We start from the raw sequence: 72,089 nt of genomic DNA, 5'->3' as shown, positions 1-72,089 counted from the left end.
CAACAGTGTGGGGATTTAGATGAGTCAGGGAGGAGATAGAGAGAGGAAGGTATGGAGATTAGTGGGGTCTGTATGTCGGCTGTCTTCTGATGGACCAAGCCAAGCAGGTAATAAAGCATCATCTTGCTGACCAGCAGTTCAGAAAAACCTCATCTCTGGATGCTGTGTGTGTGTGTGTGTGTGTGTGTGTGTGTGTGTGTGTGTGTGTGTGTGTGTGTGTGTGTGTGTGTATGTGTGTGTGTGGGTGTGTGTGAGAGAGAGAAATCACAAAAGCTGCTCAAAATCTCTTTCAATATGAACTCCAAGCATTTCAGAATTACAGTTGACAATGTTTTTAATCATCTTTTCAAAAAAATAGAATATTATCACTAGGGTTGGGTACCAAGAACTGGTTCCTATTTGGAACTGGATCCTAATGTCTGGTTCTGGAACCATTAAGCAGCTTTTTGAATTTCAATTGTTTTTTTCAGTTCTGAGTGGCCGCACTAGTTTGTGTATTACTCCACTCGACGTTCTCTGTGCGCCCGCTAGCAAGAATATCAGTCGTGTGAACATGGACCACAAAAACACTCAACAGTCTGGCTTCATTTTAATTTGAAAGAGGGCAGAGTACCACAGTGCAACATCATACAAAAAAACAACTTCTGCCAAAGGAGGATCACCACAAGCATGATGAAACATCTTGGCCTGCATGGTGTAACAATTAGCGAGTGGACTTTGTTCAACGACTGATTCTTGAAACTATGTATATGTGTTTATAGTAGTTGAACGCTGGTAAAGTGATGCTAACAGTAGCCAGTCACAACCTGCTGCCGCTACATTAAGCAGCCGGCGACCCCAGCTAGCAGAGTCACACATGCATCATATACAGATACATCCATCTGGGCTGCACATCTTTGTTTTTGACTAAAACTTGCAATGTGAAGAAATAAATTGGCCTGTTTTAAGGCTTTTTCCAAACAATAAACATTCTCCTGATGAATAGGCTGTGACCTGTTGACTTCCATCTCAAAGAATCGGAATCAAGAATTGTTTAGAACAGGAATCAATATCGAGAATCGGAATCGGACTTGGAATCTGTAAAATCCAAACGATACCCAACCCTAATTATCAGTCAAATGATTGGTCGGTCTTCTGTGTTGTCTCTCAGTATATAATATTGACAGAGCCAAGTCAACCTAACTATTCAAATAGAATATTTAAACTATGCTAAACAAAGTGCTGATCAAGCTTTGCATGTAAAAGGAAAGTGTGGCTAAACAATCAGTAGTAACAGGGAACAGTTCAAGAATACAACTGGAAATATAACAATCACGCAAGATTTTAAAGATGTCTTTACCAGACTTTAGATTTAAAGAGACAGATTTACATGTTTCCAGGGACTGAGCAATTCTTAAGTTAAAAGGTTAGGGGCTGCCACTGTAAAAGCTCAATTATCTCTCTTCTACAAACCAGACCTTGAGACATGGCAGGATCCTCTACCTTCACGTTACAGTGAGGAAATACCTTAATCTTGGCTAACAGTCTCAATTGAGAAAAGCCTGTTTTGACAGTCAAGCAAATCTGTTGTCAGATTTTAAGTTTGTGACAAAAGGGGGCCTGGAACTATCAACAAAGTCTGCTTAAGGGTCAGATCATCTAAACAGTACAACGCAAGTCATGTGACACGGTCCCAACAGGACCATGTCTCGGTTGGTTATGGACTCCTAGCTATGGACTCTTTAGTTTGTATTCTTAATGTTTAGCTTAAAAGTTCTAATGTGTTTCTTGTTTTTCACCAGAGTGTTTCTAGTTTGTGTTGCTGGCTGTTTTTGTTTTCACTCGTCAGTTCCTTTTTTATTTTTGTAAGATTCTCCTTGGTCCGTCTTTGTGTACTTGTCACTTCCTGTCTTTGTCTATTTTCCCCATCTTTTTTGAGGGCTTCACCTACGTCTTGTTTATTAATCAGTTCTTGTCAGACACAATTCTGCTCCTATTTATTGCCCTATCAGCTATTAGCTGAGTGAGTTTGTGTGTCAGTCAGTGTTTGTCAGGTCCTCCCATCACATCTCCAGTATGTTATAGGCCTGTTTACTTCTCAGTGGCTTTTTTTTGTTCGTTTGTTTTTTTCCAAGTCTGTTGTTTTACTGTACCAATTTAGCTTTTGTATTTCTTTTGATAACTTAACTTTCAGTTTTATCGAGCCCTGTCTGGTTCATCTCCATACTCTGCATTTGGGTCCTTCGACCAGTGCTACCACATGACATCACATTTTGATTGAGATTAAGAAAATTCAAATTATCCAGTCTTTATTTTCTTTAAAACAGGCTCGACCAACTTATTTGCTTTTAAGGGCAGGTAAATATGAATATTATCAGCAAAGTGAAATACATATTGTGTTCCCTAAAATGGAGCCCGGCTGTAGCAAAGAAAGAAAAAAATAGAGCTGAAACATTAACCTTGAGGGACCCTATAAGTACGGGGGGCTGAACCAGAGGAATACTCATCTTGGCTAATAACTCCTATCTATCAAATATGACTTGACACCATTAGAAAACAGTACCCTTGATGCAAATTCACGAATCAATATATGATTAAAATGTGTTGAAATTCAAAATGTCAGTTATGGCTTTTAAGACAATTAGCATGGGATTGGGAGAATTTCTTGGTCAAAAAAAAACAACAACACTTGGAAGGCTTTTCTAATATGCAGTGGTACTGATTGAAACCAGACTTAAATATCAGCCTGCGAGTGCTCAAATGTCCATTAGCAATGCACTGAAACCATAACTGCTCATTGTGGAAGAGGTTTTAGAACTTTTACAGCAGCCTTCATCATCAGTAAATAAATCTGGTGACTGGGTGAACATGAATGTGTTAGCACTTGGAATGATTTGGTGGAATAGAAGCACTCTGTAAAGTACATGTAGAACAGATGTAGTCTTTACTTTAAATATACTTTACTGGACAATTAACAGAGACCCAATATTCCCCCAGGAACAGCCCTTGAGCAGTAGCAAACACTGGGTGGGCATCAAACCGCTCCCACTAGTTGACTTAAGAAAGAGTAAGCAGGGTGGGGTAGAAGTAATTACAATAACAAACAGTGCATTACCCAGTAATCCAATGAAATTGAGTGGATGTACACATCATATTCCATATATTGGTGACGAATTCAGAAAAAAAAAACCATATCCAAAATATACAGCCTCATTCATGTTAAATTATAACATTTAGTCCTGGGATTTCCGTAAGTAACCTTTGACAGGGATGACAATTCAATGATTTCAATAAGTATATTTGTTGGAAAGTTGTTCTTGCACCTGCGGTTGCAAAACTCTTTATTGTCCTTTCTCAGAACTAGTGTTTTTGGTATTTTTTTCTGAGTTTAATCACTCAGAGTCTTGAAGTTTTTGCTTGAGGTTTACTCAGTGCTCAAGTAACAGCCGTGCAGTACTGGCTGGAGAAGAGTCTCTCAAGGTGCATGTTTAAATCCTGCGCCCTCAGTAAAGTCTAGCTTGACAAGATAGTATTACAGTACAACAACCTGAACTTTTGTTGAATTCAACCTCTATTTTCATGTACATTACCCTGTTTTGCACAAAGTACATATTTTCGTATGCCTCACAATTACATTGTTCATCATACAAATTATACTGCATTTATTTTTGTAGTAGGAGTAACTTTGAACATTCACCCCCCCAAACAGCCTGCTAGTTCAGGAGAATGCCTTGCAAGTGAGGCTACGCATGGCTTTATGAATTTTTTTTGGTGAAAAAAAATTCAGGCTGTTGCGCTGAAAAATATTTTTAGTATGGTACCTACATTCTGTTTTATAGATGAGACCCCTGCCGTATACATTCCAGCACTTTCCTGAACCCATGTGCAGGACTGGAGGTGATTGAGGTAAGTACTGAAATGATTTATTTAATATGAAGAGATATTATTAAGGAGGAGCAGAGAGATGGTAGTCTGGCCATGGATGGGCTAGAGAGTTGATTGCTGTTACTGAGCAGATGTGCTTATCGGAGAGGAAACCAGAGAGGAGGAGAAACATACACATCCAAGCCCCCCCAACACACACACACACATTAAAAAAAAAAAAAAAAACCAAGGAGAACGGGGGGAAACAATGACAGAAAACACACTTGGGCACGGATGTGGCCACGACATTTTATATGCAAAAACTGACATATGTTTTACAAGTTCCAGATGAAATACATTTGAGAAAATCAGTTAGCCATGACATGAATGCATTCTCACAATGTCTGTGTTCTGCTTCAAAGTTCTGTTTTAAAAGGGCAGATCTCCAAACTGTTTTCCCCCTAAAAATCCCCAAACTGTTCCATTTCACTCTGGAAAACAGAGAAAAACTGGAGGACTTTCCAAAATATATTCATATTGGCACCACTCATCTGAAACTCTAGTTGTGCAGTTTGCCAGCAGTTATGTGCTCCACATCGTGAGTAACCAGCAGTGCAATGGAGCTCATAGCATTACCGGTGCTATTTCTCAGAGCTTGTGGGCTAATACTCCCCCATAGCTATCATCAGCCGCTCCCCAAACAGCCCCTTTCCACCCCCAGTTCCCTCAAGTGCTTACACAGGCTGCCTAGCTGTGGCAGGATGTGACACGCCATCAAAACAGCCGCCATGCCATAATGCTTATTTAGAGGCATCTGGAGCTGAAAATATTTCATGACTTCTCCTTGGACCTACACGGATTAAAAATAAGGGGGCCTGGCTAGTTTTAACCACAGAGACCGGGAGAATGAAATGGGGAGGCAGTGAATAGCAAGGGACAGAGAGGGAGTGAGTGTGAGAGAGTGAGTGTGTGAGAGAGAGAGAGAGAGAGAGAGAGAGAGAGAGAGAGAGAGAGAGAGAGAGGACCCTGTGGAGAAGTCCAATGGTGACAGTACAGCCATAGCTAATGTGATTCCCCTGCCATGACTCATAGAAGAGGTATATAAATACCCACACAGGCCCCCGTCACTGACACGCAAACCCTCCCCAGCTTTGTATAAACCCACGAGACAGAAAGACACAGGATTTAAGGCCTGTACACCCAGCACCCCTTTCCTCCCCTTGAACTGTGAACTTCTGTTTATCTTTCAGTGTGGAATGTATGCATGTTTTTTTTTACTAAACTGTGGGGGGAAAGAAAGCACATTCGACATGAAGTAAAGGGTTGAAGGGTTTACTGGAAGTGGAAAAAAAACAGAGAGAGAGAGAGAGCGAGAGAGAGAGGGATGAGCAAGAAAAAAGGAGCAAATGAAGAAAATGGGGTGAGGGTGTCCCAAATTCTTCCTCTCAGCCCTCGGGTTTGTTTATAGCCAGCCTCCACCTGCAGCTGTTAACACACTGGGCTTCCTGCTAGGGGAGATGAGGGGAGATGCTGCTGCTGCTGTTTGCAGCTGCCACACGAAGTCGCGCTTGGTAATGAAGAAGGATCTGTTTGTCTTTTAAGTTGAAATGAAGAGGGTCACCTGTTGTCTTTGTCTGAGTTCAGCTTTCACTTCAAGGCCAAGATTATGTGAAGGCACATTCATGTGTAATTCAAACCTTTTGAACACACAAGAACATTTTATGAAGGGTAAAACCTTAAGACCTGTATTAGCCTTGTAAACATGAATCTGTCTGATGGCATCGTCACTGCAAGTCATGTATTATTAAGGCTATGGAGCAGAATATATCGGGATATTGAGAAATGCCATCAATTGACATATGAGTACAATACATGCTGTAGGGCAGTGTCCCTAGCAACATAAAATAGCAAATAGCATTTAGTTTGAGAATAACAAGCTGTTATCATGAGCCATCACCATATATGTCTAGAGACATTTCTGGATTTTCATAAAAGTACTACTTCCTATTAGAGTCACAGCTAGAAGATTCACTTTGAGACAGAAGTGCAACCCTTAACACGATATTTTCCCCAGCTGCTGCTCTGCACTGCGATAATCACATTTTAGAAATGCATCATCATTTAAAACCAAAGTCAACTCATCAAACAATTCAAATACAACTGCTGTTCAAATATCTCTTTTATAAAGAAAGGAACCTCCGTATGTGTGCACAGGGTGTGAATCCACCACAACATCTTCACTGAAGATTGCATGATGGTGGTGGTGGCAAATGATGTGTTAAACTTATCTGGCTACACCACAGGGACCATGACAATGGAAACAATTAGGAACCCTTTTTGAGCAGAGCAGACAAACTCCCCGGTCTAACATCCTGCAATGGGCTGTGATTGTGAAAACACAAGAAAGTTCCATCAGGCATTCCGTTGGAGAGGGTCTTACCAACAAATACTGGATGTGGGGGTTGAGTCCAGTTCAAGTCCTGTTTATAACATTGCAAGTCACAACATTAACCAAACCAGCATTTTTAAACATTGTACTTGGAGGAAAACAGGACCCAAGCTGAAAGATACCCAAATTGTCCTTTAAAGATGTCATGCCGACATGTCATATAGTGACATCAGGGTCATTGTCATGTCCATGGCCATTTCTGTGAGATGAGCATGCGAGTTCCTCACTTAGGTCATCAACTCTTCATGCTATCAAACTCACTTGGCAGATGATTTGCTCCGAAGGAAGTGTAGCGCCAAGTTTGAAAAAGTAGTTCTTCAGGGTTCATACGTTTCTGAAAAAAAGACATAGAAAAAAAAATATTTTATAGATTTTTTTTTTTAAAAGAAAAATGAAGAAACATTTGGGAAGTCATCTGCTTCACAAATACCTGACTATTGCCATATATGTTTTAATTTTACTTGTGATTGAAAAAAATGCATTTTATTTCATATTTATTTAGTTGGATTTGTGAATACATTGTATCAAATCATGTACCGTATTTTCCGCACTATAAGGCGCACCCAAAACCTTGAATTTTCTCAAAAACCGACAGTGCGCCTTATGTGTGGATCAATATTGGTTCATTGTGGCTACCGTTGTCAGGGGGCGTCGCCGAAGTAACGGCGGTAAAAACGGTATCGTCACTGAACTGCCAGACAACAACGGCAATACTGACTCGGATAGTGACGACTTTGACGAGACGGAACCGGGCACGTTGGATGCCGTACTCGCCCAACTGTTCAACTCGGACACGGAAGAGGAAGAATTCGATGGATTCGTGGATGAGGAATGAACTGAAAGAGTGAGCTTTACGTGTTTCTTTCACGTGTTTACAACTGAACGAGGCTGGGAGATATTGTGAATATGGACATTAACGTTTGGACAACGTTGAGTTATTTAGATATTGTTATTTGCACTATTTCGAGAGTTACTATATTGTGATTGCACTAGCGTTTGATTTACTGACTGTTTCTTTTACGTGTTTACTGAATCAGGGAAAAGTTCCCCTCCCCGTTTGTGAATGCACTATCTTGTTTTGGGAGTGAACGGAGTTGTCAGAACGTTGGTTTGTATTCTACGAATAAAGTTTGACCGACTGACTTATCTGACTGTTTTGTTGACGTTCCCTTTAGCGCAGCTCCATCTAGTGGATGCAAAACGCAACCCCAGCCACTACAGTCGTTCAGATTCTATGCGCCTTATAATCCGATGCACCTTATAGTGCGGAAAATACGGTAGCTTGTCATACGGTTGAATTCATGCTGGTACATTTTGACATCTGTTTATCATGTGTGTCTTTCTCAGGGAATGTATTGACTTGAACATTTTCCTGACACACATTGAAAAATCATGGAAAAGTCAGGGACATGTATTGAAAAATATGTCTCTTTATATTTTGTAGTTTTTTTTTAATTTTTTCTTTTAGAATGAGGTAAAGACACTCCCATCTAGAATAAATAGAATGTGACGATGTTGGTTATGATGTGCACTAAGAAGTGCTCCATCTATTCTTGAATATGCAGCTCATTCCTCTTTCAATTGGGGGCTCTACTGTCAACAGTATGAGAACATTTTAAGGATTCTCCTGTTCACAAAAGATACTGTTCATTAGCAGATTCAGCCTTTAAGATGTACCGCCATTCAATGCTGTCTCTGATTGGCTATCATAGGCTATGGAAGTATGTGGGAGAATATAATTGGGCCTACATAAACAAAGCAGTTTATATATTCATAATTTTTTCCAACCAAAAATTTCAAAAATCCAAAACCTTTCTTTCTATGATTTATGACAGCTTTACTATGCTACAGTTTATAATGAAAAGAGTTCCCCTACTTCTTGCTATGGTTGTGTTGTTTTATAGAACGGGACACTGACACAGAAGCGAAAAATGAGCAAGACACTTGGCAGTTTTCCATCAATGTATTTTGATACATTTTTAAGTATGGCATTAAAACAAGGCACGGTGGTGCAGTGGTCAGCACTGTGGCCTCACAGCAAGAAGGTTCCGGGTTCAAGCCCAGGCTCCAGCACGGATCTTTCTGTGTGGAGTCTCCATGTTCTCCCTGTTCCTGCTGGGTTCTCTCTGGTACTCCAGCTTCCTCCACAGTCCAAAGACATCAAGAGGGACCAGGTTAATCCAGACTCTAAATTGACTGTAGGCGTGGCTGGGAGAGCCAATGGTTGTCTGTCTGTATGTGTTGGCCCTGCCATGGACTGGTGACCTGTCCAGGGGGAACCATGCTCCAGCACCCCCCCCCCCCGTCACCCTGAACAGGATAAGAGGGAGAAAATGGATGGATGGATGGATAGATGTCATTACAACAAGGTTGATAGAAATAACAAAATGTTCCGGGAATTTTTTAAGGTGCTTTTAGCCTTTTTTTCATCAAAGAGGAGCAATTGCAAAAATGGGAGAACCTCCTTTTTTTCTGAATGACCACTGAAATAGCGAATTTTATCAGCAGTTCCTGCCGCCATCACCCTCACAGATATTCACAAACTTTATCTTTGTTGAAGTCCCTGGGCAGCATGTTACATGTCCCATACTAGCTGGCACCACAGATCAATTACAACTTGTCCATTTGATTTTTTTTTTTTCATTTTTGGCTGCAGATGGCTCTTCTTCTACCCTGTTTGTTACAGCCACGCTCATGTGGGAGTCAAATTATGTTGGTGCCTGTGGGTTTTTACACTGACTGGCAGTAGAAAGAGTAAAAAGACTCACTTCATTGACACTGGAGTTAGATGAAACCCTGCTGCAATGCACATGGATGCCAAAGGATGGCTGAGACACCAGTATCAGACACTGAGGGGTCTGACAAACTGTTGGCATTTGATGACCTGGAATGAGAGGGATAAGTCTGTATATGCTGCAGGTTTGTTTTGATCTGCTTTGAAGAATATTCCACATTTCATGGTAATTCATCCAACAGAGGTTATTTTGAAATTTGTGGTGAAGTAACAAAGTGGTAAAATAAAAAGCAAGAACCACAGCTGAGACTATTGGAGGTCTATGTGAAAAATGAAATCTGATCTTGTGAGATAGGAATAGGTTTAAAGCTGCCTTCCCATCCCAAAACCACTTATATTTATTGTATATTATTATATTGTTTGGAATAATTCTCAAATTGAATATGATCAAATACATATCAAGAAGAGGCGGCACAGTGGTGCAGTGGTCAGCACTGTCACCTCACAGCAAGAAGGTTCCAGGTTCCAGTCCCAGCTCAGGCACGGGATCTTTCTGTGTGAGTCTCCATGTTCTCCCTGTTCCTGTGTGGGTTCTCTCTGGTACTCCAGCTTCCTCCACAGTCCAAAGACATCAAGAGGGGACCAGGTTAATCCAGACTCTAAATTGACCGTAGGTGTGAATGTGAGTGTGAATGGTTGTCTGTCTCTATTTGTTGGCCCTGTGGTTGACTGGTGACCTGTCCAGGGTGAACCCCGCCTCTCGCCCGAAGGCTGCTGGGATAGGCTGCCGCCCCCCCCGCGACCCTTAATAGGATAAACAGAAGAAAGTGGATGGATGGATGGGTGGACATATAAAGAAGGTAGCTTTTGGATTAGTTTGTCTTTTGCCTGGTCTCGTCTAGTTTGTTTAGTGTAGCATCTTAACTTTTTTTTTTTTTTTAGGAGCTCTTATTTGAAATGTGACACTGAAAGCACTGCAAAGACCATGATCTCAATTCAAAATCAAAATAGGCTGTTTACAAGTCAAGAGTTGTAAAGGTTTTCACAGCAGTAGCCTAAGGGTCAGACAAGGCTCCAGGCAAATCTTTTACCACTTTTAGAGTCTGTTTATCTCTATTTGTCAATAGCTGAGTGTCCATCAGGTATTAATGATTGGACTCTGAAGAGAGGCAGAGCAACTTTTAAAACAAAGCAGTATTACATTTTCAAAACTGTTCTTTTCTGAGAGTGAGTTAGGATGAACAAAGACAATACATTGGACAGTGCAGCTTGATATGAGACAAACTGAGCCCTCATTATTTATTAGGCTGAAACCTGAATCATTGCAAGAGCCATGTGGCACCATGTGATCACATTGTGGGTCTGGTTCAGCCCACCATAGCTAAACATGTCACTGCTGGGTTTGCAGACTCAAAAATGGCAGAAAATCTTCCAAAACTGCTCGCCCTCGCCATCTCAGTGCTGGGTTTATTCTGGTTCGTTCCGGAGCTCTCCTTAAGTCTGACAGCTTCTTGCAGGTTAGAGGGATAGAGCTCATTCTGGCATGCTTCCCTTTTCGGCTGCTAATCTGCATAATAATTTCACAATAGTCCTCTCAGTATGAGCATGATAATTCTGATGCGTGTCCACCTGGTTCACCACAGGAGTGATGTATCTGCTAGCCAAAGAACTTCAGTTATAATAACTATCATGAGATTTTCAGCTTTCCAAAGGAGTTAAGTTGTAAAAAACCAGAAAAACAAAACCTGACTGTGATTGTGAGTGTGAAGACTGTGACAAGGGCTGTGAAATGTTTAATTTCCTAACTGTGATAAATCCAATTTCATATCATGTTTATCATTTCTTCATTTTGAATTCAATAGATTTCAAAATGGAATAGAATTCAAAAAGTGAATTACATTTTTTAGTCATTGTTAACAATGTGAATAATCCTTAATGATCTTTTATATTTATAGTTTCTAAAGAATTAGACAGTAGACCCGTTTATTAGTCAACAATCTCTACTTCAAAATAAGGACTTAATCACCCAAAATATACCTGTAATTTTCTCTGTAACCATTCATTTAGCAACACTATAGTAACAGCACCTATTCTGTTAGATATCATCTTTGTAAAGTGTTGGGAAGTGTTTGCGTCAGTGTTGTGTCGGAATGCGTTCATTGAACGATTGTTCATGAACGCGTTCATATTTTGGAGGAATGTGAAATGAATGTACTGCACCGCTGCCTAGTGAACGCGACTGTGAACGCGTTCCATCTGGTGTCTGTGAACGGTTCGCTCTCTCGTTCATCTCCGTTCAGTGGGGTACCAGATTTCAGGTAAAAATCTGGCTGAAAAAAACTCTGGAAACACCTCTTAATATAGAACGAAAAACACCCAATCTGGCAACGCCAGCCACCAGTGTCGTGCCGCCGCATGCGTCATCAAAACAGAAAGCAGCATGGAGGAGGCCAGAGGAGCAGCATGTAGTTCTAACCCACGGACAAGACAAACTCGGCTCAACAAACCAGCAAGGATGCATCGTACGGTCATTTAAACGAGTTTTATGACAAAGTGGAGGAAGATGGCAAAAATCTTGCATTTCTGTGCAAACTTTGTCTGCCGGGTTTCAAAAAGAAAATATGCACTTCAGTCACACCCACCGCAAACCTGAAATGGCATATTGATCTGAAGCACCCAGGTAGCCTTTCAAGGTTTGTGCTAGTAAATAAAGGATGTATAAGGACACGAAGTTGAAAATGAAGATGCAATCTGACACATTGTTTCATTGTTAGAACTGATCAAATAACTGCTGTCCGTGGTCCTACATGGGCTGTAGCAATCATTTAGAAAAATAATAGCCCAAAGCAACATATGGCAAAAAATAACTGAATGAGTTCATTTTTAGAACTGTGAACTTAGTTCAAAATTTTGAATTATGAACTTTAACTGAATTAGTTCATTATAAAATCTGTCAACCGAACTTTGAACTAGTTCATGTAGAAAATGAACTTTCCCAACGCTGGTTTGCTTTTTCTCACAATGAGAGATGCAGGTTGCAGTTACCACTTCTCAATTTTTTATATAGGGAGCAGATAAATCTATCATTCTGCCACAAAAATAGTTTGATTAACTTTGAGTTGAGTTGAAAACAGGAACATCCATCCATCGCCATCTTCCGCTTATTCCTACACATTAAGGGTCGCGGGGGGGCTGGAGCCCATCCCAGCGTCAACGGGCGAGAGGCGGGGTTCACCCTGGACAGGTCACCAGTCCATCGCAGGGCCGACACAGAGAGACGACCATTCACACCTACAGTCAATTTAGAGAGTCAATCAGCCTCGTCCCCAATTGCACGTTTTTGGATGGTGGGAAGAAGCTGGAGTACCAGAGAGAACCCACACAGGAACAGGGAGAACATGGAGACTCCACACAGAAAGATTCCGTGTCCAAGCCGGGACTCAAACCTGGAACCTTCTTGCTGTGAGGCCACAGTGCTAACCACTGCACCACCGTGCAGCCTAAAACAGGAACATGCTGTATATTAATAAAAGCAAACCTCAAATGAGTCATTTTCAAAAGTCTGCTGCTCCAACCTGGACAGATGGTGAACTCAGACTTAACACTGGTGTCACAAAAAGGCATTTAGTGTGCTCCGCAACACATCTTGTGCTTTCCACATGCGAATGAATGCAGTTTATTTCCATTAATTTAGCGACACATCTTCATTTCATTCTTTGTTGATATTTCTTTTCCTTTTGTATTTAACCCGAACCAAGTGTTCTTTGAGCTTGAGCCTAATCACGCCACAAACACAGTGTTCTCAAACCGATTGTATGATATTGGATTTTCAACAAGGTGATTGGCTTATGAGATTTTGGTGAAATAATGAAACTGTTCAAATAGGAATGGAGATTCTTTTGCTGGATGCCTCATTTTGCGCAAATAAATGTCTCAACAAACAGACTTTAGTATACTGCTCGGTTATAAAATGAGACTATTTGTACTTTGCCACTATGCTGGAAGTAATCATCACCAATGATGTTGCTGCACAGCTGCAGGACACAACATCTCTTCACAGTGGAAGTACAGAATATGTGTTAAAAAGTTGTTTATGGTATCAAAATTGCTGTCTTGACTGAATGTGCCAGTAGTAGAGTTCCAATCAATATATTTTGATACAAATTTTAAAGAATCATTTTTGGAAAATGTTGCTGAAAACTGCAAAACTCCCGATATTTAAAAAAACAAAACAAAACAAAAGAGTATTTACAGTCCCTTGAGATGGGTTAAGTATGCTTTGGAAAAGAGTAGATGTGCAAAGTGGGAGAGGGAACCCTTTTTTTATTAATAAATAAATAAATATTCTTTGCTCTGAACCAGTTTATGAAAGCAAACCTTTCCTTTTATTCAACACATCCTTTGTTCACTTGAAATTCACCCACCACCTGGTTTTCTCTGTGTCCCTGGTTGCCAACCAATCTGTGCCCCCCCCCTTCTCTCTCTCTCACTCTCTCTCTCTCTCTCTCTCTCTCTCTTCCTGTGAGTGTTTGATTGCATCATTGGAGACAGGTAGAAGCAAGACACACTACCACACGCACACACACACACACACACACACACACACACACACACACACACACACACAGTCTTGTTTGTAATAACTGAATAAATTCATTTTTCTTAACTCCTGTAATTGCCTGTCTGTGTTCAGTTTTTGGGTGCACTGGTCTTGCAAGTATGTCAAGGGGTGTTTACGACTCTGCCTGCCTGCCTGTCTTATTTGCCTGTCAGTCTCTTTCACCCGCTCTCAGATCCTTGACTCATGAATATTCAAGCTCTGCATGATTATACCCGCTCTAATCCAGGAAGTGTGTGGGATGATAAAAAGCCCCCTGAGCTCTGGTCCTCCGATGTCGAAATAAACAAATAATTAGTGCATCTCAAACTTGTCTGCGCACACACTAACACACTAATTCAGGATATCACATGATGGAGGGAGACATGCAACACGCAAATGGAGAAGGCAGCAGAGACAGAATGTGTATTCAGATTTCATGACCCCAGTCCAGGCTCAAACTAACGTGACTCTCATAAGAAAAAAGAGAAAGGGGCTTCTTTCTTGTAATTGCATCAGCACTTCGTTAACAATAATGCAATTAATCCGAGCCCCTGGAAGACATGCTGCTATTTTTTTCTTTCCCTTTTCCCACATGAGACTGAGGTATGTTAATGTCAATTGGATTCTGCTTGTTATCTCTCCAGCCGGACTAATCTGATCCCTGGGAAAGTCAGGGAACAAGATGTCGAGTCAGTTAAAAAAGTTTAAGACTGATAAGGAAGAGAGTGATTTTTTTCTCACTACAATTCTGCACCATTGCAGTTAAAAGGTTTCTTTTATTTAAAAAAGGTAAAATACAACAGTTGTAACAGGCATAAAGGATGATAATATGTGTGTGTGTGTGTGTGTGTGTTTAAACTGATCAAGAAATATGATCAAGCCAGCATATTAATAAGGTAGCAATTTAACATCCATCTATCCATCCATCCATTTTCTACCGTTTATCCTGTTCGCAGTCTTGGGGGGGTGGAGCCTATCCCAGCAGCCTTCGGGCAAGAGGTAGTGTCTATATGTGTGCCAACACATATAGAGAGACAACCATTCACACTCACATTCACACCTACGGTCAATTTAGAGTATCAATCAGCCTCGTCCTCTCTTGATGTCTTTGGACGGTGGGAGGAAGCTGGAGTACCGGAGAGAACCACTTACTCCACACAGAAAGATCCCATGCTCAAGCTGGGGCTCGAACCTGGAGCCTTCTTCCTGTGAGGCAACAGTGCTGACCGCTGCACCACCGCACCGCTGAATTTGACATGTTAGTCTCATATCTCAAAAACCATCGGTCATTATATTCTTATTGAAGTGACAATTAATGCACAAAGGTAAGCAATGCAGCGAGACATGAAATCTTTTGTCTGCGCTCACACAGCACTGTTGTATCCCAACTGAAATTAGCTTCAGGTGAATCTCTATGAAAGAGCTAAAAAAATATATTTTCCTGTCAGCGTGACCAGAGCAAATCTTTATACACCCACACTCCGTTCATCCCAAATGCAGTGACAGAATCAAACAAATATCCCAACTGAATACCCTGTCAGTGTAAGACTGGACTAACGGCAGTCAGCAAAATTCACTATCCAACAATATCATTTGATGATTAGGTTTGGTGTGAGAAGCAGGGCTGTAGTGTTCATGTTGATGGTCATTCATCTATTTCCCACCGACAATATTTTCTGGTGCACAGGTTGTCATTGTCAAGATGAAGATGATGTTTAGCCCACTTTGTGGCTGAACACCATATGTCTAGGTGCAAAGACAAGAGAACAAGAGGCTCCAGAACCTGTACAGATAGCCCAAGGCCGTTAGTTTTATCATCAGTATTCTTTATTTTTCATAGCATACAATCTATCACCCTTATTGAAGTGAGAAAATCCCAAAATATATAAATACATAAATTGATTTGATGCTTGAAATACCCTTCTTTCAAAAAAACGCATCTCAGGTTTTTGTCCGAAAATGACAGTTTTTATAAAACTTGCTCTCATTGAAATGTTGAAAAGAAAACCAATGGGAGAACTTACAGTTAACTTTTTCCTTTAAGATGAAAATAGAAGTTTTAAGCCTTCTTGAGATATGTTCATTTTTTCATCATCAAGACACAAAATATTTTGGGGGACTTGAAAGGTACTGTAAGTGAAAATGTTCAAAAACAGTTACAAATCCTGAAGCAAAATAAATCTCACAGTCAGTGATTCTTTCTTTCTTATCAGAAAAACCTTAAACTCAATATCTCATCAGCATTGTGTTTTTCTTTCATGAATAAATAAATGGAGAGAGCATTAACATGAAAGGCACCTGTGTGAATGTCAAAAAGCCAGCACTTGCACAGACAGACCGAGTCAGGTCATGTTATTTATTCAATGAAATGGAAAAGTACAATTAGGCTCCAACCCCCCACGACCCTTAACAGGATAAGTGAAAGAAAATGGATGATGGATGGAAAAGTATAATAGTAAAACAGGAACACCATATGAGTGGTGTGTCCCAAATTGCATACTTCCATACTACATACTTAAAATTTTGAGTATACTCAACTCAGAATGGAAAAATGTATGTATAGTGTGCGAAAATTGAATATGCAAAAGCACCCGGATGACATAATCAAAATCGGTCAACATTTTGAGTATGCGACTGTGGACACTTGCCCACTCATTTCATCGATAAAAATGGTGGCGAACAGCTGTGGTGAGACTCGGTTGACACTGACTAGTATAGAGTCATCTTGAAGTTAAATAACGGGGACAAGTTTGAAATTCTGTGTGGACGCGGGTTTGAAAAAATATAATAAAAATATAATGACTTGTCACCCAAATGATTTGCTAAATAGATCACACAAATAAGCGATACACACTGTTGACCTTCAGCCAATAGAAGGAGGACATCGCTTTGTCGCTGCCAATTGTGAGGTAACAATGGTGACCGCTCATTGTGCTGTTTTACTGCTTCAAAAATTGACAAACAAGCGCAGGCAAAAGGTGGCAGTAATTAGCACATCACTCTATGTACCTCCTCAGTGTGAGAGGCCCACTGTGGACCCTCTGTGTTCTTGGGGCAGAAGACCTGTTTATTGATCATTCCATGTGAATTTTGACACATTTTTGAGGATGTAAGGAACATGAGAACATGATCTAAAAATGTTGATTTGAAGCATAGCTTTGGTTTAATGTTGACATTATAAAACTTGGTGCCCTCGCACAGCAAATGGGTTCTGCTTTGAACCCCCCAGTTATTTGGTGTCTTCCTGTTTGAGGTTTGTATGATCCCAAGCCACCAGAACACTTTCTTTGGGTCCTCCAGCAACAAAAAACATGCAAGTTAGGCTCATTTGAGAATATAAATTTCCCTGTGTGATGCAAACCCGCATCTCCTATTCTTTTTATTTAATTCTTAAATTTATTGCCCTCAGCTTCTTTATCAGACATAAATAAGCTGTACTCTTACATGCATGTTTATGTGTAAATTAGTTCTTCTTAAGTCTGACGATATTGATGATCTCCAAATAAGAAGACAATTCATTTGTTCTTAAATGAAAAAAAAGTTTATGAGCAGCAAAACATGCTTTGGGAACCAAATTGGTATGACTCTGTTCCCAGGGAGGAGCGATGCACAGCAAATATTTGGGCACACTGAATGAAAGAAATCTCTGGTCACATATCTAAGGAAGATGATCTCTGGGGGCTAATGTGAGGGCCCACCTGCACATATATTTCTGTTGGAACAGTCATTTCTTAGTTGGATATTTGCTCTTCACAAAAGAGTTGTCCCTCCGTCACCTCCTTCAGGGAACCAAAGGAGTCATCATGATGTTTTGTTCCCTTTCAGTCAAATCAACACATTATGGGACCACAAACTAACCACTGAAACCTCCAATACTCCTCTCACCCAGCTGAGAGAACAGAATGGGCCGCTGCAGAGATGAATGAAAGTGTGGCGATGACCTACTGGAGGCAGTACATACTGTAGCATCCATGTAATATAAAGCCCTTGATGTTGCTGAGTCCTGGTTGAATGTGCCAGAACATCATGAGGCAATGGAAGACATTTCTGTTGATGTGAACCAGAGAGACAGTCCCCACACACCAGTGAAGGAGCTGCTGTTCAGACAGGATTTACCCCTGGTCACATAAATGCGCGCTCAGCCTATGTGTGTGTGAAATGCTATATATTCACAGGAAAAAGGGACTGCTCAGAGCCATGGAACTTTAGGCTGCAAGGAAAATTTGGGGCAAATACACCACATTCAGGTGCAATGTAACCATCAAGAGACCTGAGGGATGCTCAGATGAAGCATGAAGGTCTCCTTTATGGCAGTAAAAAATGAGAAGCAGTGCAGTATTGTAGGAAATAAATCTCATATTTACAGTCTTCAACTGGAGGACCACAAAAAGACTCAAACACCAAATCCTAATCCCATGACGGAACTCTGGATTGAACTGCTGGCTGTAGAAGTCAGACCCCATTTAAGAAACAAGACAAAAGGGACAGCCGTTAGCATCACTCCATCAAAGCCAAATTGACAGGCATAGCTGCTAAATAGACCTTAATCAAGGAAAATACAGACTTTTCTTTAGCCCCTGCAATAGAACACTGAAACATTTACTGTACAACGAAGCAAAAAAGAGGTGCAATAAATGTTTTGCGAGCATATTCATACTTTCATTGCTTATTATGATATATACAGTATGTATATATAGTTATATATGATATAGCTAAGACAAGAGTATCCATAATTGTGTTTCCAATTAATTGCTCAGCAAAATATTTAAAAAAAATATTTCCACCAACTGGCTCTGGGTGATTAAATATAGGCTGCTAAATTCCATCAGAAGACGGCTGTTTAGGTAATGTTGCATAGTCGTTGCTATAATAGAGTGGAGGAAGAAGAGCTGTCTATCAGTAAAAAACAGAAACATCTTGAGCAATAATCTTGAAAGACAAAGTTTAGGGATATCCATGAAGAAAACAGAGGTGAAACAGCTTGTCTGTCACATTTTAAATATTTGCTACATCCGAGCTTATTCAAAATAGGGATTTTCATCTCCCGTTTTGTATATTTACCTTTTCAGCAATGAAATCTGAAATGCTCAAATTAAGTTGCTTTTTCCTCACTGCAGTTCCTTAAGTGAGCTGGGCCTCTAAGCAGTGAATCATAGCAAATACAGGATTGAGAAAGAAAGCTCAACTGATTTAAAAAAAAGAGAATAAATAAGACAGTCTTTTATAACCTGTACGATCTGATCAATCACACAGTGATGATGCAGTTATTTTATAAAAATCTAAAACATGAAAGACAAAATTGAATCTATTGCTCAAAAAAGTGAATAACTCAAAAAGGTTGAGGGCCATGGATATATGGTCAAAGGAAATTTAAAAAGCCATTTCATGCGGTATTAATAGTCAAAGCAGCGACTGAAACGTTTGAAAATTGAGACTCAAACCATATACCATATACTGAAACCATATACCATATACTCAAACCATATACCATATAGTCAAACCGTATACCATATACTGAAACCATATACCATATAGTCAAACCATATACCATATAGTCAAACCATATACCATATAGTCAAACCATATACCATATACTCAAACCATATAAAATATACTCAAACCATATACCACATACTCAAACCATATACCATATACTCAAACCATATACCATATACTCAAACCATATACCATATACTCAAACCATATACCATATACTCAAACCATATACCATATACTCAAACCATATACCATATAGTCAAACCATATACCATATACTCAAACCATATAAAATATACTCAAACCATATACCATATACTCAAACCATATACCATATACTCAAACCATATACCATATACTCAAACCATATACCATATACTCAAACCATATACCATATACTCAAACCATATACCATATAGTCAAACCATATACCATATACTCAAACCATATAAAATATACTCAAACCATATACCATATACTCAAACCATATACCATATACTCAAACCATATACCATATAGTCAAACCATATACCATATACTCAAACCATATAAAATATACTCAAACCATATACCATATACTCAAACCATATACCATATAGTCAAACCATATACCATATACTCAAACCATATACCATATACTCAAACCATATACCATATAGTCAAACCATATACCATATACTCAAACCATATACCATATAGTCAAACCATATACCATATACTCAAACCATATACCATATAGTCAAACCATATACCATATACTCAAACCATATACCATATACTCAAACCATATACCATATAGTCACACCATATACCATATACTCAAACCATATACCATATACTCAAACCATATAGTCAAACCATATACCATATACTCAAACCATATAAAATATACTCAAACCATATACCATATAGTCAAACCATATACCATATACTCAAACCATATACCATATAGTCAAACCATATACCATATACTCAAACCATATACCATATACTCAAACCATATACCATATACTCAAACCATATACCATATACTCAAACCATATACCCTATACTTAAACCATATACCATATAGTCAAACCATATAAAATATACTCAAACCATATACCATATACTCAAACCATATACCATATACTCAAACCATATACCATATACTCAAACCATATACCATATACTCAAACCATATACCATATACTCAAACCATATACCCTATACTTAAACCATATACCATATAGTCAAACCATATAAAATATACTCAAACCATATACCATATACTCAAACCATATACCATATAGTCAAACCATATACCATATAGTCAAACCATATAAAATATACTCAAACCATATACCATATACTCAAACACATACCATTTAGTCAAACCATATACCATATACTCAAACCATATACCATATACTCAAACCATATAAAATATACTCAAACCACATATCATATACTCAAACCATATACCATATACTCAAACCATATACCATATACTCAAACCATATACCATATAGTCAAACCATATAAAATATACTCAAACCATATACCATATACTCAAACCATGTACCATATACTCAAACACATACCATATAGTCAAACCATATACCATATACTCAAACCATATACCATATACTCAAACCATATACCATATACTCAAACCATATAAAATATACTCAAACCATATACCATATACTCAAACATATACCATATACTCAAACCATATACCATATACTCAAACCATATACCATATACTCAAACCATATAAAATATACTCAAACCATATAAAATATACTCAAACCATATACCATATACTCAAATCATATACCATATACACAAACCATATACCATATACTCAAACCATATACCATATAGTCAAACCATATACTATATACTCAAACCATATACCATATACACAAACCATATACCATATACTCAAACCATATACCATATACCGCAGCTTGACTGGACCCTAACACAGTTTGAACAGATGTGTGACAAAATAGAAATCATAACAATAAATAAATTGAGGAATTAATAAAAAAGAATCAAATAAGATAACATGTATGTACTGATAAACAAGGAGTTTACGTCGTCTATGGTCTTAGTGGGAGACAAACTGCCTAACAACAGTGGTGTTCATCATTATCTTTTTCTCCTGTATGCAGAGCATGCCTGGCTTCACCCAAGAAGGACATTTATTCACTCATGTTAATTTTTCAGCGGGAAATAAAAGAGGGGTGGAGAAACAAAAGGACAGACATTCACCCACTCTGTCTTCCAAGGAGGCAGACGTTTGACCTAATTAGTATGCTAACGTATGCACGGGAGGGCATTTGGTCCGAGGTTGTTGGAGATTTAAGGCGGGAGAGTAGAAACTTCTCATCCTCATGCCCTTCATTCATCTATCCACCTCTGCTGCCTTTTGTGGGCAGTAGCCGTGCATCTCCATGGCCTATATTCACTCCCAGACATCTTTGTTTTGGGACGCCTGGAGGACAAGGGCAGTCGGGTAAGGCAGACATCCATAAATTAAGACACAGGGAAAGTAGGGAAAGCAGGGCACAAGGCTTATCTGTATTGTCTTTTTTTGTTTTCTCGTGTTGTGATGAGGAAACAACAGTTGGTAAATGAGCTTTGTTTGTGGTTTGTGTTCCTTGGATTGTCTTGGACAAAGATGCATTTAGCTGAGCACTTGGATGATCCTCAAGCTCAGAGAGACAATGGACAGAATACCTCATTCCCCTTTAAGACACAGACAAAGCTGCAGCAATGATGATGTAACTTTGAGAACAAAAGAAAGAAGGAAGGGAAAGGAGAAATTGAATGAGCATGTTGGCATTTGGCAAGAAGGGCATTTGGAGACCCCCGCTGTTTCATCACATCATGCATCCCAAACACACTTCTCCTCATCTCCTCTGGCCTTTGGCGCAGAGACATCTCGGCTAATTGTCTGTGATGCTTTCATTCTCAGGAATAAGACAAGAAGTCGGTGCAAGAACGAAGAGGACAGAGACCAGACACTGAGCAGACAGGATGGGGTAGAGGGAGGACTGGGATAATGACAGAGGAAATAAAGTGAAATTGAAGCATGCGCAGGAGGAAAGGGCAGGGACAGACTGGTGGAGGTTGAATGAAAAGACAAAGGCAGAAGTACCAGGTAATAAGAGGAGTCATATATTGGCTTCTATAAATATTTCACAAGGGACTCAGACAGGGATATATGAGAGGTGAAGATTCAATGTTAGAGCACACATGTAGGCAGATACAGATGGGGGGGGTTACCTATGACAAAAGATCTCAAAAATTGTATATTCAACAAATATTAACCTCACTCCGCCCTAAACAGTATTAAAATGGCACAAATAAACCAGCTGTCTGTTTCTTCAAGCATCCATCCCAACCCAACCTTATTTATATAAAAGAAGAGGAACCATAGAGCCATCCACAAATATCACTGGAAGTGGTTGATGGAAATGGCGAAGTTAAAAAAAAGGTGCACTTCTGCACAAATAGTTGCTCTCTGAGGGTGCTTTTTGCCGTCTGTTGGAGGTTGAATGGGGAAAATGTGATCTGAAATCTCCCTAATTCATTTAATCACTTATAAAATATATAACTCACATAACTTAACAGCTCTTTCTGTCTCCATCATCGGCATGGATATTCCCAAACTTGGTCTCTTCTCCAAATAGCAAGCACTTAAAAGCATTTATAACATATCTAACCAAAGGTAATTCCTCAAAACCTAACAGAGGGCCCTTTCTTCTACTATGTTACAGCAATGTGTATCAGTGCCTATGCAGCCATCCTCTGGCAGCATTGCATATTGTATCCAGTGCAAACCAGTAACCAGTAAAATTTGCTTAACAATTAAATGAAAACAAAAGAATATCTTAAACCCGATAAAATCAGAATTTACCAAATACTCAGGAGCCCCTCTCCGTCATCAACCAACCAGGAATATCCAAATTCAACCCGAAGTTTCACAGCAACCATTACCACCTTCCCCCAGAATGAACACTCCTATGGAGAAAGCAAAGTTAGCCTCCCAGAGATCAGTTACAGCAGTACATAAAGAGTTGACAACCTCTTACATTCAGACATTGTGTGATAATATCCCACAGTACCACCATTATAATGTTATTGCTGCTTTCCACAAAGCACAAAGAGCACCATACACATGCTGCTTCGGTGCATGAATTTACATTTATGTGTCTGCCTGGCGTACCTCAACAGAGGCGTCCAGGGGGAGCTATCCTGCCAACCCTGCTGTCTCTTTAACAGATGTTATAGTGGTTGAAGCATCACCTGCTCTGTCGATGCAGAGGTGCAACTGAGTGCTGCAGTGATTATGCATTTCTGTAGGCCAAGTGGAAGTTAGCCTCACCACTTGACCAAAAGCCCATGAGTTTTTTTGGTTTGGTTTTGGTTTTATATATATATATATATATATATATATATATATATATATATATATATATATATATATATATACACACATTAATATATATATATACATTAGATTTTGGATTAGTACTGCAGAAAAGAGTTAGTACAGACAACAGAGCTTATTTCAGTTATTTTAAATGAAAACCTGTTCAGAACACAAACTGTATTTAAGACAAGCTCCCTGGATGCTAAATAATGCCAATTTAGGATTCCAGGGTTATGAAAAAAAACAAAACAACAAAGAACGCCAGACTTGTTTTGGGGGTTTTTGTTTGAATCAGGTCAGTGGCAAGGGTTGGTCATTTATTTACGATGTACTGCAAGGGGTTAGGGGATGGGTGTAAAGATGACATAATATTCTTTATTGTACTAAAACATACAATGAAATACAGGTGCACTCCAGGACCAGCAGTCATTGCCAGTGTATGCAGTTAAAATTGGATTTTAAAAAGTGCTCAATGATGCCACTGAACATAAAGGTACATTTTTGCTTATTAAGGCTGTACTGTATTTAGGGGTTTGGTCTCAGTTCAATATGGTAATAATTGGGGTAGAAGCTGTTCATAAATCTTGTGGTGCATGTTTTGATGGACGTGTAGCATTTCCTGGAGGGAAGGAGTTTGAATAAATGACAGACAGGGTTGAATGCTTTTTTAGGATGTTGTGTGTCTTCCATAAGCAATGGGATAGGAAGATGTCATCGGGGGCAGGTGTCAGTTTATAAAGTTCTGTGTAGTCTTTATTATTCTCTGCAGTGACATTTTTTTCTGTACCATCGCCATTTTTAAAAAAATGCATTCATATTACATGATTACTTGAGTTAACATACAGTTATTACATTTAGGGAGAGGGGGAAAATGGGGGACACATTAATTGGGACGAGATGGTAAATGGAGAAGCAATGTAGATTGTAAACTGCCCTATGTAAACATTTGGCTTTGAGTATAAATACATTAACATTGACTTTGCCTGTAAGTACAGTACTGAAAAACTTTTTTTTGGCATTTGGTCTGAACACATCAGAGTCCAAACACTTTATGATTACATTCATTGATTGGCAACAGCAATGGACCCAACTTTAACTACACATTTTACCGTGGGCCAACCCCCTGCAGGGCCAACAAAAACCTGGGTATCACAGAGGCCAGCCAGCCAGGGAAGGGCCACCAAGTTGGCCACCAACACAGCAGAACTGGCATCGAGGTGGCTTTGGATCAGGAGGGGAGAAACAGGGCATGTAGGGTAGAGCTACCTGGACACAAACTAGGGCTTGATCGACCCCAGCTGGCTTGCCTGGAGGAGGGGGGTCTGATTGTTGAAAGACGCGAAACCCCATGGTCCCAGGTTACAACACTGATGAGGTGTCCAGGGGCACCAGATGGTGCATCTAAAACCAGTGTGAGGATTGTCCAATAATGAGGGATGAAATACAGTTTCATCGTGGTGACAATTTTCATTTGTATTTTAGGTTTAAGAATCCAGTTTTTATTCTTACATAAATGCCATTGGGTTGTGGTCAAACTCAAGGTGTGCTTGTTCTGCTTGGTCTGGTTGTGCTACACACCACATAGGGAATATGGAAAGCCAGAATTCTCAGCAGCTTTCCGACAATCGTTGAGTAACTGGTATTGATCAAAAGCCCTATCAACCTCCTGCAGATATATTAGTGTCACTCTTTGCAATGTGACACTGAAAATGGGAATAATTTTGTCTAGCAGGGTCGTAGGGGCCTGCAAGGAGTAGTTTTGAAGGGAAGTAGTACACGGGTGCTAATAGGGAAGAAGTGATAGAGAAAGATAGTAGGGAGATGGATTGAGGTATGGAAGGAAGAAGAGTTCCACATGGACAAAAAAGCTCTCCACATCAACATTATTACAAAAGACGAGAAAAAAGAGAAAAGACACAAAGAGATAGAAATGACGCGCGGCCCCCCAGATATCTGCACGACCATCTCTCGCTCATCTCTGTTTCTTTCTGGATGTAAACTGCCATCCACTCTCCCGATTAATCCAGTCTGTCCAGCTCTCTTTGTACAGTTTCGTCACGATGCTGTTTAAGCAAACTCAGAAACAAAAACAGAATAGACGGACACCGAGTAGAAAGAGAGTCACTGACAGACATGGAAGACGTTACATCCTAAAATTCCGGCTTGAAATTATTCATTTGAAGATTTTCACACTTATTTTGTCTTCACTCTCAGGATTGATTTATATACCTCATCTGTAATTAGAATGTATTTGAATTAATGTAGGCAAGTCATTTTAAAAAAAAAAATCAGTATAAATCAGTATAAAGGGATGTAGGCATTATATTGTGTTGTAGCTGGAAAGAGACACCCGGGCTAGGGCTTGTTGTTTTCCTAGAGGGAAATTACAGATTTTCTAAGGCTAATATGATCCACAGAGATATATCAAAACTGTGCAGTTCTAAAGTGTGTCTTGAATGTTTGCTTCATTCTGGAAGTCCTACTGGTCCGTTTTGCTGTAATAAATAAGCAGTTCTTCACTGAGGACTAATTTATTTTAATTTCCATCGGTGCATTTAAAAAGGCAGGAGAGTGTCAAACATGATAGGAAGGCACCAATAAAGACCATTCAGAAAGAAAATAAAACTTCTCTTGTCCTGACTGTTGTGATATTGTCAGACTGCACTTGGTTTTGAATTCAGCTTTCATTTTTGATGTTGTCCCTTATCAATAAATCTGTATGAACAGTAAATTTGTACAGTATATGCATGTACAGTATGTTTTTGGGGCATTTAAAAAATTACATCATATTGCTTATGTGTTACTACATTAAAAAAACAACAACAACTGACCAGCTAATACTTATATTAGGCCACATCCATTTGGGATGCAGAACACCTGGTGTACTGTCGGACTTGAATGGTGATGTATGAAAATTGAGCATTTTTTGTGTATTTTCAAGAACAATAATTAAACGAAATTCTGAGGGCTATCATTATTATTTATTAGCATTTTATTATGATCTTAATTCCACTTGAAAAATTAAAAGTTATACTTGTGTGTGTGTGTGTGTCTCTGTGACTTTCAATCTCATCTAATTTATATAACCCTCTCACTTTTTGCCCTTGAATGTTGCAGGGATGCTTGCGTTTTCTCCACCCTACAGTGGCAGAGAGAGTCTTTTCTCTTCAGTATCTAGTTGTTCATTCTTCTTTGGTCACAGTATCCTGAGGGAAGACCCACTTGCAGAAATATGCTAATGACAATATTATTGTGCCACAGTTACTCCATATTCATTCTTTTTTTGTTTTTATTCTTTTAATGTGCAAATGAATGCAGCACAACACAAATCTACCTCACCTTGCATGCAATACACAGTCATCAGCACTTTGGGTGCTGCAGATGCTGGCTGTAATAGGCTCAGCTAAATACAGATCAAAACCTGGGCCCACAATAGGAAATCATTACTTGTATCATTCTGATGACTATTTCCACACAGAAAGTGGAGCTTGTGAAGGCCTGTTTTTAATATTTGAAGAATGTTTAAGGAGCTACATGACGGTTTCCTGAGAGTTTGTATTTACCTGTATGAAGTTAGCATTATGAACATAAGTGAACAACAAAGGTGTGAAGTAACCAGTGGCTGGTAGATTTGGAAGTGGTCATACAAAAAAAAAAAAAAAAGACTCAAGAGATTGTAAATCTTCTGATCATTGCTTGTCCACACTAAAAGGTTTATATTGATTTCTTGATTTTGGAATTGTACATGGAAGATATATATGATATATATATATATATATATATATATATATATATATATATATATATATATATATCATATATCATATATATATAAAATTTGAATTTATTTCAAAATGACATTACAAGTGTCCACCCCACCACATCCTCCATCTCGCTATGATTTTGCTATTTCCATGCATCAATTTTAGAAATGAACTGCAATTTTTTTTTTTTCATAGGGTTGATATACATGATGCAGTATCACACTGCATCATGTCAAACTTTATTAAGAGACATAGTAGAAGTAGGTCACAACCAATTCTGGGTCATAACACATAGTTTTAAATAACTCTGAAGTCTATTGTTATTCTGAAGATGTTGTGATGTGAGCTCCATCCACCAGTTAGACTGCACTGGCACCCACTTTTGTTTCAAGATCAAGATGGCTTCTCATTGTGCCAACCTGTTACCCATCTGCTTTGACACGCCTGCCACCCAGCTACATTAACTGCTGCTTCCCTACACAAAAGATGCACACACGCACACACACACACACACACACACACACACACACACACACACACACACACACACAACTACATCCTACACACATTTGTGAACACATTAACCATGTGCCATTGGAGTCCTTTGTTCCTCGTGCAAACAAGGTTTTGGAGACCACAGTCTTTTGTTTGTCGGCCCTGCTGCGGTGCCACGTTACTACACAATGGGGCCATTGAAAGTGAATTTGCCCTGACACACTTGGCTTTATTTGGGGGTTGGGATTCAGGGTATATTGGATAAACTGGCACAACCACAGATAGTTTGGATTTTTGAGAGAACTAATATAAGCTATCTAGGGAGGCTTTTGTGTCACAATTGACAGGAAAGATTATGTACTTATCATAGGTCAGGCCAATGACCAATCATCACCTCTGTACATCTTTCAATAAAAATGTTAATTGCATGCTGTAATTTGAACAATAAGGTCATTCTTGGTCCAAGAATGACCTTAAAATCAAGATAAGAGTGGTGTTTATATTTTTTAATTCACAAACATACTTACCACTTCCTTGGTTTACTTTAACATAGCTTAACGCTGAAATGCTATCAAGTGTTAGATAAGAGAAAATGGTCAACATTCCCAAAAATGCTATGTAATTACTCCTAATCCAAACAAAACATTTTCCACTACTGCAGCTAATCTGCAGCAATCTCTTTACACTTAACAATTTGGTTTATCAATCTGTCCATTAAGACCAGGAGAAAAAAGACTTGAGAAAGCAATTGAAATTTTTAAAACAAATCCATCCATCCATCCATTTTCTATTATCGCTTATTCCTCTTATTGTGATTATATGTGACCATCTATATCTGTATCTATATATTTGTTTGAATATAATCTACATGATTCCTTGATCTTTGAGTATTATTTCATTTTCTTTATTTTCATTTACTTATTTCTGACCTGGAATAAACTGGCCCTCCTTTTGTCTCCTTATGTATGCTATGTAGCAGTCATAGCCTGTGGCTATTTGCTCTACTTTAGTTACCAGCTACTCACCTTGCTTTTATGTTGTTTATTTGTGTCAGTGTGTGTACCTGTGCCATCTTTGTTATTTTATCTGTCTGTCCTGCTTGTTGCTCTCGCTTTCCTCCTCTATCACCTTCCCTCTCCCAACTTTGTTCTCTGACCATGCTGTTTCTATTTTTTTGTTTTTATATATATATATAGGAACCAGCCAAAGGTTTCAAGGTCATTTATCTCAAGATTTAGAGTCTTGTTTAAAAAAAATCGATCACCTCAGAACATGGGTTACTCTTTAGAAACCCAACATCATCAATATTTCCGAAACATGGCAACATATAACTGGCGAGGAAATTAAATTTGATAACTTTGTTCTGTACAGAGATGATAGGGCTTCTAGAGGTGGTGGTGTAACCACATATGTTGCTTCAAATCTTGTCACTCAGCATCTCATCCCTAATGTCGAGCCAGTTAACTTTGAATGTCGTTTTGTCAACATTATTCGTCATGATAACAAACATTTACCCTTCGGCAACATGTACAGGCCTCCCTCTGCTGCGACTGACTCCACTAAGTTACTTCAACAGTAACTGGCTTGATCACTCCTCCTCCAGTGACAGCAGTTTAATAAACAGAAACCTCACTCAGTTAATAAAGGAACCTACAAGAGTTGACTCTATGACTGTTCAAGTGATCGCTCTGTTATATTTTGTGTCTGGAAAATCAAAATTCCAAGAGCACCTACTAAATATGTTAGACTGAGACAATGTCAGAATATTATTGTAGATAGTTTTATTCAATATATAATCTCCATTAATTTGGACAAATTTCAGTTAATTCCTTTTGTTGATGATGCATGAAACTTTTTTACTCTGAAATTACAAGCATAAGTCATAAACATGCCACCATAAGAACAATTAGAGTTAATTGCATACACCTACCCTGGATTATCTCACAGTTTATCAGCCTTTTCAAACAAAGGGATAAAGCTTGTACCAAATATTGCTTGTCTAAGGATGCTGCTGACTAGGAAACCTGCAGAGATTTGAGAAATCTTTGTAAAACCAAAACAAGGAATGCAAAATCTTACTACTATACAGACAGCTTCTCAAAGGATCTCCATAATCCTAGAAAGTTCTGGAAATATTTCAACAATATTAACATTAAAACCAACAAAAACCTCTTAAATCAGATAGTATAAATAATGAAACTATTGCTGATCCTCTACTTATCCCCCAAGCTTTCAACCATCATTTCTCATATATCTGTGATTCCCAACACTTCAGTTCTTATGATATGGCTAGGTGGATGGGGTCACCCGTCCATCGCAGGGCCATCAAGAGCAATTAGGGGCTCAGTATCTTACTCAAGGATATTTTGACATGGTCACCGAGGGAAGTGAGGTTTGAACCAGCTACCCTTAAGTTGCTAGATGGCCACTCTTCCTTTGAGCCCTGCTGTCTCCATCACAACAAAATATTTTAATCAAAACAATTTGGCAATTTTAAAGTAATAAAGGAATAGATGAACTTCAAACAGTGTCACCTTCACTGTTGGTAGGAAAAAAGTGGACATAACAGTTTCAAATACATGCCAAATATGAGCTACAGAGCATCTCAAGGCACAATGATACAGTCAGCAATACAGAATGTAACAACTTTTTCCTTCTGCCTCCAACGGTGCTAACAAAGATCATAATCATCAATTTGTGTAAGTGTTTGAAGAATATCTTAAACACACTCAGAACCAAAAGGTCCAGTAGAAATTCACATATTTATGTCACTTTTTCTTCGTCAGGTTTTGTCATGATTGTGTCAACAAACCGTCTGAATTCCATCAACTGTAATTAAATTTTGCTAAAACAGAAATTTCCATGTAAGATGGAGTACTGCATTTGTGTCTATTTCACTAAAATATTCCCAAAAAGCCACAGACTGACAAAAATGCAAAAAAGAGTGCTTCAATTACTGGAGTCAGAACCCAACAGACATGTTTATCAGTGTCAGGTCTCACTTTAGAGGAGCTGAAACAATTAAAATGTTTGAACAGCATGAACATGTGCTGGTCACAGCAGCTGCACCAAGGTTCCTCCCAAGAGTGTGATATCAGTGATTTAATCTCAGAAAAGTGGAAAATTATCTCTTTTTCAGTCCTGCAAATTCTTTCCTCCAAAAAGGTGACCTCTGAGAAGAGGACTAATGAGCCTTTTTTGAGCCCCTTTCAGGCAATTACACTAACCTTTATCAGGATTTTGAGTGATAATTAAATGTGTTAGGTACAGCGTGCTGTGATAACAAGGGCAAAGTTGACTTTTTTATTTTATTTTTCTGCATCTGTAGCTTTTGAGGAAACACAAAAGTGAAACATTGAGGTTGTGCCTTAATCCAACTAGTTGTGAATTTGTACAAGTAAAAGAACATTAATTCTCATTTGCTCCTCAAAATTGCCATTACCCGGTAGGTGGTAGTCACTGTGTGCATTCATTTATGTCAGCCAGACCCTCATCAGGTTACCAACACTGAATTAATCTCTCCCAAAAGTTAACAGCTCTCTTCTTCAGAGATAAGATAGTGAGAATGAACATTTCTGAAACTGAGCTTATTATTTTTCTTTGCCTACAGGCAGCTCTTCCCAGAAATCATTGAGGACACACATTAGCATCAAACCCACTAACACATGCCTGTGGCTGTATATAAGAGTAGGGTGCTACAGCTATAAATAACACAGCCTCACAGGCAACCCTGAGCACAGACAATAGTTCCTGCTCGGTCTTTCATCAGCCTATTGCTTCGCTTTTGAGGAATTTACATCCAACACATTGTGAAACATTGTACACAGAAATGAGTTGTGAAACCAAGGATGGTTAGTAGATAAAATGGCTCCATAGTTTCGAAGGTAGCATGGATTTAGGCAGCTAAATTTTCATGATTGTTTGGAGGGGTTACTGACACGAAGCTCATATTACTGCTTTCATATGCTACAGTTGCCTTTAATCACTGAAATAAAATGGAGAGTTTGGGAACTCTCCAAACTGTGCAAAGTTGAAGTTGTGATGACATCATCATGTGCACATGCTTTAGTATTATTCCAGTAATGCTAACTACAGTCTGCGTAAACTGACTTGCTTGCAAACATAGCTCATTTGTTTTTATAATTGTGAAGGAAACCGAAGACCTTGCATGTGTTGCAATTGTTATGAAGCAGTACTGCTGCAAAGCAGTCCGAAAAAAATGTTCGTATATGGAAGTATATATTTTTGTTTTTCTTAGAAAGACCTAGCATGACAATATTATCATCTCTCATTTATCCTTTTGTATCAGTTTGATTTGAGTACCATGGTATACAAACATAATTGTTGTGACAGGTGCAAGGGGCCATAAAATAGACAGATAAAGAACAGATGTACAATAAAACAAATGCAAAATGCAGGAAACAGAATTTAACAAAAAACAGGGGACGATAATTTAAAAAATGAAACAGACAACTAAAAATAATTTAGATATATTAAATATTATATTAAATGTATGATGATACACTCTGCTCATAGAAACTATTGGGTTTAATGATACAATATGAAAGTGGAATAATAAAAGTAAGTGATGGATATAGATTGCCTTTTACAGAAAAGACACAAAGTGTGTTCTACATTCGTATAAACTGGAACAATCATCTTGCCAGTTCTTCACACTGAAGCCTTAATTTGTCACATCCTGAACTGAAGGGTGAATCTACAGTATGAACTCCTTGCAGAGAAAACTAAAACTGAAATCTAAAAAATTCGATCTGCATTTTATAAAGCTGGATACGTTGACACCAAAGAGCAGGAGAATGGACAGAGGTTCAACTGACTGATAGCAGACAAAAATGATGACTTCCTGTCAGCTTGTCCAAATACGCTAATTTATAACAAACTACTAAGATGATGATGAGACCACAGAGCACTTGGAACAAACTAGTTCATGTTTGTTGTTTATTACAAACTGATTTCAAAATAAATGCAGCATTCGAGTAAGTATGATAGGTCATTATGTTGCTCAGATAGCTGACAGTTGTCTTAAAATGTTGTATAGGCATTGCACCGCTAGTATGATCATTTACTGCCATGCAGAGAAGCAAATCCATCATTGTGATACATCTCTGGATGACTTAACACAGTTTAGTTTTTATAGATGTAAAACTTAAGGTTCATCCATCTCTTGCCACTCACCCATTTGTGAGTTTTGGTTTTTTTAAATTCCTGGTGAATGCCTTCATCTGTTCAATTATCTTAAAAGACAAGAGAACAGAGAAGTGTTTCTCTTATGTATGAATTGATGTATTTCTACGCTCTGGTATTGCAGTCCAGTCTTTCCTCTTCATACTGTGTCACTTTTTTTTTTTTTTTTTAGAATATCATCACTGTTTATTCTACAAAGACAGTGTGTCTCCACTCCTCCCACCATAGGAGAATAAAGCAAAAATATCCAATATATGGGGGCTAGTCTGTAACGTGATTTGGAATCAGTTTGTGCTGAAGTGCCATTCACTGGGACAGAAGAATGAAGTTGCTGTCCAACTTAATCTTGAACTACAACCCTGATGCAATTTCTTTATGCGACAGAGAGTTTGGCTCTCGACTGTCCATTTCCTCAAGAGAAGCCTGTCTATGATTCTGCAAAATGCAGTCCTAGTCATCATTCAGTAATCATACTACCTTTTGTGATAAGTAAAACCAAACTTCTCATTCTTGTGTATCTTCAAGGTATTTTCTCTGTTAAGAATGACCAAAATATAAAATCACTATATTAGGAGAAAAGAACATACATTTTACCATTTAACATTCAGAAGTGCGTATAAGATAAGGAAAATTGTAATTGAAATCTCCCCTAAAATAACAGGTGATATTATATTAATTGATGATCGCACTCCCACTGCAGCTAAACGTGAGATGCATAGTTCGGGGTCAGGCGTCAGTAAAATACTCTTTTCCTCTTTGAGAAATCAATACAGGGATTTTAGTCTCATCTTTATTTTAAGACGAGCAAGATCAGCACGTCTGTGGTGTGTACGAGTTGGAATTCATCACAGGAGATCATCCTGAGGACTGGTTGGGTTGACAAGTGCATTGTGCTTGCCAATATCTATGCCTTTTTTCACAGAGACAGCTTCCTTTTCGATGGAAAACTTGCTTAAAAGGTTAATTGTGAAGGTTGCCGTGATGAATTAATTGCAGTATAATGTGTCATAACCCACAGGAGGAGTGAGACGTCAGGAAATTTTCAGCTGTGTATAAGGTGACAAAACAAGTTGTGAGATGTCAGAAGTTTTTGCAGGATGATATAGCAGGACGTTTTCAGTTGTTTTGTACAATACTACTGGGACGTTTGTGGGTGATTTTCCTCTAACAATCAGGATATTTTCAGCTGTTTTGGGTGAAACTATCATGGCCTTTTGCAGCTGTTGTTAATCATTTCCATACAAATATTTAATGAGAATATGTTGAATAGTGAGCTACAAGAAGGGCCAGAGAATGTTGAGCCAGTTCTTGACCTATTAATGCTCCGCTTGTTAAATTCAGCACCTTCCTTCTTCCCTGTCTCATCTGCTGTGCCTTGCTTGTTTTATTTCATCCAGCTAAAACTGGAGGGACAAGACAGAGTTAGTGTTAGAGAAATGGCTCTGGAGGGGAAAAAAAAGGCGAGCAAACACAAGATAACAATGAGGCAGAGAGTGACAGTGAGATGCTTCTGGGGGAGAAAAAAATGAGGAAAACAAGAGAAGGAGGAGGAGGAGGAGGCAAAAGAATAGAAGAAAGAAAAAGAGAGTTAAGACAGATTGAGAGTGTCTGCCTCGGGTGGTACTAGTCACCCTGAATTATAAATGGTCTCTCACTTTCCAAGCCAAAACACACAACCACAATATAATACCCATGATGCATTTCCACTGGCAGGCCACTCTGCTGTCCCCCGGGTTAGCCCCTACCACTAATCTGTGTCCTCTGCTATCCTTCTCCTCCAGCCGTCTCTCTCCATCTTTTCAGTCCCTGGAGTGAAGGATTTTGCGAACTTTGCCCTCCTTCGCTCTCTCTATCTTTCTCTGGTGAGAGAGTGATTGTACTGTGTCACAGTGAGCTGCAATCGCCTCAGAAACAGCCTGTTCCCTCTTATTTCTGCCCTCCCTATATCTCCCGCTCTTTTTCTCTGAATAGAAATATTCCATCACCATCCCTGAACTCTTTCCATGCTCAGCTGTCCCAGTTTCTTTTGCAGCCATTTTTTTTCACATTTTGTTCTCTTTCACATTATGCTGCAGCGACTCCCATGCTTCCTATCTACTTTTTCCAGTGTGTTTGCTCTTTCCTTTCTCTGAAATCTACTGACCTCACGTTACAGTTCCCACTGAACAGCAATCCTCATATCTTTTGCAGATCCCAGGATGCACACCAAATACCTCAGCCAGTATCACAGAGGACATGTGCTACGTGTATACCATCCACTAACTGAGGTCTGTAATCCATCTGTCTGATGCTAATATGTCGTTATCTCTCATGAGAATCATCTGGCATAAAGGATAAAACAAAAGTAGAATACAAATCCTCTTGTAAAAAAAACAAAAATCTCTGTGATGTCCAGGGAAAAGCAGATAATTCATGAATAAATTGGAGTTTGCACTGATTGAGGACTTGTTCGTGTTTCACTTGTGTTTTTCTCTGATTCAGCTCCTGGACTGGCTATAATACAGGAAAAGAGCATATAGTTGCAGACAAAATACAGTTTTAGTGATTCTCTGTATATATATATATATATATATATATATATATATATATATATATATATATGTGTGTGTGTGTGTGTGTGTGTGTGTGTGTGTGTGTGTGTGTGTGTGTGTGTGTGTATGGGTGGTGGCATGGTGGTGCACTGGTTAGCACATGGAGTGGTACCACGAAGGTTCAAGCCCCGGCTCAAGCAGAGCTCTTTCTGTGTGGAGTCTCCATGTTCTCCCTGTTCCTGTGTGGGTTCTCTCTGGTACTCCAGCTTCCTCCACAGTCCAAAGACATCAAGAGGGGACGAGGCTGATTGATACTCTAAATTGACTGTAGGTGTGAATGGTTGTTTGTCTCTATGTGTTGGCCCTGTGATGGACTGGTGACCTGTCCAGGGTGAACCCCGCCTCTCGCCCAAAGGCTGCTGGGATAGGCTCCAGCCCCCTGTGACCCTTAACAGGATAAGCGGTAGAAATGGATGGATGGATGGATGGATGGATGGATGGATGAATGGATGGATGGATGGATGGATGGATGGGTGGATGGATGGAATCTAGTTTCTCAAAATTAAGAAAAATACCCACGGGACCATAGAAATAGATTTAGCACAAGACAAATTATCGTCATCTTCCGCTTATTCCTACACATTAAGGGTCGCTGGAGCCTATCCCAGTGTCAACGGTTGAGAGGCGGGGTTCACCCTGGACAGGTCACCAGTCCATCACAGGGCCACATAGACACACATAGAGACAGACAACCATTCACACTCACAGTGATACCTACGGTCAATTTAGAGTATCAATCAGCCTCGTCCCCTCTTGATGTCTTTGGACTGTGAGAGGAAGCTGGAGTACCAGAGAGAACCCACACAGGAACAGGGAGAACATGGACACTCACACAGAAAGATCCCGTGCCCAAGCCGGGACTCGAACCCGGAACCTTCTTGCTATGAGGCCACAGTGCTGACCACTGCACCACCGTACAATTATATGTGGGTTAGCTAGTTTACAACAAAAAAATGACCCTTTTACTACTGTCTAGGTACATTACAATCAGATCAATACTGGGATGGCTTTCTCTGGTAACTTGCACGGATTTAATCAATGTATGAAATACACGTTGATATGTTCAGCAGTAAAACAGAGTGGGTCTTAATAAGCCTCACACTCAATCCATTAAATCTACATTCCTTAATTATCTTAATCTATGTTCCTGCTTGTCTCTCATTTGACAAAAAAACAAAACAAAACTTGAGGCCAATTTGAGATATTGAGCTATTAAGTAAAATTGACTCAGGTCTACATGGCTCACAGCTGCATTTGTTCATCAAGTGAACTTAATAGTATATTAAAAGTTTATGTTAACCTGCAGTGTCTGGACAGATATCATGAGTAAGATATTGTCAAGCAAACTAAAATGGTTCTGGACAACAACTTTATCTGGCTTTCAAGGTGCAGACCCCATACTTGTCATTTTGCTCTAAAGACAAGACAAGGCTCCTAAATACTCTTATAACTTGGCATTTCCATAAGGGGTGCATTTAGGTGCCTTTCATTAACAATCATAAACAGGAGACCAAACATCATTAATCTGACCTTCAATAAAATAGATCATTAGTAATTAAATTATGCGTCCGTTTTTGATTCCCGACTTCAGAAGTCCTTGTTATTTCTATTTCTTTGATTTTTGCTTAATCTCTAGTAAAATGGGTTTCATTTATATATTGTCTTTTCCTGTGCACAACACAGGTTTGCCTCATTCCCAGTCACACACCAATGGTTGAAGCTGCTGCACAAAGTGCCAACCATGCTCATGTGGAAAAGTTGCTATTTCTAATAATGCATAGTATATGTCATGCTATGAGGAGCCAACAGCCATCATCCAGACTGTTATGAAGAGTTTGGGACAGGGCAAAAATTAACTGACTAGTCGCCTTTCACCTATGCCTGGATAAGGCTAGAAAATACTTTCTGTCCATTCCAGAGCTAAAGGGATCAAACAGAAACTGATGGAATGGAATGCTATTGCCATGATGCGCTGCACATGGTAAGAACCTGCTGCTGTCACCCATAGACTGCTACTTCAATTATAGCATGATAGCTCATTATCGTTAGCACTGGTCACCTCCAATCAACAGCAAAAGTAAAAAAAAAATCAAAATACTCCAGGTATATACCATACCCAAAATAAAAGCAAGAGGAAGCCTCACAAACCCAGCACAGATCATGGACTCGGGAACTGATGGACTTCTAAATGTATTAAGAGACTCCAAACAAAGGCAAAGGATGCCTTGGTCTGAGGTAGTTGACCTGGGTCCGAAGCAGTCATTTGCGTTGAGAAAATCATATTTATATCAACTCTGTAAATACTGGGTGGCTATAAGTGCTTTCATGTATTCAGTTTTGTAACTTGTAAAATAGGTCAAATTCACCCTGTTTATGGGATGTCTCTGGAAGAGCATCATCCAAGTTTGTGTTATGATTAATCAGAACATGTTTTGTTTTAAAGTTATCACAAAATAAATGGGATTTTCTACAACATAACCTACGTTGAACTTCCATCCTTCCATTAATTTTCGATACCGCTTATCCATGACGGGTCATAGGGCGAGGGGCTGGAGCCTATCCCAGCTGACATTGGGTGAGAGGTAGACCATGGACAGGTTACCAGTCTGTCACAGGGCCATCAGAAGCAATTAGGGGTGCAGTATCTTGTTCAAGAATATTTTGACATGATCACCGGGGGAAGTGATGATCAGCCCTTTGGTTGCTAGACAGCCACTCTACCTCTGGACCATGCCATTCCTGTCCTATGTTACACTTATTTTATATAATTAATTAATATTACATAAATGGAAAAACAAGAATAAAAAAAATGAGCTCTGCTAGATGTTGGGGGAAAAACAGGATACATCTACATCACTTGTCAGACATAGAGATTGCAATGTATCATTATTTTGGCTAAAAATCCAATATCATGCATCCTTCATACAGTACACTTACATACGAAGTAAAAACAAGGAGCAATGCAAAGATCAAAAGTCCAAGTGGTCAAAACTAAAAAGGATATGATCATAACAATAATCTAAAACAATACACATGAAAGTAGTATAAAAAAAATACTTGTAAAGCCTTTTTGGAAAAAAAGCAGTTAAATTGTCTTCAAATCAAGCCCTTTATCTTATTCAGATATTAACTGAAGAATTGTTTCAGAAGTCAGAATCAGACAAACACTTGGCAACAGTTTTTTTTTTTTCTGGCAGCACAAATCACACCATTTTTTCTTTCATTTATGTAAGATCGCACTGTCCAAAATGTTAAACCAGACATGGGTGAAAACATATGGAGGGGGGGGGGGGGTTACTTATTATCATCTCAACAAACACACACTTACACACTTCTGTCCCTTTCTTTCATTAATCATGTTGTGAAAAGGAAAATCGGATCATGTGCATCACATGATCGACTGCCAATAGCTTATGCTTGCTTCAAAATATTCACTTCTGACAAGACCTCATCTGTTTCCCATTTTCAGACTGTGGAAATATTTCTCCCCGTGCTGTTCACTTAAACTAATGTGTTTCCATCATCGCTCCAGGCTCGCCTACACACTTGCAGACACACTGTTTAATTCAATAGAAATCCATCTGGTAAAAGCCAAGTTTCAGGCTGCTTTATCTCTTGTGCTCCAGTGTAAACTAATGTGCAAGAATGAGGGGGAATCTGGCAGAACCTATTCGCTGATTTAGCTGGGTGAAGTGCTTAATGTGGCAAATGCATCAGAAAAAACACACCTCTTGTGTCATGAAATAACATTTGCATAATTATGTAAAAACAGAGCAATCCTGTGAGTTGCAATAATGAGAATTTTCAGGAGGGAACATGGGCCTACATCTTTGTGGATAATATGTGCTTCACCCAGTGAGTTGTACTGACACACTGATGCCAAGACTGTGCTTTCTTTCACATGTACTGCTTCACCCTTGCATGATTGAGTTTAAATACAGAGCAGAGAGAACAATCTTACAGTGATAATCAACAAATCAACACAACATCCCATAAAATATGATAAAGTGACTTTAGAGGAAGAAGGAACACAAGAAGCCAAGCCACAGTGGTGCTAGTTCTCATTGGAGCACTGAGGGCCATCGCCCCCTGAAACTGGGAGAGTGCCTCCAGCAGATTATAGGTGTCAGGTGAGCGCAGTCCTAGAAACAGCTAAACTGCCAGGCCTCATGTAGAAGACATGAGTTACTTAGCTTAATGTTTTTGGGTTGTCTGCTCATCTCATTATTGTTAAATTTAAACCACTTCTTTTTTCACATTCAGCAAAAATGTCCAAAATGAAAAGACCTTGGTGTCATAGGTCACTGTCAACACAAATGAAAATATTTCAGGAAAGTCTTGAAAAAATACTCACATATTTCAAACGCTCACTGAGAATAAATGATAACCTGAAAACATTTTGGTGATCAAATGTCAATGACACTTAATTACAACTGTGACGCTGTATTTTTAGTTCTCATTATTGTTCACGCCCCTTAATTTCATTACTCTTTTCCGATTTGTTGCATCAGTTCAAGGCGCAGTCCATCTTCACTTCTTACTGAACAGTACTTTTTATAAATTGTTTTTACTGAACAAGATAAAGAAACAGATGTTACAAATCAGGAAGCCAGAGAATTGCCTCATGCATGGTGCGGAAGTCCAAAAAGGAGCAGGCAAAAGATATCATATAAAAAAACTGCAAAATTTCAACAACAAAGGCGAGTAGAACTGTCAGGGATAGCAATAAATTAAAAAAAAAAGTAAGATGAATTATGCATAAAATAAACCACTGGAAAACTAAGGATCACACAGGGAATGAGACAGGGAATGTCTGTAACTGAGTTCTTCAAAAAGCAAGGACAATCAACTGAATTACTGTAAGATTTCATTTTTGGTAGTCAATGGTGCAAATGCTTCGTGTCGAATCAATGTAGCTAAGTGCCTCACCTCTTTTCAAGGTCAACACACCCAAAGACATGCAGGTTGGCACATTTTCTATAAAAATAAAGTGGCCCTCGGGTGAGAAAATAGGACCTAAGATAGAGTCCTGGGTGTTCATACACTGGCCTGGGTCATTACATAATTTTAACAGGAGGAGGAAGCAATGGGAAATAGGTAGTGGTTAGATGGGAGGGTGGGTGCTAAAGCATCTGACATTGACACCAGTTTATTTAAACCATATATTTTGACTAACCACTTTCATGCTTACACATGTATTCCTGACAATGTTAAAAGGTCATGTTTACATTGCAAGTAAACATCTAAGAACATCATTAACAACCTAATTAAGAGACATTCACAATCTCTTGAATTATGTTGATGTACAACATAAAAGTAGCTGGTCAACAACTATTGGAATTACCATGTAAATGTACTAGATACAGTTTTAGTGCATTGCTCCCATGAGCACTGATGCATACATGTGATTAGAGTGTCACCATGCAGATGTATCGTGCAGACTTCGGGTGTCAGCAGTGGGGCTCAGGGGAGGAAGATGTCCAAAAGTGTCTGAATCTGTGATATGCTGCATGCTCGCTCAACAGTGCCTACACTCCAATCCAAATGTCAGATAGAACATTGAACCTCAGGGGTGGTTAGGAGACCTAACACATGTCTGAGACACAGACTGAGAAAGTCATCAGCTAACCTCTAAATGTGTTGGATTCCCAGAGCAAAGGATGCTAGGAGCCAGGTCTCATTAGTGTCCTTTGCCTTAGTGACTGGAGCCTCAAGGCAGTGGGGGGCAACAGCATACATATGTGTTTGTTTGTTATCCAGTGGAGGGTTACTTATCTCCTAATTATCAGAGAGCCATGTCCTGTTGTTCTCCATCTTAACAATAGCTGCAAAATAACATGCATTTCCACTGAAGTTCGTCAGGATCAAACTTATGTCAAAGCGCCAAGATTTGTGGTTTTAGAATGTTTTTTGACATGTCATAAGGTTCCATCTGCAACGTTGTTAAAAGCAAGTCATTTGTGAGTATGGACAGAACAGTTATTCCCATGCCATTATCTGAGTGAACTGGTTGACATTATCTTTGGTGAGATGTTGTACGAGATCATGGCACTCTGCTTGTGTTTAATGAATTCATGCATATTCTGGAAAAATGCAGGTGGTCGGCTGGACCCAGTTCTGCTATTTTCCTTCTGCTATTCAAGGTGGAACAGTGGCTGAAGCTGCAGCAGGAGAAAGGCTTTCAAATAGCAGTGACAGAGAAAATCAAATGCACAATGTGCAAACAGGTGTGAGGTCAGTACACTGTGCCATCTCCTGCCTTCCTCAAGAGCCAGGTGTACCTGCACCTTGGAATATTGCCATTTCTTTGCCACTATTTAATGTTTTCTCTAGTCCTTCAAAAACATATAAATCTCCTAAAGTTTGAATCCAATCAAGATCAAGCTGCCTTTTTGTTTAACATCAAAATGCATATAAGCAACAAGGGAGAGCACAGCACAGAAAAATGCCTCCAGATTGGTTTATGAAAGGAATATTCCTCCCCTGAAAAACTGATGGAGATTTTATAGTTTACATAGAGGATTTCTATTTGGTTTATGCTTCATGTCAATGTTAACCCACTTATTGTATTATGAAGAAACACAGAATTCCAGTGCAAAGTAACATATTTCCTGTTACCTTTGGTTAAATGGGGGTTTCTTCTCTTCATTGAGCTAGGAAGCCTTACATCCAACCCAGAAGCATGCAGGGAGTTTTAGGTTCTGAGTTGATGGCATGTTTTATCAGCATAAGAGGAATATATTCACCTTGTACTGTCATCACCAGGGAATTTTCTAATGCATAATATTACTGCCTGCCTCACAGGCACAAAAACACATGAAAAAGCAATAACAAGCCACTCAAAAACACAAGGAAGTTTAAGCTTTATGCATTCAAATGCAAGAACAAAAGGACCAATATGACAGAAACTAAAAGCTCTTGCTTCTTACTTAAAGACCAATATAATACTGTGAATTTAGCACCAGTAAATGACTGTATTCAGTCATATGTGGCTGCTATATTCAGAATTTTTAGAAAACTGAACATGAGCAGCTCAATATGGTGTTATAAGTGACGTTTTTATACATATATGAGCACTTATTGCTGACTATATCAGCAGCATGAAGTGCTATTCCAAAACTCTCTTTCAGTAATGTTTTAAAACTAATTAAATACAGTGTTTGTTTGTTATTTTCCATTTTACTTCTTTTTTCTCCAGTGGAAGCCTTGGTAGCACATGATTATTTACTTTTTATCTCCATTTTGTTAACTACTTCTCCCTGCACATTTTCCCAGAGTTTAAATTGTCTTTTCTATGAGTCTGGCCTGGTGGTTTGAATCAACAAACCCCAGACTTTGGTGCATGACACAAGTGGCAGAGTCCTGTTTGAGTCCTGTTTACACCCCATACTAATTTTTTGCAACTTTAACACAAAAACAATGTTTTCTCAAACTAGACATCACTAGCGCAAACCTTCTTGCTGTGTGGCAACAGTTTTAACTATATAGCACATGCAAATGGAAGCTCTGTGTCCATGAACCAGAATTCATACATTAAATGTCTGTAACTGTGACAGAAACTCTGCAAAGTCAAGCTGTGGCGAATGAATGACAGTTCTATTTTCCCTCAAAAACAGTTGACACACATCCGTGTTTGTGCTTGTAACTTTTAAAGGTTGCATTTGAGCCAAAAGAGAGAAAATATATCAAATTGAAAGGAAACAAAACAAAGGACTGAAGAAGATAACACAGGACAGAAACAAGGCTGGATATTTCATTTCACACTTGGGCAAGCAATCAAGAGAAAGATTTCTGAAGGGTAATTCCTGAAGGAGACACAAAAATTACATCAGTGAATGCAGAGAAAACCCTGAATACGACATTAAAAACTGGATAATTGACACAACCAATGGCCAATGGCACAAACAAAATGGAAAAATGTCAGGCTCATTCTTTGTCTTTGTTCAAAGTAAACTTTGAAAGTGCAGTAAATGGTTACACTTCGAAGTTCCCATTCTCATTCCTCACAGTTTCACCCTACCAAGCAGCACATGGTCAGGCACAAAAAGAACGGACTAAGTGTGAATGAATTTAAATACAATTGAGAACCTGATGATATTTATCCTTACAATTAGGAGTTGCTGGCACCAGCATTCTGCATACAATTACCTGATTATCAAAATAGATTAATAAATTGAGCTGAGACAACATGTGCAACAACTGAAAACAATTTCCAAGTTCAGTTTATTAAAACAATTTCCAAGTTCAGTTTATTAACTCAATCTGTAACATTTAAACAAGACTGCTCAGTCTGTGTGATTCTCAAAACAGAGAAAAATGTGCAAATGATTAACTGGCATATACATTTTTTTTATAGATTTAATACAGGAATATTCTAAATGTTTTTAAACTGTCAATATTGGCCACTTGTCAGCATCATCAGCTTATTCCTTATCAAAAAATGTTATGACTGTTTAAAATTTGGATTTTGTTGTGCTAAATTTGCAACAATGTTGCTTATATTTTCGCTTATCAGAAGGGATGACATTTGCATTTACTTTCCCTGAACATAATGTTTGTTCAGAAGACGTGTGGGCAACTTTGTAGGAGGCTGAGTGCTTTTTTTATTTACTGATGCTGCGCTCATAAAATGATCAGCCTGTTGGTGATACTCATCGGGCTTTTGATGAAAAACATCCAGTGACTTATTGGCATAACTGGGATGGAAGGTCTCCGGGTGCCATCTTCATTTGTTTGATTTCATGTTGTCCGCTGCTATTGTTTTTAGTCATAAAACACACACAGGTCTTTCCTTACTTCCAACTGGATTCACAGTGTAGATCAGTCATTTATGTTTTTATTTTGACCCATTACTGATGCTGTAGTATCTGATATGCTGCACATGGGCACTAGACTGGCACAGTGTTCATTATACAGTTGTATGTTTCTGCACTGTCTGTATTACATCCTTGGCATGTTGCCATTAAACCATGTTCAAAATGTTTGTTATATTTGTTATATAAGTGATGTTTTGTTTTTGCAAGCAAAGACAACTACAGCCATATACACAACATGGCTAAACAGAGAACATGGCGGATGGATTCGGGACCCACTGTTTTTTGATGGTAACGTCAAAGAAAATTGGCCGATCTTTGAACAAGAATATGATATATCCATCGTGGTAGCATACTCTGATAAGCCGGCCCACACACGAGCGTACATCCTTCTTAATCTTGCAAGACCAGAGGCCACTGAACGTGAGCACTCTTTTTGTGCATGAGGGAGCAGTGAGAGAGCCAGACAAGGACGGAAACATCCTTGTTCCTGCTGAATCTAAAGAGGACCCTGAGTGTCTCAAGAGAAAGTTTCAAAAGATGTGCAATCCTCAAACCAACAGCACCACGGAAAGATACAAGTTCAGCACAAAATCAAAGTGCTGGTGAGACAATTGAATCTTACATATGTCAGCGATTTCAGAATTAAAGCCAAGAGCTGCAAATTTGGAGATCTCTATGAGGAACTTATCAGACACAGACTGGTATGTGGCATCAATAATGACAATCTTATCAAAGTGTTATTGCATGACAGTGAATGGACGTTAGCTAAGGCTATTACCTTATATCAGATTTATGAAGTAACTGAAGAGCACAACAAAACACTAGCTTTTCCACAACACTCTGCCACAAGTGTTGATGCAGTCCAAGTTAAGTTCATGAGAAAACAGAAGCATGATACAAAGATGAAAGACCATACAGACAGAAATGAAACAGTGCATTGTTATTTGAAACAACTGTGAAGGCAGCCATGCTGCTAAGAAGCAACAAAGCTTTCGGACAACAGTGTCATGCGTCCAAGTCCAAACAACAAACCAAAAACAGACAGATTGGATGGTTCACCAGTTTGAGCCTGACCAAGCTGATAACAAAACAGATGAGACATTTTATGTCGATGGCTTGCTGCAGATGTGTGTCGATTCAGCTGCATCAGAGATTGAAGAAAACAATGAAGTTTTTTGTCACTGCAGAAATTAACAACAGTTGAGATGAAAGTGGACACAGGTGCAGAGTGTAATGTGGTGCCACAGAAGACATTCGAACAAATTAAGGACAAAGAACAAACAATGCACACCAAACCCACGCGCCTTGCTGTATATGGTGGCAGTGAAATAGAGACTCAAGGCATGGTTCAGCTGCAGTGCCAGCTAGAAGAACAGATGTACACATTGCCATTCTTCATTGTTCAGGAAGATGTTCTTCCACTACTAGGGCTACATGCATGCATTCAGATGGGGGTAGTTTCATTCAGCAGAGACGTACATCAGCTGAGCCTCACTGGTGGCAATTTTTCACACCTATTTCAAGCTGAGTATAGTGACCTCTTCTCTAATAAGCTCAGAAAGTTATCTGTAACCTACTCCATGACAGCCAACACAGATGTGAGACCTGTTGTTTGTCTTGCAAACAAACACTGTTGAGGAACATGATAGCAACTTGAGAAAGTGCTCAACTGTGCAAGAGAAGTAAACCTGAGGCTTAATCCCCTCAAGTGCAGGTTCCAACTGAACGAGGTCAGCTATGTTGGGCATGTCTTGACGGCCTCAGAGCAGACCCTTCCAAGACAAAGGAGAGGGAGAAGGAAAGCTTTATCGGAGGAATCACCGACATATCCTGCCTGGACTCAAGTCTGCCCCAGCACAGCCCACTTTAAGTGACACTGACCACCAACAACAAATTAAACAAAGCTTGAGAGACCATGGCACTCACACAAATGACAGACCAGAGATGGTGGACACTAAACTGTTGAGGTATCACAAGCTAAACGTCCCTCAAATACCTCTGAACATCCATACAAAACCTGCTCAGGTCGTATCAGTAAGCCAAACCCCAAATACAGAGACAAACTATACTTTTCGGTTGAATATAAATATGCACGTTGCTCAGGTGGATTCATAGGTTGTGCTAGAGCTAACAACTAAGTGTATTGGTCAGTATTTCAAGTATGTCTATATGCTGAGACAATAATATTGTTTTCATTATGTTAACATTTGCTCTGGTATTGTGACTGACTGATAATATTATTTACATTTTGAGCGGAATGTTTTTATTTTTTTGTAATTTTCTCATCTGAATGCCACATCTGTTACTGAATAAGTGTACTAACGATTGGTTATTTTGGACATTTGATATGGCTACATGGATTTTTTTTATGTCAATACACAATTTTGTTATAGTGTAAGCTAAGGTAAGGGGATTTAGATCAGTCATTATGTTCACAGTGGCCTATTTTGACTTGTTACTGCTGCTGTGGCAGGATGAGGAAAAAACCAGGAGATGAAGGCAAGTTTGGACTTCTTTAATGTTCAGCCAAAAACCAACTCCCAAAAGAACAACTTGACCAAAAAAACTGGGAACATAAACCATGCCCCCTGGCTCACAGCCCTGCTGGGTGAGAGACATAGCCCCTGGTGACCACAACACTGGGGAGTATTGACCAATCATGTTTGAGTGGGCTTCCAAGCAGGCAAACAGTCTGTGTGGAGAGCAAAGTAGCAGAAACATTGGCTGGAATTCACTCTTACAGCCCATCTGCTATCATATAACGATGAAAAAGTATTTTAGTTTATTTTTGATTGACGTCATCTCTCAACTCCAACTCTATTCTTGTGTCTCAAGTTGTATATCAGACCAGAACTACAACCGACAAGCACAAAAGCATATCTCTACCTGGTTATGCTGGCGACACCGCAAAGCCCCGAAACTTTGGCTGGAACACCAGAGACCACTGATGGCTGATGGGTTCAGAAATTTTACCTCACTGAGCCTGTGAATGCTGTGGCTATTTTGGAGCCAGTGTCTCTTGGCTTGGTCACATCAAGAATTTATGAAAGTGATCAAATCATATGACACATATTGTGAAAATAATAAGGAATACAAAGGTAAATAATAAGAGTCAGAATGTGTTAACTCAATAGATTATATTTACTGTATCATTCACTTCATAATTAAGATGTTAGGGAGCCACAGAGAATTGGCAGATATTTTATTTATTTATTTTTAAATACAGCAGTGTTGGTACAGTAAAATACATAGTTGGTACAATGGCTGAAATTCATATCAGATTAGTTTTGTTTAAGTCTGCTCTTCTGTGCTCATAATCTGTTGTTTATGATGAGAAAACAATGTGGTAAACACATGTTTCTTGCTTTTACAAATATTTTAGAAATAGAGAAAAAATATTTGTCTTTTTCAAATTGACAAAATGTAAATGTGTTTTCCAGTTTGTATGAAATATAAATATCACAAAATGTATTTCAAACAGATAATATCAGCTTTTGGTAAATATCAGCAATTGGGTGAATCAGTTCTAAAAATACCATCATATGAGACACAGAAAAAAAAGTGTTATCTTGCTTAACTTCCCTATATCAGTCACTATGAAATATGAGAGCTATGGTGACATCCTTCCACCACCAAACTCAACACACTCCACCACCCAGCTGCACCTAGAAATTCTGTCCAGAAAAGTTATAAACAGAACTGGTGACAAAAGGCAGCCTTGGCAGAGTCCAACCTTCACTGGGAACAAGTCTGACTTACTGCCGGCAATGCAAACCAGGCTCTCACTCCTTCAGTGGAGAGGCTGAATCGCCCCCCACAGGATGCTCCTGGAAACATGGTCATAAGCCTTCTCCAAATCCACAAAGCACATGTGGAATGGTTGGGAAATTCCCATGCGCCTTCCAGCACTCAAGTGAGAGTAAAGAGTTGATCCACGGTTCCCCGGCCAGGACGAAAATCACATTGCTCCTCCTCGATCTGAGGTTCAACTATCGATCTGACCCTCCTCTCCAGTACCTTGGTGTACACCTTTCCAGGGAGGCTGAGGAGTGTGATCCCCTGATATTTGGAACCCTCTCGCTGATCCCCTCTCTTAAGATGGGACCACCACTACAGTCTGCCACTCCTAAGGCACTTCCCCCGATGTCCATGCAATGTTGTAGATACGTGTCCTACAGCCCTACAACATCCAGAGCCTTGTATTTGTGAATATTCTCAGTCATCCAGTTCATTGTAATTCTCAAACATGATCAATATAGGCAACAAGAGGTGAGTCCAGTTACCTATTTCGATCATTTTTGAGAATCCAGAGCCTTGAGATACCCAGGGCAGCTCTCATCCACCCCTACAGCTTTGCCAGCGCAGAGTTGTTTCACTGCCTTGGTGACTTCTACTCTGGAGATTAGACAACCCCTCCCCAAGACCTCCCCTGACGCTGTTTCCTTCTTGGAATATACATTGGTGGGATTGAGGAGTTCCTCAAATTATTCCCTCAACCATCCAATTGTCTTCCCAGTTGACATCAGCAGCCTCCCATCTCCACTGTAGACAGTGTGAGCAAGTTGCTGCCTTACCCCCCTGAGGCTATGGATGGTTGCCAGAACTTCTTCGGAGTTGATCAATAGTCATTGTTCCTCATGGCCTCACCAAGCTCCTCTCATGCCTGAGTTTTTGCTTCATCAACCGCAATGGCCACACACCGCTTGGCCCACTGGTATCAGTCAGCTGCCTCTAGAGACCCACAGACCAGTCATGCCCTATAGGCCTCTTTCTTTGGCCTGACGGCTCCCCTCACCTCTGGTGTCCACAAGCCCCAGCTTACAGTAGCGCCTTGACAATGGCAGAGCAGACAAGGGTCCATTTGGACTCAATGTCCCCCACTGTCCCCGGGATTTGGTCAAAGCTCTGCCCGAGATTGGAGTTGAAGATCATCCTGACAGGTTCTTCCGCCAGGCATTCCCAGAACACCCTCACTACTCATTTGTGCCTACCAGGTCTGCACAGCATATTCACCTGCAATCTGATCCAACTCACCACCAGATAGTGATCAGTTGACAACTCAGCTCCTCTCTTCACCCAAGTGTTCAAAACATAAGGCTGCAGAGCAGATGATACAACTGTGAAATTGATCATAGATCTACAACTTTGGATGTCCTGGTGCCACATGCACTGATGGACATCCTTATGTTCAGTCATGGTGTTAGTTATCTCACACAAAGTCTAATAACTGAACACCATTCGGGTTCAGGTCGGGCCTGCCATTCCTTCGAATCATGCCACTCCATGTCACGCTGTCATTGCCCATGTGAGCATAGAAGTCCCCCAGAAGGGCAATGGAGTCCCCAGTTGGGGCGCCATCCAGCATCCTTCCCAGTCACTCCAAAAAGGGTGGTTACTCTGAACTGCTGTTCGGCACATAAGCACAGACAACAGTCAGGACCCGTTCCCCGACCTGAAGGCGCAGGAAAGCAACCCTTTCATCCACCAGGGTGAACCCCAACATACAGACAGAGAGTTTGGGGGCTATCAAAAAGCCCACCCCAGCCCTTCGCCTCTCACCCGGAGCAACTCCAGCAAAGGAGAGAATCAAACCCCTCTCAAGGACTTGGGTTCAGGAACTGTAGCTTTGTGTTGAGGTGAGACCGACTATATCTAGCCGGTAACGCTTAACCTCTTCCACCAGCTTCAGCTCCTTCCCCAGCCAGAGAGGTGACATTCCATGCCCCAAAAGCCAGCTTCCATCGCTGGGTATCAGATCACCTAGGCCCCCGCCTTGGTCTGCTGCCTGATCCACAAAGCACTGGATCCTTCCTGTTCCTCCTGGAGATGGTGGGCCCATGAGGGTATGAGCCCATGTAACCAGTTCAGGCTGGGCCCAGCCAGGCCCTGTGGATGAAGGCCCAGCCACCAGGCACTCGCCCACAGTCCCTCTACCCCAGGCCTCACTCCAAGGTCCTGGTAACCCTCCCAGCTGGTTACTCTGAGTCTTCATCTTTCTTCCCATGATTTTTTTTTTCTTTTTATTGTTCGTTGTCTGGCCGTTTGCCTAAAACCAGTCTGCCTTGGGTGACCCTACCAGGGGCAAAATGTCCCCAACAGCACAGCTCCGAGGATCCTTAGGGAATTCAAACTCCTCCACCACAATAAGGTGACGGTTCCAGGAGGATTAATTTGCCCCACTGGTAACTGCAATATGTAGAGGGAATGCAAATGTGCAGATGCTTAATGTAGAAGCACTGCTCTTTACATTATCCTATCAATTCTTAAGCATCTCTGCTGCATAAATCTGCCTATAGTGCAGAGTATATGACAATATCATATGCAGGGGAGCTTATTGGACTTGAACTCAAAATAGATATGACCTGTGCCCTGATTTAAGCACGATAACCTCCTTAGATTTCATGAGTTTGTCAAATGAGCTGATGCAACAGACGAAGAGAAAAGATGTGAAATGAGAGGCTGTTGAACCTTGCTGTTCTCCTTCAGCTGCTGCCTACTGGTGTCTAGCAGGTTGTGGAAGGAGGTGAGAGAGGCACTCAACAGCATAATTGTGTATTTCAAGGATGTACTTGCAAACAATAAGCACACACACACACATATACATACACATGCATGCATGCACAGCAAGATTCTGTTTAATTATCTAGGAATGAAATGAACTGTGAGAGCTGGCTGTGAGAGTCTGTGTGTGTCCTCTAAGTGAAAGTGTGTTTTTCTGTGTGTGCGTGTGTGTGTGTGAGAGAGAGAGCATGTATGCAAGAGAGAGAGAGAGAGCAAGAGAGACAGTCTAACTTGCATACAACTCTGCATGTGTGTATAAGTGTGTAAGCTGCTATTACAGAGCATGAGGGAGCAGTCAGTTGTAGGGAAACGGACGGAGAGGCGATCTGTGATTCCTCTTTTTATGAATCATTCATGAGCATGTGTGTGTTTGTGTAAATCTACACACGTGCTAGGGGTCCAGCCCTGAAGACATCTACAAACTATATTTGTGTGTGTGTGTGTGTGTGTGTGTGTGTGTGTGTGTGTGTGTGTGTGTTTTCATGGTCCTCTAGCCATGGATGTGGCTCTTATAAAATCACAACAATTGTAGTCTGTCAAGTTGGCAGGCCTCGCTATCTCATTCGATTAAGCCAAATAAAGTGGCCATTTTTACTTTGTTCACCAACCCTTCACTCCTCTGGCCTTGCATTAGTCTGTCGATTTCTGTTATCTTCCCAAAGGATTGTATGAATGGGCCATCCAATCAAGGAGCTAGCCTATTCAAAAGTGAAGCAACATTTTGAAGGATCATCAGAGGGAGAACAAACATCTGTATGCAATATATTAGCTACTTTTGCTGGTCTAAGGACAGAACAACTATATTGGGTGATGATATCGATTTTAGTTTATGTACAATCCAGTTGTAGTTTCTAGCATCAAGTTGCTAATGAAACTGTAACCTAGAACTGGCAAATAGAAGAGAAAGTATAACCCCTAATTTTTGACAGGAATGGCTGCATTGTGTTACGGTTGGTGCTGCTCACGCCGATTCTCGGCAATGCTTGGGTGTCTACCAGAAGCACCACAGGTTGTCAGTGTGTCCAGTTTTGACATGTCAAGCTTCACAGAGCAGATCAAAACTGACCGATCCACACAAAAAGGCATTGTGAATCCATACAATTTAAATGACAATTAAATTTAACATGCAAGGTGTTATCACTATGTCAGTCAAGGTGATCACAGGTCATTATGATTAACTCTGCCATTTCTCCTGAGATATTTTAATGTCTTTGAGCACATTGTTTAAGTTTATCATCCACATATCTTTTGGTTCAGTGTGAACAGACTTAATTTGCATCTAGCTACATCAGACTACAGAGGCTTGGAAAACGGTTAATTGAACCAGTGAAACCATACTTGATCAGAATAAAACAGTAATTTAGAACAAGATTAGTAATCTGAATTTTCATTGAACAACACTGCACTTTTGTATTTAACCCATGAGCAACAACATGCAGCACTCAGGGACCAACTCTAGATCCTTCTTCAAGCATTTCCAACTTACCTTATGCACATCCTTGATGGCGGGGAAGGCTGTAACTCCCAGAGGAACCCCATACAGAGAAATTGTAAACTCAACAGAAAAAAGGCCTAAAATGGGGGGGTCTTTCTTCCTGTGAGTGTTAATCAGTGAGCAACTGTAATGGCTGGAAAACAAAATAAAATTTCACATCCAGATCTTATCTGTCTTTGACCACAGCATTTAGTGGCAGAATGTTGTGTCACAGAGGGTTAGAAGAATCCTTTCTGTATGTTCAAAGGCTAAGCCAGACACGCTCACAAAATGATTAGAAGATTATTTTTTTACAGCATTTTTCATACAAGCATTTATTGCCAACAGGCTGTTGCTCTACATCTACTCATCTCTATCATCTTTCTGCGCCACAGGAGATTCATGTGGAGGTACTGGTGGCAGGAAGGGAGATATTTTCAATTAACCTACTTTGATGAGCCTCTTAAGTGTTTTTCATTATTGTTTTTGGGGAGATGGAGATGAGGAAGATCTCTATACCCTAACACGGCATGTCTTTTCCAATTTGGAGTCTTCTTATCATCTGGGATCATCACACGCCCACTTCTCCTCACTGTGTTGGGATTAAGACAGCAGATTCCTTGCCACCGTCAGCCTACATGGTGGATTAAGAGCAAAGAAAACCCCAGGTTGTTGCTCTCATTTTTAATTTCTCCTGCTCTCATTCTATACCAGCCTTCTTCTTTCATAAATTAGCCTCTTCAAGGGTATAAGCTGAATTTATAGCTGGAAATCTGCTTTTTGGCAATTGAGGCCACTTGCTGGATATCACATGATAGTCATCAGCTTGTGCTATGCAAAGCCTCTAACCCTGAAATGCCCATTTAGATAGCATTTTTTCTTTCATCTTCAGTTGAAGCAACTGCCCTGAACTTGTGACCCAGATAAATATGCAGAAGTGATTGATTCCTGCAGAGCCAATAGTTAAATATACTGTATCATGTTGTCATATGATGAGCACATGTTAGTGTATACGATCAGATCATGAGGCTATTTCTGCGTCAAAAATTGTTTGCCAGTATTGGAGTCATGAAGGTTTGATTTACAGAGGCCTCGTGTACTTACTGCAAGGGCAATCAATACTAAGTGCAAGAAGCGGAAGATGGAGGCATCTTGACCATCACACTTACTTACAGTAAGGCCATAGCAGACAATTACCTGGTAGTGACCTTAAATTAACTTTGGAGCTATTAAGGCCAAGTGGATAGAAGATGGAATGAATGACGGGTCAGAAGGCAGCTTTTATAGGAGTGTGGTCAGGTGTTATGGAGGAGTGATTCAATAATACCTGCTAATGATGAAAGAAGTACTTGTGCTGGTCCGCATCTTCTTCATAAAGCATAATCATAGCTCTGACAGTAAATGTAAAAAACTTGATGGAAAATTCTGTGTTACATATCAAGAGTAAACAAAAACAAAAGTAAACAATAGTTATCATCCAAGTCCTCATCGAAGTATTTAAATTGAGACTTCAAACCTGGACATGAACTCAAATTAGTGAAAATATAATTAAACAATGTATTTTTTAATATAAAATTTCAAAACTGTGTAATACAAAAGTATATTGCCTTCATATAAGCAACCAAGTGGGGAAAATCCATTGTTATATATTGGTTTTATTGCTCTTCTGTTTTGTTTGGGGGGAGGGCAAAAATGTATGGCATTTTAACCCTCATATCTTTATCTGAGATGGAAATTTCAACACCCACTCCACTTGTGGAGTCTTAAGTGCCAAAGACTATCATTTCTGTTTGTAATAAACATTATTTTCATCCAAATGTCTCTCCTCATTTAAATACGGCAATACTCTGAGCATACACATTTTAATTTTGCAGGTACAATACACATTAGCAATGCAAGAGAGGGACTCGCCCCATATTCAACCCATTCTCAAAACCAACTTGCTCAGTGATAATGTTGCTCACTCCACCAGCCCACTGTAGGCCCCATTGCAGACACCGATCTAGTGAACAGTTTGGCACGGACTATTAAATATGATTTTATCTGACATACAATTTAGGAAGATGTTTTATCCATAGATAATAGATTACAGCAGCGGTATTAATGTTTGAGAATTGACAATAATATTTGTTTGCACAGTAATTCTTGAATAAATTGTAGTAACAGCATGCAAATAGTGTGCATTTGTTTTCATGATATCAATTTGAACCCACCAGATCAAACTAGGACTCATGTAGGCTGGCACTCACACATTTTAATAAGCTTTGATGCATACTGGTACCTCTTCATTCACTTAAAAATAAATCTGAAAGCCTTTGAACATACCTACTGTGCATCATCCAGTGTATAACCTGGATTTAGAGCTGCTTTGAAGTGAGAACAGATGCAAAGTTGACTTCACAACATTAGCACTGGTGAGGCTATTAGTCTCGAAGGCTTTACGAAGTAGAGAGGAAATTGCTCTTTACTAAAAAGCCTCTCCATTCAGTAGTAGCGAGATAATATTGAGATGGCTGAGGACTCCTCTGCTGTGTCCTAAACTGTGGAATCTCATCTCTAACAAAAAACAAAACAAAACACAAAAAAAACGTGAAAAGCGGAGGAAAAATATTGATGTAAATTATAATTTCACAATGAAGATTAACTGTTCTAAAAAAAAAAAAGTTTTTGGAGAAGGTAAAAAACAGTAGTCGTCCTGTTCGTAGTTATAATGTCATAATTTAACTTACAGAGTGAAAATTACAAGATACATGTTTTGAAAACTTAAATAGACCCCAACATACATATAGGTCAGACAATTATTATTATTATATTTTGGTAATCTGTTTATGTGTATGTACACATAACAAATTATAATTATGTAATCCTAACCTAAACATATTAATATTTGAAATTTAATCCACTGGCACGTTTGAACTGTATTGTTGGCCAAAACTGAACCGTGATGTAGGTCTTTAAAATCAGTCGGCAAAGACAGGTAGCACATGTAGGATAAATGTGACAACCCGGATGTATTCCTCCACAGCAGCTGGGCAGCAAGATCAAAGTTGAGAAAAAAAATACATTTGGACTTTCCCTTAATATCTATAATTTAAGGTCTGTGACTAGCTTGCATTCATTTTTTTCTGTTACCAGACCTGACTAGGTTTAGGGTTTCACACCTCACATGCTTTAAACCAGGGTTTTTTCACTGAGAGTATTTACACAGAATGTCACAAATGTGGTTATTGGTATGTAAATAGTATAATATACATTTTACATTCATACATATTTTTGAATAATGAGACAAGTGAAAAATCCCACGATAAAATGTACACTCAGAAAAATCCCTTGCCAGTGATACAATCATTAAGAGAACAAAGGAGAAATATTGGTCCAAAACAGGCTCAAGAATAGCTTCTGCTGTTCTAACTCTAAAACCCTGCGGTATAAGAGATTGATGGCCCAGAACTATTGCACCTGATAATATCAAAAACACACAAAAGAACACACCAGCCACAGCAAACAAAGAGAGGCGTTTGCTAGGCTCACCAATCCAGTGATACACTCGGTTAAGATGTTGTAACTGAAGTAAAGTAAGTATTCAGTGATTGACAATCAGTGTAAAACAATAAAACACAAAAACAAGTATAAAATAGCCTGATAACTCTATTATAGCCTTCTAAAATAAAAATGTGGCAAAGATTCTTATAAAAAAAATGAGTCTTATAAAAAAACCAAAATAACAATAATAAAATAGTCATAATCATTGCAGGGAAAGCACCACCAGCTACTGCTACACCAGGAACTATTAACGGTCACAAAACAACACTTTTTAAAATACAACATTTTCTTTACCATTGACTGTTAACAAGAATGTGTAAGATACATTGGCTGGCACCCTCTACTGTGGTGAGTTCCCAGCCGATCAATGTGGGTTTAGCAAGCCACAGACAGTTAAAAACCCACCATAGGGCAGCACCAGGAACGTTGGTCTGGAACACATTCACATTTTCAGCAGAAGGTGCGGCTAGCTTACTGACCCTTGATCGACAGACAGAATTAATGCGGCTGGCTTAGGTAGGACTGATCGGCCTGACTGGCAAGGTTGGAGTCACCCTGCCGGTTACATTCGGTAAGAAAGTTCGGAAGTTGTTTTAGCCACTCAATTTTTTTTTTTTTTTTACATTTTGGTTCTTTCCCTTATATTTCCCATATGTAAATATGTAATAAAATAATCTTTTTTTTTCAGTGAACAACATTTTAGGTATTTCATAAATAAATGAATACATAATTTTATAAACATGTTAGATACAAAGGAGAAAAAAGGGAAAGAAAAGGAGGAAAAAGATAGAAAGAAGACAGGAAAAAAAAACAAGTAAAGTTTTAAAGACTGTCAGTGTGCCTTAGCTTCCAAGAAATTCCAACAAAGGTTTCCACAGCCTTTCAAATTTTTCAGCGTTCCCTCTGGTAATAGAAGTCAATCAGGCCAAGACAATACAAGATGCAGACTCTTTCACCCATATTTGATTATGGATGCATGTCCATTATTTGTCTAAGTTAAAGTAACCATTCTCTTGGCCTTGACTGTTTTGAAGCTCAAACTTAATTCCATTCATAGTATTGTAGTATCAACTTTCTGAGGTTGAAAGTTAACACATAATATATAAAGTTGTCCTAAACTGTTGGAACAAAACTGAGTGACTGCTCTTTAATGTAGGTCGCACGGCTGTACAGTGGTTAGCACTGTCACCTCAAAGCAAGGTTCCGGGTTTGAGTCCTAGCTCAGGCACGGGGTCTTTCTGTGTGGAGTTTGCGTGTTCTCTCTATGCCTGCATGGGTTCTCTCCGAGTACCCTAGGGTCGTTAGGGCACTTTACCTCCTCCACCACAATCAGGTGAGAGTTCCAGGAGGAGCTTAGTAAACACGTTTTCTTTTTCCCTCTTTGTACCTTTATATTCCAATTTCATACCTCCTCCCTATTCATTCTCTTCCTTAGAACTCCCAAGACATCATGAGCCTTCACTGTCAGCCAATTAGGAGAGACAGTGACGCGCACCGCCCCCCCTCCCCCCAAGAAATGAGGGCTCTTGTTTCTTTGAAAGACAAACCACAAAGGCTCACTCTCAAACATACTGCAGCACAAAAGGATCACACTTCCATAATTGGCTGTCTCGGTTGACGTTCAAAAGGCGGCCCATTCTCCTCAAATTGGATGCAATAAACAATCCAGCATGAATAAAACATTAATCACAATTATTCATGTCAGGGATATAAACAAATGATTGCCTTTTGTAAATATTTCATCGGTTGTGTCTTCTTGCTATGTTACCTTGTGTGGCCCTGAGAGAGGTTGAAAGGATCACAGGAGGGGGTGATGATCTTCTCCGTGCTCTGGTGTTTTGTTAAACATTAATGGGGCCAATGCAGTACAGAAGTGGCTTTAATCTTCTTGCCGCCAGAGCCACTATCTTCTTCACCCACCTTCCTTTCCTCTCATCTTCGCTCTCGATCCTTTCCGCTCACCTTTACAACCTCCCCGCCCCTCTCATCTTCATCCCCTCTGCCTCCTTCTTTCATCTCCTCACCCTATTCTGTCCTCTTTAACCCCCCCTCCCCTTCCTCCCCTCGATTGACGGATTGGGCTATCACTTCCCTGTGCTCTGTGGTATATCATGTTAGATCTGGGTTATTCAAATTAGGTTTAAATCTCTTTTTTCTCCCTCCTCTGAGAACATGAAGCTTGAGTCTTGCCAAAATGTCTTAATAGTGTTTTGATGGGATTCCAAATGAGGATTGCCTCAAACCAGCCATTTCCAATGTATGCATATTGCATGTTTGTTCTTTAGGAGTGAACAATAAATAGTTTCAATCAAAAGTGTGATTTAATTTTAAATCTCTGGAGTTGTGATACATTTTTTGTAACATAACGAACAAGTTGTAAATGACATATTAAGCCTGCAAATTTTAATTTCACCCTCTATAGTCGCATGTCCCAATAGACTCAGCCAAAGGTTATTAACAGTAATTCTGTGAGATTGCAAAACCAGTAAATTAACTTTATTCTGTTGTCCAGTTAGTGGCGTCTCTGTCTGCCAGTGTTTATACACTACTTAAGATATTAATTTCAATGGAACAGAATGCCCAAAGAGATATCTACATATGAGAGGAAGACAGCAAAAAGACATCACCTTTCTATTTTAAATACACCTGTAAATTTAGTATCACCAGTATTTTCTGATTGATTAACATTCTGCAAGTACTTAGTCAAAAGCTTGAGTATTGGATCTGTTCTTATGGTGATGCTAGAGGACACAGTAAGACTAGTCTTTCTTGTAGTTGTGAATATTCTTAGTCATCCAGGTCATCGGAATTCTCCAAGTTTTCTCGGCTGTCTGTGCAGCATCTCCTGTGGGGATGCATGTGAACAGAGATGTCAAATCGTATGAAACCATGGTTTTGTCAGGGTCTAGACTGATTTGTCTGATTTTGTCAGCAAAATCCATGGAATTTATTATGTGGTGGAAGGTGTTCCCCACCAGAGGAGAAAGGATGGAGTCAAGATACTTAGCAAACTCCAAACTTGTGGTTATCCAAACTGGGCTTTCATTAAAACTGCCAAGAAGCCCAGGGAAGATAAGAAAGATGAAGCCCAAAAGAAGAGGAGCGTTGTCATCCCACATGTGGCAGGAGTTTCAGAGAAACTCAGAAGGATCTTTAACTCACATCAGATCCCCGTGCAGTTTAAGCCCAGCAACACCCTGAGGCAAAAACGTGTCCATCCTAAAGACAAGGTTCCAAGGCATAAACAGAGTAATGTTGTTTATGCAGTACAGTATAGCGAGTGCTCTGACCTGTACATAGAGGAGACAAAACAACAACTGCACAAATGCATGGCACAACACAGGAGAGCCACAACCACAGGCCAGGATTCAGCAGTCCACCTCCACCTCAAGGAGAAGGGGCACTCCTTTGAAGACTACAAGGTAGGCGTTCTAGCCACAAAGAACAGATGGGGTGAAAGAGGGGCAAAAGAAGCCATTCATGTCAAACTAGAACATCCATCTTGAAACAAAGGAGGGAGCCTATGACACCACCTATCACCCATCTACAATGCCGTCTTTAAGCCTGGTTTATGCTTCTGCGTCGTGGCGACGGCGTAGCGCAGACCCCGACGTGGACCCTTTCCACCTTAAAAAAATCCAGACTACGCGCCACGTCGTGACGTGAACGTCAAGGACTGTGATTGATCTGCTCAGAACGTCATTTCCGGTTCAACACAACAACACTCTGTGGTGAGAGCTACACGCAAAAATGGACCAAGCAGAAGAAAGGGTTATCGAGGAGGTCTGCAAGTACAAAGACACAGCCACACACCCCTAGCGGCTTGGCGGTCAATTGCAGAGCAACGCATTCCCTCAACGCAGAACTTCGAATGCTCAATGTAGGGTCTACGCCGTCGCCGTGACGCAGAAGCATAAACAAGGTTTTAGATCCCTCCCCAGGAGGAGCAGCCAGATTTCACGCCTTCATTCAAGTGACCTGAACGACCCTCCCAAGAGGGCCGGGAGGGGTAATGACCCGAAACTGAGGCCAACAACTCACATGACCACCTAATGAGCCCATTGTTCTGGCCTTACGAGCGCTTGTTTTTGCCACCACCCCCCTGGGTGGTTATATACCTGATACTTCCCACCAGAAATTTAGAACTGAAGAAGCTTCTTGGATGAGAGGCAAAACATCTTCACTTTCAAGAGGTGAGTCCCGTTGCCTTTATTGATCATTTTTGAGAACTCGTCTTCTTTGGACCATTTTGTGGGTAACAGATTCAGAGCACTCCAAAAGCAGTTGATATATTGGAGCATAGACCAAGGAACTGGACTGATGACTAGCATTGTTTTGCTGCTGCTGTTGTGGTTCAACATCAGAAGAGTCTTCTTTTTGAGCATAATAAATCTGTATTACATCAATTGAAATATTTTATCTGAGTCTAATGTTGTCGGACAATATGTGAAAACTGTATACGTATATTATTATATCTGGGAGTAATCTTGGATAAAAGTGTAACAATCTTAACCGATTTTCAAACATTACAACACAAGATAAATCTTCCCCTTAGCAGATATGCTCTAATCTTAAAGAAACTAAAACAGCCTTCCACAATCGAACTCTGCGCATCAACCCTTTCGCTAGAAGAAGGTCAAATTTCACACAGACAAAAGAAAGACTAACATTTCTTGCTAAAAAAAGGCTATGAACACCCACCAAAAGCTACATCTGACATAGGGAAGAAGGAAATTCAAAACACCAAAGGTTCGTGAAGCTGGGGGTGGTGAGTGGAGGAAAGAGAGGCGAAGCAGAGGGGAAATAAAAGAGAAATAAGATGAACACATTATGAGTGAACAGTGATTAAAACACTTTTAAATTTGAACAGTATGAATCTGAAGTGCATAAAAAGGTGGAGACAGGACTGCCCTTAACGACTTTCATTGGGGAAAATATCCATCCTGCTGAGGTGACTTAAATAACTGCGACCAAGTTAAGAAAAATAACAAATTCACCTAATTTTGTTTGCAGTCTCAAGGAACAGTATGATGCTAAAAAATATGAATTGAATCTCTCAAACTTTACACGGGGATGTCTCCCATCATCAAACTCCCAATTGTGGACATCACTCTGTTCACCAAAATTCTTTAGTCTTGCTGATGTATTCCTGATCTCTTTTTTTCAGATTTATTGCTTTTATTACAGCTATATTTATTATTTATATTCATTTATTGAAACACATAGTGAAGTTGTAGTGGGTCCTGCATCATTGCTGAAACTAGATCCACACTTTTGATGTTGAATCAGAAACTGGGGGAGAAGCTGATTGTAGTTCCACACTCCAATCCAGTGATTGTGTGCCTAGAGCTATGTTCAATCAGATAGAATGCAGAGACATCTGAGCAAGTGGCAGATTTGCAAATAATTTGCCTGAATTTGCCTTTCCCCCCAACTGGTCAAAGCAGATGGCTGTTCCCATTGAGTCTGGATGTGTTCGACTTTGCACTTTGAGCCCTTCAGTAAAAATGAGTGGACCAAACAAAAGAAAGGTAGTCAGGGGGAATACAAAAAGAATAGAACATCAGCCATCACTTTTCCACAAAGCATGCTAATTACTAGGAAACAGTCAACACAAGAACAAGCGGCTACGACTCAGAGGTTGATGGCTAATTTACACACTGAGATTTTTTTTTTTCTGCATTCAAATTAGCGAATGTAAGCACGCCTTTCTCTGAAGGTAAGTTCTTGAAAAAAATGTATGGTAGGGACAACAGATCTCATGTCCAGAGGGCAAAGGCAAGTTTGAAAAAAAATCAGTTTATCAAGCAGGACCGTAACTTGCTGTTTGGAACTGTTTGATGAAAGTACAGTATATCCAGTGAAATAAACAAAAAAGCAGAGTCCTTGAACTTATATTCATTAGCACTGGATGGGAGAAAAATAACATAAAAGACACTACTCAACTGCTAATTTTTACCACCTAATTTCACCATAGATGGATCCCCAAACTGGGAAAAAAAACAGCTGGCTGCTGAAAAGAATCCAGAATAAAGTGAAAGATGAAAAACCTGATGAGGGTGTTATTTTCCTTCAGTGCATCATTCATCAGGAAGCTCAGTGTAAGTCTATATTGTAGCTTAATCATGTTGTGAATCCAGTCGTAAAACTCGTGTTAAGGTTTGAATGACCCCAAACACATGACCAGGGGTTAATTTGAGCCGGATCCTGCCGGAACAAGATCCGGCACCTCTGAATTTTGGCCTCCCTGTGTTCCGGTACTTATTTAGGCAGATCCGGTACCTCCGTAATTATTTGAGCAGATCTGGTACCTCTTGTATTAAAAGAAAATATGAAAACATTTTAAAAATGTTTAAAATACAACAATAATGTGCATAGATGAATTTACAGACCAAATCCTTAGAATTTCATGTTGTTTATTAAGATTCAACGTCATTTGAAAGAGTTGGAGATCTGTTGATGCACTGATGCCAACAAACCACGCCCCTGACACAAACACATAACCTTTCTAAATTCGTCGTCTCTGAGGAGCAAGCAGAGAGGAAATAAACAGTTACTATTTCAACGCCAACATGTCAAAAAGACTGTTAAATCTGCTGTTTTTTCAAAAAGAAGGAAGAGTCGCATGACGCTTAAAACGAGTCAGACAAGCCTCCACAAGCGGCGACGAGGGCAGCTGCAGCGGTCATGGTGACAATCAAAATCGGCTGCAGCAGGAGGCTAGCGCCACCACAGCTAGCCTGGTTCACCTCCAGCTAGCCAAGGGTGACCAGCTAGTCTAACGTGATGTGGGGTGTCTTGGACAGCTAAATGGTGAGCATACCGTCTAGGCCCCCGTGCCAATCTTTAAATACCGTAATAATCATAATGGAAGATTTGTGTGATTTATTGTGAGCTCTTTTTTTGTTTGTTTTACAAGTTGGACCTGTTGAAAAACGAATTGCTGACTGTAGACTCTAAGTCCCACCTGTGGTGATGTGGGCATTTGCCTGTGCTGCGCAAAGGAGGCTAAATAACTGTGAATTATCATCATAACATTGATACTATGGATATTCTTTGAAATGGAGGCTGTAAGTTGCCCACATGATGGCGAGTGGGCATTTGTATGTTGTTTTCTGTATACCTTCCGGGACCCGTGCCCCTCTCTCACCCCTGAGCTGTCATATGTACTTAGCGTTGTGGCACCTTATGATTTACAAATTAAGCAGTGGTTTTACATGTTGTTTTTCTGTGCGTTCCGGGACCTGTGTCCATCTCGTCACCGCTGGGGTGTCGTATGTACTTTGCGTTCTGGTACCTTCTGATTTACAAATTAAGCACTGCACATGACACAGACAGGAAATAGAGTTAGCAACAATGTTGTATTTAATGAAATAAAGTTAAAGAAAGAACAATCACAAGGGGTGCACAGTGGTGCAGTGGTTAGCACTGCCGCCTCACAGCAAGACGGTTCCGGGCTTGGGCATGGGGTCGTTCTGTGTGGAGTTTGCGTGTTCTCCCTGTTCCTGTGTGGGTTCTCTCCAGGAAAATGGGGACTAGGCCGATTGAATACTTTAAATTGACTGTAGGTATGACTTTGAGTGTGAATGGTTGTCTGTCTCTATGTGTTGGCCCTGCGATGGACTGGTGACCTGTCCAGGGTGAACCCCTCCTGTCACCCGAAAGCCGCTGGGATAGGCTCCAGCCCCCCGTGACCCTTAACATGATAAGCGCTAGAAAATGGATGATGGATGGATGGACAATCAAAAAGGGAAAGTCAGGAATGTTCCTTTAAGGTAAACTGAAATGCACTCGATTGTTCCTTTAAAGTCCGAAAGTAAATCCACGAGCTGATGAGCTGCAAGAAAGTGATTAGCTGAGGAGCAACAGGTGTGAGATGTGTCCTCAGTTCGTCTCTGTTGCCAAGTGCGGAGAACCCTGGCAGCGCAGTCTGAGATTCCCAGTGTCTCAGTCTGATCAGGTTGGGAGGGGGGCTTAGCTGAATGGCTCTTTACAACTTGTTAACTCTAAAAGAGCAAGGGGACTTCAGCATCATCAGTTCATTACGTTCCTGGAAGTGACCGATGTAGATCACCTGGGGCCTCATGTATCAACGAGGTTTACACAAGAAAAACTTGGTGGGCTGGAGGACCGTCCGCCACTTGTCGGCCTGGTGCTTGTGCTGGGGCTGGGGGACAGGCTGGCCCTAATGCCGCTGGTCCTGGCAGATGACTGAGCTGGGCGCGGGAGCCGGCGGGGGTGCTTCATGTCGGCGGCATGTCTGACGGATCAATTTCTGTTAAACATATTGGTTTATTTAAATGTCTGATTAAATGTATTTTTGCCTTTACATCTGTGGCAAAGCATGTGGAAATGTTGCGTAAGAAATGGCGTTGCCACTGACCCTCCAGGCTCTCAGAGTCAGCGTGCTCAAATTCCGTCATGTGCCCCTCTCCCTGACCCCCACCTGTCTGGCCGGCACTCCTCCGGAGAGCAGCTGTACGCCACTTGACCTCCACCTTGAGGTCCTGTTAGTGCCATTTTCCATGTTGTTATTTAAATTTAGATTGAAGCCAATTGATGATTGTAATTATTGCATTTAGTGATTGCGCAGTGTTGAACTTTAACCAATAACAGGTCCGACCACTTTTTTTCATCTCGCGGGGTTGCGTTGCTCCGAGCTCACCACCTTCACCCTCTTGCACTTCTTATCCCACTCACAACGTTTATTGTTTATACTGACACCACTGGACAGGCTGCCAAACAGAATCTGCTGTCTCTCCTCCACCTTCCCGACCAGCTCGCACGCCATGAACCTCTTTTTCTTTGACATTATTTTGTGAGCGCCGACAGCGGAGACCCTATTTAAAAGAATTTGTGTATTTATAGGTGGGCGCAAAGGGGGCGGGCCCGGTCGCTCCGACATCTGCGCTCAATTCCACGCTGATTGGATGTATCAAGGAAACGTGTGTGGATTCTGGCGTCTGCACATATTGATACATCCGGATTATTTTGCATACGCAACTCTCTCTCTTCTTGCGACCGCAATTTTTTAGTATGAGATCCACGCAAGTATTGATACATGAGGCCCCAGCACTTACTTTACCACTCTTGTGTCCGCTGGTTAAGTTTTAGCCAAGTGTTTCAATGAGTGTAGGAGCTGAAAGAGGAGATTCGTGCATTTTTGTAGTTAATGGGGAAATCTGACAAATTTCCTGAGCTGAGCTGAGCGTCAAAAACTGGCTCTGTGAATTTGCATGTGCTGTGGACATGATTTCACACATGAATGACCTGAACAGGAAGCTGAAGGGAAAGATCAGTTTGCGCATGACATCTACACAAATGTTCCAGCCTTCAAATCCAGCTGACTTTATTCTCCAGACAATTTTCAAACACATCTTTCACTCATTTACCCACACTTACCCTGCAGAAAGAGGCGATCTGAAACACGAAGAAATGTGAGCAGACATTCAGCGTCATGAACATCATCAAAGCTGTTTGAGCTGAGCATTACTGTTTCTCTACTGTGTTATGAAATTTATGCATCTGGAAAACAATTTGTACAATGAGCCTTGTATATCATGCTTTTCTACCTGTTATAGGGCTGATCCTTTCATGTAATGGCTTTTACATGTGATTTATATTAGTTCACACAAACATTCCATCCATCAGTTCTTGGCCCCCCCTGACAAATTTTATAATCAATTATGGCTCGTGAGTCAAAAAGTTTGCCCACCCCTGTGCTAGACCTACTCCACTTGTAAAGTGTCATGAGACAACTTTTGTTGTGATTTGGTGCAACATGAAAAAAAATTGACTTGACTTTGTCAATAGCTGTGTATGATGACCTCCTACTCACCAGCAGTTAATATGTGGCTCGGTATGCTAGTAATCTCTGCCAAACAAGTGTCCTAGCAAATGAAGTGTTTGTTTCATGTCCTAGAAAAGGTATTCCAAAATGGTTCATGTTTAAAAACAAGAAGGCATCTGAACTGTCAGCAAATTTTGGGATGATGGGTGATGACTTGGGATCAGGCTAGGCAGCTCAGAGTGGAGCTATTGTTGACAGCCCTACTTAAACCCCTACTGCAGACTCTGACCAAAACTAGTCCTTGCGTTGTTGAAGCATGCCTGACCAACCCAGTTGTCATTATTGTTGCACTGCCATGAACTGCATTACATAGGGGAATCAAGTGGAGGTTTGTTGCTTGCTTAAATGCTTATGAACTGGTTAAACATGAGATGTCAGAACTCTGCAAGCAAAGATAGCTTATTTTTCCATGCCTCTGTGCTTGCTAGCAGATATGACCAGTCATGGTTAACAGCTGGGTTTAATAAACTGTTAGTTTTATCCAGAGAAAAGGATTACAGATTGAAGGTTTATACACCTACATTCTCACTTAAAAGATGCTTAAAATTTACATAAACAGTATAAGTTAAGTCAAGTCAGTTTTATTTGTATAGCGCCAAATCACAATAAAAGTTATCTCATGACATGTTACAAGTAGAGCAGGTCCAGTACCACAGTCCTTCAATGCTCTCCATCAGCAAGCACATCCTGCAACAGCAGCGATGAAAATCTTCCTTTCAACATGCAGGAACATCAAGCAGATCCAGACTCAATTGGGATGGCCTTCTTCTTTGACCGGTTAAGGGGAAAGAGAGCAGGAGAGCAGGAGAGCAGGCGAGCGGAGCAAAGACAAAGAAGGATAATGGAGGAAGACAATACAGAAGGAAAGAGAGGGACAGAGATCAAGAAGGAGAGAAATGGAAAGAGACTGATGGACAGATGGGGATGTGAGCAGGTGGAGCTACGGGTGGCCACTTGAGCCTCTACGAGTTTGTTGTCTCCTCCAGCATCACCTGGGATCTGGGATGAGGGGAGCCCAAAGGCTCCAGAAAAGAAGATGAGTTAGTAACACATACAAGTATGATTTATGTATAACACATATAGGAGGACAGAGAGAGGAGAGACAAGCCCAGTGCACCATGGGAGATCCCCCAGCAGTCTAAGCCTATAGCAGCATATCTAAGGGCTAGCCTAAGCAGCCCTAAGTATAAGCTTTACCAAAAAGGAAGGTCTTAAGTCTGCTCTTAATCATAGTGAGGGTGTCTGCATCCTGGACCGAAACTGGGAGACGGTTCCACAGGAAGGGAGCTTGATAACAGAAGGCTGTGACTCACAATCTACTCTTAAGAAATCTGGGGACCACAAGTAACCCTGCAATCCTGGGAGCAAAGGGTTCTACTTGGATAGTAGGGAACTATGGGCTCCGTCAAATATGAAGCAGCCTGATTGTTGAGGACTTTGTATGTTAGAAGGAGAATTTTAAATTCTATTCTGAATTTGACAGGGAGCCATGCAGAGAAGCCACTACAGGAGAGACATGGTCTCTTCTACTAGTTCTCGTCAACACGCGGGCAGCAGCATTCTGGACCAGCCTGGAGAGTTTTTAGGGACCTACTGGTGCAGCCTGATAGGAGGGAATTGCAGTAATCCAGCCTGGAAGTGACAAAAGCATGGAGTGGTTTTTCTGCATCTTTTTGAGACAGGATGTGTCTGATCTTAGCAATGTTACGTAAATGAAAGAATGCAGTCCTATAGATTTGCTTAATGTGGGAGTGAAAGGACAGATCCTGATTTAACATAGTTTTTTTTCAGTGAACAGAGCAGGTCAATACCATTGTCAGATATTAAGTCATTCTCTAATTCAGTTTTTGGCATCAGAGATCTTATATTGAATTGTCCACATCTAATTTTTACATTCTTTTGAGATAACTCAGTGGTTGTGTTAATTTTGATTAGGTTTTTCTGATTGACTCCTCTACAAGTAGAATTGGAGTGAACAAACTGACGAAGTTGGGGGATAGACACAGTTTCTATGGAGTTGTGTGAGGGTAACTGCCCTAGTGGAGGTGCAGAGAAGCGTGTAAGACGGCAGCTCTGCTTCCTGGTCTGAACGCTGGGTTGTCAGGGATTTGGTTCTATTATAAACTGGGCCATATCTCTAGAAATGAGAGCAGCTAATGTGGGATGAATGCCGTCTTTCCTAATCAGAACAGGTCTCCCCCAGAAAGTTTTCCAATTATCTAAGTAGCCCACTTGGTTTGCTGGACACCACCTCGACAGCCAGCGGTTGAACGACGACATGTGGCTAAACGTGTTGTCGCTGGTCCGATTAGGCAGGGGTCCAGAGAACACTAGGCTGTCCGACATCGTCTTTGCAAATGTATACACCGACTCAATATTCAGATTGTGACCTCCGACTGGCGTAGTCGGATGGCGTAAATAACAATTTTATCGTATTATCCTATCTGGCCTCTGGAATACATTTGACTGTGGTCACCGGTGTGGCTAATTTCACGTTTCTCAGAATGGAACTTCCATTTACCAGAGTTGTCTTCACAGTGGATGTGACGCCAAGTGAGGAGAACCTTTTACAAACGTGAAGTGATGGTTGGTCACTGACAGTAGGCATCTGCTTAGGACTATGCTTCCTTCAGAAAAGTCACCCAGCAGCCCTGGTTTCCCAGCTGAGCTAAGGTGTTCTGCACCAGCAAATGGGGGCTGGCTTGGTTGTGTGGCTAATTTTTTGGATCCATCGGTGCAGAGCCGCCGCAGGTCCAATTCAACCTCGCTCAGCCACGCTTTCAACACTATAAACAAACTACATTTAAGACACTTATCAGGATCCCTAAAGGAGGCAGAGGAGTAAAAACATGTGGCACACTGAGCAGGAAAGAGGAGAGGGAGAAGCCATCATTAGTTTATAGAGGAGAGTTTACAAGGCAGAAAGACTGTCGCTGCAAGGCAGATGATCTTTCCAACTTCAGCCAACTAAAGCAATTAGGTATGTAGTTTTGGCAGGTAATTAGTCAACAAAATAAGGAATTAGCAGGGATGATCACATTTTCGCTAGCACAACGACGCAAGGCACTGCGTTTAGCAACGCACAGAAACAGATCACATGCTTACCGCAACACAGGTAGAGAGAAGAAAGAGACAATGCATAATAAATACAAAAGATATATTTCCTCTCCTCTCCCCTAGAAAATAACACTCAGGGATAACCATTCTCATAAATTGATCCTGTGGCCAAAATCGATGACAAAAGTAAAGGAAAATATGATTATACAGTCACACTCCTGAGTCAAATCAACACAAAAATTCCTTTTGCTGTTTTAATGAATGCAATTTTCCTCAGCAAAATATCATTAAACAATCAGGGCCGAAAAAATACACAGATTCAAGACACTGCTAAAATTAATGTTATCCATGGCACTAGCTTAGGTTATAGACCATGGGTGAAACTCAAATATTGGGGTACTTTTTCATCCATCCATCCATTTTCTACCACTTATCCTGTTACACGGGGGGTTGGAGCCTATCCCAGCTGCCTTCGCGCGTGAAGCGGGGTACACCCTGGATGGGTCGCCATAAGGGGACTTTTGGAAAAAAAATGATAATGATTTAAATAATTACCATATGCACTAATACCCCCCACTCCAAAAAACAAATAAAAACATACATCTGCTGATTTATAGTTGTCTTTTTACTAATATGTCTATAGGGCAAAAAGTATTTTCTGAACATCACATGACCATTGCCATACATGCAATTGCAAGATTTGATCACTATGTAAATTATACATCCGTGGAGGACATGGGCATTAAAGTGAAGGGAGTTGGGAGGAAGGAGAAACAGGCCACCCAAGGATTTAAAAAGATAAAAGGTTTTATTCAGAGACAACTGGGCATGTTAACTACTTTGTTCTGGACTATAACAGCTCCTTTTTTGTAAAATGTTGACTGATGACTGCAGCGGTGTTTCCAAGGATAAAAGCTGTCCCATGGGATTCTCTTTCATGCAGATTTTCACATGTGCATTGTTTCCAGTGAGAGTCATCCAACTCACACAGGATGAACAGAACTAAGCCACTGCCCCGTCACCAGGTAATGCCTTAACACCTGAGATTGCCTGCTTTTCCTTCTGTTCTGCCTTTTCTCCCATTTCATCAGCAATATGTTCCCATTTCCTGTTTCCTCTGAACACTGGATATGCAGGCCATGTTAACGGATTAGTCTGCTCCCTTCTGGCAGCCCCCCTAAAGCTCCTTTTCCCATCACCAGTCATCTTTCTTTCTCTCTCCTCTCTTAAAGCGCCTGAATTTTGTGTAGAATATTTATTTCTGCAGAATTAGCATCACAAACACTCTTCCCAGGCTTTTTGTTACGCTTCAGGGGGAGGGAGGGTGAGGGAAAGTAGATTACGCCCTGCATTTCTCTGAGGCGTACTCAAAGCAGGCTTTCTAGGCTTCCTCATACTTTTGAGCAGTGCTTGGGGCTTATGGAGAGACACTCCATCTACTTGAAGTAAAGATGACTATGACTTAAAATAATGTTTCTCTGGCATTCCTGTTAACTCCATCCCACCCACCCCAACCCCCAACCCTCAATTCCCCTTCCCTTAAGACTTATTCATCTTCTCCCTTCCAGTCTCCTCACTTACCCATGCATTTGGTATTCTACAGACTTCAATCAGACACATTTATCTTTAGAAAGCTGAAGATTTCACCTTACAGTAGATGAGGCATGACTTAAATTGTTGAATTTGTCAGGATAGCTTTTAGACAAGGAGTAAGTTCTGCATCCTCTAACTTCAGACTTGCTTCTGAAGCAATAGCTGATTTTGCAGCCAGTTTCTTCATGTTCATTACTTAATCTTCATTGTTTGCCAAGAAGCAACAAAATGGTGTGTTTTGAACACAATACATGGATAGTGATATAATTTGGCAATGACTTTGCTGAAGGATTACTTATAACACATTGGTTAAGAACACTTATTGCATACATGTAACTTAAACTGATACAGGAAATTATACAAAATCTTTAGTAACTGTTGGCCAATCCCTTTTATTCATATGCACAGTATTAAGGGTTTGTTAAGGTTAACTGCTCCCAAGGATATTAATATTTGCAACAGAGGTTATTTAATGCTTGTTCAGCCGTCTGATGTAATGTGTAACATTCACTTGAATTTATAGTTCTTTCCAATGTACAGATAAATCTGGAAAAAAAAGAAAGCCCCATTGTAAAGACTATGGAGTATGTCCACTGAGCACAACCTTCACTAAAACATGTCCATCCATCCATCCATCCATTTTCTACTGCTTATTCTGTTAAGGGTCATGGGGGTACTGGAGCCTATCCCAGGAGCCTTCAGGTGAGAGGCGGGGTTCACCCTGGACAGGTCGCCAGTCCATCACAGGGCCAACACATAGAGACGAACAACCATTCACACTCACAGTCACACCTACGGTCAATTTAGAGTATCAATCAGCCTCGTCCCCTCTTGATGTCTTTGGACTGTGGAGGAAGCTGGAGTACCAGAGAGAACCCAGCAGGAACAGGGAGAACATGGAGACTCCACACAGAAAGACCCCGTGCTCGAGCCGGGTCTCAAACCCGGAACCTTCTTGCTGTGAGGCCACAGTGCTGACCACTGCACCACCGTGCTACCCTAAAACATGTCAAGTTTGGAAAAGTTAACAATTAAATATTAATTGACATTGATTAAAAACAGCTTTGAACATTTATTACAACAGCTGGGAACTCACATGTATGTTATTAAGTTGTGGATTAACATGAAAATTTAACAAAATGTCAAAACAAGATATTTGTTTTTAACATTTTATGCTTTTTACTGTCATAAATAATATTTATTAATCTATGTGTGACTAACAACATTTTTTAAGTATTACAGGGTGATGTCTCCATATTTACAACTCTAGCGCAATGTGTTCCTCTTAGAGTAAAGTTTTAGTGAGGGCCTCTCTGGGTTTTTAATGACTCAATGACATGCTTTGCAGCAATGGGTTTGATAGTTAATTTAATGGTGCAGATTCAAAGAAAGTCCAAGGATGTGAATGCACAAATACTGTATGGTCTCTTTTTTCATGTGAACATGAAATTTTAATCCAACTACTTACGATCACCCTTGTGCTAAGGGCACATTATTTAGTGTAAAGCTATTCTGGGATAAACCGCCAATTTTGCTTTCATCTACTTTATGTTTGCTCATGAAAATAAGGTGGATTTCTCTTCCAAATA

The sequence above is a fragment of the Aulostomus chinensis genome, chromosome 13 (genome assembly GCF_037954235.1).
Source record: "Aulostomus chinensis isolate RoL2024-O1b breed Wild chromosome 13, RoL_Achi_v1.0, whole genome shotgun sequence".
Taxonomy (NCBI): Eukaryota; Metazoa; Chordata; class Actinopteri; order Syngnathiformes; family Aulostomidae; genus Aulostomus; species Aulostomus chinensis.
The sequence above is the reverse complement of the archived record's forward strand: the minus strand, read 5'-3'. Positions refer to the sequence as shown.